Genomic DNA, 53887 nt, shown 5'->3' with positions numbered 1-53887 from the left:
CAATGTAACAAGAATGAATCAATCAATAGTTACGTGAGAAACTTAACAGCAGAATACAGTACGGACTACTCACTCTGGGAAGCAGCTATAAAATAACAAAAAAAACATCCAACAATCTCCTCCTCTTAGAAAGCAGGACAGACAATGGGCAAGGAATTGTGATAAAAAGGCTCAGACATTTGCGGACCATCTTGTAAATGTTTTTCACCCAAACAACACAGCTGAAGAGAAACTTGAGAAGCAGAGGAGCTTACAGCCGAATCAAGAAATAATGCGTGTCACAGTAGAAGAGATGAGAAGATAAATAAGAAATCTGAATAACAAAAACACCTCAAGATTTGACATAATAACTGGCTTAGTCCTCAAGCACCTACCAAGAAAAGCAAAAGTGAAATTAACTAACATTTTGAATGCTTCTTCAGACTAAAATTCGTACCATAAATATGGAAAGTAGCAGAGGTCATAATGCTACTGAAGCCAGGTAAAGAGCCACATAAAGTATCATCATATAGGCCAATATCATTGTTACCTGTCCTATCCAAGTTGTTAGAAAGGATTTTACTGAGTAGGCTAAAACCAATAATTGAGAGACAGCTCATAATTCCAAGTCACCAATTTAGCTTCAGAGTGAAACACTCTACAATAGATCAAGTGCATAGGATTGAAAATGTAATAGCGAAGTGCATAGAAAAGAAAAATGTTAGTTCACCAGCTTTCCTTGATATAGGGCTAGCTTTATATAAAGCATGACATGAAGGCCCTCTTTTCAAACTGGCAAACTGAAAAAGTGCTATCAAAGCAATTACAGATATATTACAATCCTATCTGACTGACAGATACTTTAGGGTCAGGCATGAAAAAGTTCATATTCTGATTTGAAGGACCAGTTACTTTATACCTACTCTATACCAACGATATTCCCAGCCTTGATGAGAATACTACAGTAACATTTGCAGATGATACAGCCATAATATACGTAGAGTGATATTCAGATTGCAACAGAAAAACTACAGAGATTCATAAACAGAATCAAAGATTGGACTAGAAAGTGGAGAATAAAATTGAATGAAGCAAAGTCCATTCACATCAATTTCATCAATAGGAAGGACCTGCTCATACCAATCACTAACAACAACCAAGTTTTACCATATGTTAATGATGCCAAGTAGTATCTAGGTATGACCTTAGACGCAAAGCTTCGCCAGAAGGCCCATATCAAGAAGAAGAGAGAAGAGCTTGGAATTAAATTTAAGTAGCTGTATTGGCTGATCGGAAGAAACTCTACCCTTTCAATCTGAAACAAAGTACTTCTGTACAAATAGATATTATAGCCAGTATGGACGTATGGTATACAACTTTGGAGGTGTACCAAAGACAGCAACATCAATATCATTCAACGATTCCAAAACAAGGTACTGAGGAACATTGTGGAAGCTCCTTGGTATGCCAGGAACAGCGATCTTCATAGAGACCTGCACGTTGACCTGGTGTCCACCAAGACCCAGAGGCATGCGGAGAAGCACGAGGTGCGACTGCACCAACATGACAACGTCGAGGCGATCCAGCTGCTAGACAATGGAGGGTTGGTGCGGAGGCTCAAAAGGAGGAAACCGTGTTTGAACTAGTGAAGTGTTTGATCAAGTAGTGTCCAAAGAGCAGAGCAGTGGTTGAGTGAATCTAGCTTCTATAGTGCAGTCAATAAGAGTGTACATATTAATTAAACAATAGCGGTAAGAGTTTCCAATGAGAAATTCACTGTTCAATTTTTCAATTAGTATTTTAGGATAGTAAAAAAACTAAAAATTAGATCATTAGTCTTCAGACTAGAAGGCTATAGTATTGACCAATAGAAAAATCTGGTGTGGTACACTCACACAACTTTCCTTGCTCATTGAACTGTAACATTAAACGATAATAATTTAGGGGAATAACATAATGACGATTGGCGGCAACATATTTGAAACTACGATCAGACTACCTACTGTATATATATAATTGTTTTCAAAGTACTTTTTCCTTTGTGTAAATTGTGAAATTCGATTATTTTTTTAAAACTCGTCAAAAAAACTGTTTTGAACTGTAGTCGTTCAAAAAATAGATGAAATAGCTCGACTATGTGTTATTTTTATAAACTGCACTACCTACTAGCTACCTACCTCATGCACGAGAAGGAGGTTACAAAGTCCATTTCTCAAGGATGGGGTGGACCCCCCATTAGTTCCCCAGGAATGAGACTCATGTCTGTTGATAGGGCTTATGAAAATGAAAATGAACTTTATTTTCCAAAAAAAAACATTACAAACAAAGAAAACTAAAAACAATAAGGGAACTTACTTATTGCATTAGCATGCATATTGCAAGTTAATGCTAAATGTAGCTATATATTCATAGTTTATAAAAATAAAGTAACATTGCTGCTAGAATAATTAATATGTCTATTATTATTATTATTATAATTTTATGGCCTTCATTGGACCACTGTAGTCAGTATCTTCCACCTTTACTCCGTCCTCTCTCAGCCCAGTATTTCTTCATTCGTTCAGAAATTAATTTCCTTTCCTCGTCCGAAATCACTCTTCCCATTCTGTGTCTGACTTTGATCTGCAGTCTGGTCTGTTTGTCCTTCAGGATTCTGATGTTGTCCGACTTGTTCTTCAAATCTTCGAATGTTATATTCAACTCTCTCATATCCTCCTTGAGTTCGTCAATCCATTTTATATTTGTTTTACTTTTCCACAACTTTTCAATAATTCCTCTGCTTAGTCTGTCCTCCGAAGCTCTCATCAGGTGACCGAAGAAAGATATTCGCTTTTTTTTTATTGTACTTGTGACAGGTTCAATTTCTTTGTAAACAGTTTCGTTGGAAGCTAATCTCCAGTGTCCATCTACTTGATAGTTCTTGTTAATACAGGTTCTGATGATTCTTCTTTCGATTTTTAGTAATTTGTCTATTGCGATGGTTTTGGTAGTTTTAAAGATGGTTTCACTTGCGTAAGTTATTACCGGTTGAGTGACTGTCTTGTAATGCTTCAATTTTGTGATTTCTTGTTGTAAGTGTTCTTTGTGGCATACTGTGCTCTTCTCAACTTATTCAGTCTACTGTCACACGTTCGATTCTCATTGAGATTGTAGGTTATGATTTCACCTAGATATTTGAAACTGTCTACAATCTTTATTTCTTGATCTCCTATACGGATTTTCTTTGCAAGAGGTGGATCAGTTAGCATGAGTTCTGTTTTTTCAAAAGATATTTTAAGGCCAATCTTCTGAGAAATAGTCTGTAGTGTATTTATTTGTTTCTTTGTTTCTTGAATATTGTTAGCAAGCAGTGCAAGGTCATCAGCAAATCCCAAGCAGTTCAAATTTATATTATCTCTAGAAGTTCCAACTTTGATATTTTTTGGATTAATCTTATACCATTCTCTCATTATATATTCCAGGGCACAATTGAACAACAGTGGCGACAGGCCATCTCCTTGCCTCAAACCTGTTTCTACTACAAAAGATCTGGACAGTTCCCCTCTGAATTTGATCTTGGACGTTGTATTCGTCAGTGTTAGCTCTATCATTTTTATAAGTTTTGGATGGAGTCCTAAGTGTCTCAAAATTTTTAACATTGATCTTCTGTGGATGCAGTCGTATGCTTTTTTAAAATCTATGAATGCAATTGAAAGAGGCTTATTTCGTCTTCTGTAGTACGCCATGATTAGTTTGAGCGTGATTATTTGTTTTGAACAGCTTCTCCATGGTCTGAAGCCACCTTGATATTCACCAAGTTCCTCATCCAGTTGAACTTTAATCCTGTTATATATGATCTTTGAAAAAATTTTGTAGGTGCAGTCAAGGAGAGAAATTCCTCGATAGTTGTCTGGGTTGCTCTTGTCCCCTTTTTTGTGTAGCGGATTGATTACTGCTTCAGTCCATTGTTCTGGGAGTGTTTCAGTAATCCAGATCTTTGTGAGTGCCATATGTAGAGAGGTTCGCGTTGAAACACTAGCATGCTTCCATATTTCCGCACTTACTTGATTTTCTCCACACGCTTTGTAGTTTCTCATTTCATTTATTGCTCTCTCCACTTCTTGAAAGGTCGGTGGGTTTATGTTCTCAGCTTTTGTTTTTATCGGGGTGTTTGTGTTGATCTGCAGGAGGCTCTTTGGTTCCTCACAGTTTAAGAGCTTATGAAATGCTTCCGCCATTATTTCTGCGTTTTCCTTATTATTATGTGCCACTTTTCCATTTTTATCCTTCAGTATCAATGTAGGAGGATCGTATTTATGTAGCTGCCTACTGAATGTCTTATAATAGTCTCTTGAATTCCTTTTGTGATAATCTTTCTCGATGGAGTTAATCAAATCTTTTGTATACTGTCTCTTGGTCCTCCTGATGAGCTGGGAACATTTTTTCCTGGCATTTTTTAGATTGATAAAATTATCTTCTGTCTTCTTATTTTGAAATCTTAGCCAGGCTTGATGTCTCTCTTCAAGCATTTGGTCACAATCTGCATTCCACCAGGTGTGTTTCTTACGTGGACTTAATGGGGCTATTTCTTCTGCATGTTGTTTCAAAATTGGTAGTAATTCTTCAAGGTTGTCTGTCAATTTTGTTGCTTTTGTCATTTCTTGGTATTCTCCGTTTCTAATTAATTTTTGTGGGTCATAAGTTATTTTTTCTTTAAATGTCCTCTGCTTGCAATTTTTGAGTGGAGTGAATTTTATTTTGATTTTAATCAGATAATGGTCTGAACCAGTGTCCGTTCCTCGCAGAACCTTTACATTATGTATCTCTTTATGAAAGGTCTTATCCATACACACATGGTCCAGCTGCCATTCTCCCCTCTTCCAATCCGGGTGTTTCCAAGTTTTGAGTTTATTCGGTTTTCTTTTAAAATAGGTTGATTTGGAAATAAGACTGTGAGTTCTGCACAGCTCCACAAGCCTTTGACCGTTTCTGTTTGTGTGTTTCTGTGGAGCCCATTTTCCTATTACATCTCGATACTTCCTTTCTCTACCCAACTGAGCGTTGAAATCTCCAATCAAGATCTTGACATAGTTCTTATTTATTTGGTTTATTGTCTGATCTAACAATTCCCAAAAGTCTTCCACCTCCTGTACACTCCTTACTATAGAGTTTTTTACATTAGTTGGTGCATGTGCATTAATAATAGTGTACACTTTGTTTGTTGTTTTTAGAGTCAGAGTTGCTATTCTTGATGATTGAGCTGTGAAGTCCATTATAGAATCTATTATTTTCAAACTCACTACAAAACCGGTTCCAAACTGTGGGCATTGTTTAATGACTTTTTGTCCAGGTTTTCCATTATAAATTCTATATCCTTGAGATTCAAATGGTTGCTCCTTAGTGTTTCTCATTTCCTGTAATCCTGCTATAATAATGTTCTGCTTATCGAATTCATCCGTCAGATTCTTTAGTCTCCCTGTCTTCAGTAGAGAGTTAACGTTATGAGTTGCAATGTAGTTTATTTGTTTATACTTGATCTTTTCCTTTCGTGTTCGGACAGACATGAGTGACTTTGAATGTTGCGATACGTTTTTGTCTTGTAGTTGGCCACCCACCGAATCCGATGTAGCCTTCTCCTGTCGTGTAGCACAGGACGGTGGAACATTTTTCCTATAAGACCTTTCCATATCTGACTTTCAAAGGTTGTCAACCTTGTGTGGAGTAGGGACTACTCCGAGTTACAACCACGGTTGTTAACCGCAGAGGGTAGTTATCAGCCGCCACTAACATGTGAAACAGACGCTGTCGGGAAACCGCCACTGACATATGGAACCGTCGTGCCCTGGTTCGCTAATTTTGGTCCGCCCCGGGTATTTTATTTCCCCGGTACCCACCATATCTGGTGAGCATTCCACTATCCGCCACCTGTGGAGGCGCCCGGTAGGAGATTAGCAACTCCCCCGAGTAATATGTCTATTATAAATAATTACGGGTAATATTTGAGGAAAAATGATACCTGCATAGGTTTAAAACCTGTGCGCAGGTAGATTATTAAAAAAAGATCAAAGACTCAGAGAAAATTACAAACGAGTTAATAATTATAACTAACGTAGGTACCTAAGAAAATAAAAGTGGAAACTTTCCAGAGATGAGATGAAAGAGAGTATATAGAGAAGAAAGCAAGATAATGAATAAAACAAGCATTAGACTAGTTGAAAAACAAAGTTCACTTAACTATTTAATAGTTATGCTTATGTAACCTAATGGTTTTGCAATTACCAACGATGACTGTAATTATATTTATTTACACTACGGTACTACTATGATACTATGAACAAGTTAAATGAAAAAAAAAGAAAAATGAAAAGGAGTACTATGAAACTAAACCAACAGAACAAACAAAACAATTGATGATAAGTTACTGAAGCAATCAAATAGGTGCAAACTGTTTTAAATCGTGAGCAAGTAACTCAAGATCTTTTGATTCAAAACTAGGGAGATTATTGAAACAGGAGTTCGTTAAGCTTATATTCAAGTATATATTTATCCAAATTTTCCCTTTTCCGATATTCATTTCAATATTCAGGAAGTCTCGAGGAAGACTGTTAATCAATTTATTTGATACATAAATGAATTGTCGACGACATACATCAAGCACGGTCAGATCATTATCGTAGATTATGCTAGAAGGTCTTAAGTGGTATATGGGCTCACGCAGGTTGAAATTATTCTTATTTTTCAGTATAAAGTGAAGAAGGCTTTTGGTGTACAACTGTCTTAGCGTTAAAACATTGAAATCAATAAAAAGATCGTTACTGGGGTAACGTCTAGGTTTGAATGAAATAGCCCTAATTAAAAACTTTTGAACAACGAATAATTTATTGAAATTAAGGTTTCTGGCACCCCCCCCCCCCAGGCAATTATTCCATATTGCAATACTGATTGTCCATAGGCAAAGTATACCAGACGGGCGATTTCCTTATTTTTTAGCATATCAATATTATAGAAATTGTGAATTAGGTATCTTGACCTACGGCATTAGCTCATAATTTGTACATCCCATTTTAAATGACAATCCAGAAGGACACCCAGAAATCTATAGTGAGGTCCACGTTATATTGGCAGTGTACGATTGACAATACTGTTGCTGTCCTTTTCTATCATACAACAAACAGATAGCGCTATCTCTCTCTCGCTTTGCAATGTTGTCCGTTTGCCAGAATATTTTATTTTTACTTTTGACAGTGACTGTACAAAAGTAAACAAACAATTCTCAGCCGCCATTTTTTTCTTCATTCTATCAAAATATTTGAGTACATGAGTCGTATAATTGATTTAAAATGTGTTTTTGAAACAATGAAATAATTTTTAGACATTTCCGTATGAGAAACACAAATTAGAATACCTGAAATGACATTTTAAAAGTTGATAACTAACCATCCTAGACTTCATCCATGCTTCAGTTAGCCTACACGTAAGGTTACCTATACCTACTGAAATAATATTGAAAGGTTATTTCAGAATTATTTCCATTGAAATTACTTATTTTGAATAGGATTTCTATTTTTCTATTATTTTTAAAAGAAATTGGAATAGAATACCTACCAAATAACTTGATTTATGCTGTTTTGAAATTCAGATTGTTGTATCACAGCTTTTTAAATTAGCCGCCATTTCAGGTTTGTATAAAAATAAAAATCTGATCTCAGTTATGAAAGCAAATTTTCTAATCAAATTATGAAAAAATATATTTTCTTGATTAATTTGACATAAAATTGATTATTTTATCAAGGAATTGATCATTATTATAGGATCAAATTTAATGGGATGAATTGAGTAACAGCTGTTACTGTACACTCATTGGCAAAATGGAGAGACTTAGCAACGTTTTTCTCCTATGTTTCTTCACTGCCATTATAACGTGGACCTCACTATAGTGTTTGTAACCGATTTTATTATTGGACAATCACAGACAGAACTGCCCCCGCATGAGTGAATTCTCAGCTCATTCAAATTATTTGGGAGACCAGTCTTATTTGGAGAGAATGTAAGATAGATACTTTTTTCGAATTAAGGGTCAGGGTATGGTCATCTAAATATGATTTTAGTTTCTTGAGGCCTTTTTCACTGATGCTTTACATGTCTTCCCACGAATCAGCAGTAAATATTATAGTGGTGTCATCCGCATAGGAAATAATATCACTATTTTCAATATCAATTTTCAGCAATATCATTCATGTACAAAATAAATAGAATTGGAGATAGTACTGTGCCTTGTGGCAAACCATAATTAGATAACATGGCAGTACTTGTTCTATTATCCAGGGTTAGGTGTTGAGTACGATCTTTCAGGTAATCAGTGAACAATTTTAGAGGAATACCTCTTATGCCCAAATACTGTAATTTCTCAAACAATCTTTTATGCGGTATGGTGTCAAAAGCTTCACTGAGATCAATAAATACAGTCAAGGTTTTTTCTAGTATTTAAATTTTTATAAATTATATTAATTAATTTTAAAATTGCATCCTCTATACATTTCCCCTCTTGGAAACCATATTGATTATCATGAAGAATTTTATGGAGATTCAGGTAATTTATAAGGCGACTCATTATTACTCTTTCCATGATTTTAGAAAAAACACTTAGAAGACTTATTGGGCGGTAATTTGAGGGATCATTGTGATCACCTGATTTGAATAGTGATACAATTGAATATATCTTGAAGTGGTTTGGGAATACACCTTCAGTGTAGCACTTGTTTATAATTACAGCTAAAGGCTTAGAAATTAAGTGAGAAATTCTTTTAATAGTTTGGTTTGCTATTTTATCTATACCTGGGGCTGCACTATTCTTTAGAGAAGCAATACAGTTTGAAATTTCATTCTCATCTGTTGGATAGAGGAAGAATGAGTGTGGTGAGTTAATATGGGTGTCTGTGGTTTGCCTGGGTAAAGTTGGCGCATGATTGTTACTGTTTGTGGACCTCAGCTTTTCAGCATATACTCTACCCACGTTGGCAAAATGATTATTGAGAATGTCTGGATCAATTTTTGGGGCTGGTGATTTCTGATTGTTGCCTATCATCTCATTGATGCAGTTCCACGTTTTTTTGCTATTACTAAGAAATAATAATATAATATTATAATTTTATTTTCATAGAACCTAAACTTACATTGTTTTATGAGTTTATTTAGTAGGTTCCTGTAATTTTTATATTCTATTTTTAATTCAGAATTAAACGGTTGTTTTATGAGCATTTTATGCAATTTGTCTCTATGGCGAATGGAATTTATCAAACCCTTTGTGATCCAACTTTTCAATGGCTCCAGCTTGTGTGGTATGGCCCGTTTACTAGAAGAGTTTTCAATCAAGTTTAGCAATTTTTCTATGAAAATATCGGTGGCTTTGTTTGCATCCGTAGTAGGGTTATCCATCCAGAGTTCTGATTCCAACTTCTTGGATAATGTTTCAAAATTTATTAAAAATCGGTGATTTGGGACTATATTATTGGGTGTTGGCTTAGGTGAGCGCATATGTAAACAAGTAGAGTAGTGATCGGTAACATTTGTCTTGAAAATGATGCCTTGAATATCATTATCCTTCAATTCGCAGGTTTTCAGGAAGATGTGATCAATATATGTACTTGAATTGAGCTGTACTCTGGTATCTTTGTTAATGTAAGATTTGAACCCATTTGAGGACATACAGTTGAAGTAATCAGCTGTAGTTTTGTTGTTAGAGTTTAAATTTATATTTAGGTCGCCGAGAAATATAGAGTTTTTATGTTCTCTGAAATGTTCTAAGGAATGATTAAGATCAGTTAGGAACAGTTCTAGGTCCGATGATGGGGATCTGTATATTGCAAATATAGTTATATCTATATTTTGAAAGGGATGTAATATATTTAGTATCAAACTATTTGACTCTGCTATGTTATAATTGATTATATTCACATTCAGCTACTCTAACGAATACACAAATTCCGTCGCATTTATTCAAATTACTAGCCTTATTGATAGCTGAATATCCATTTATAGAGAAATTAAAAAAAAGTTCATCTGTTTTCCATGTCTCCGTTAGTACAATTATATGTCTTACAATAATTGTCTTAAAATTTTGAATCATGTAAATAAATTGGTCGAAATTCAAACTGCGAATATTCATCTGTATTATATTTAAGTCATTCAAAGTTCTTATGCATGTTTGTCCGTGAGGATCAAAAGTAGTAATATCCTCAACCAAAATAGTATCATAACACTCTCTGGAAAGTTCCTCTTCGAAATTATTGACAATAACCATGTAAAGAAAAAAGTATAATGTAATATTATATTAGTCAAGTATAAATAAGGTTAAGTAATTGCTTTGAAAATGAGTACTTTAGTAGAAGCTTGACGAGGTTTACTGGAGCTCCCAATCTTGCACATTTAGTAAATAGTATAATATTGCTACAAATTGTAGAAATAAATTGACATAAAGTCGAATTAAGATAAAAATAGAATCATAAAACAAATTGAACTTGGTGATTGGAGGCATCGCTGAAATGAACTAGAAAGAGGTTACTGGAATATCAGAATAATAATAAATATAATATCAATTCAATAAGAAAATATATAAAGAGGACTAGTTTGGGAAAGTAGGCCATATCAGAGTTCTCAGATAAATTATAGGCTTGACTGGTGAATACGGACAGGTTGAAGTTTTGAAGCTCAGTTTGGATAAAATATATATGTATATATAATTTTTCTTTTCAGAAAGTTCAACAAAATAGTAAATATTGTACGTATTATAGTAACAAAATATTACAAAATAGTAAATACGTGTGATAAGAAAAGGGATATTAGACTACAGTCAACTAAAAGCAACAATTCTTTAAAAAAAGGCAAAAATAAACCAGCTTATTAAAAAAATAATAAATAAAAAAAATAATGACATTAATAACCTTGCAATGGTAAGAACATTATCGTAGCTTCAAAAATGCAAAAACTCAGCAATAAAGCCTGAGAAACTATATTGAGCTTGTTGACTTAGCAGGGCTCCCCAAAGTGTGAGGCAAGGGCGCAAGGCGTTAGTGTTTTCAGCATATTTGGGAGACAACTGTGACATAATCCTCTCATTTTCCCTCCAAGTCACTCTTCCATCACTCTTGACCACACATTCTTAAAACCTAATCTATCAGCGATGCTTTTCAACAACCAGCGTCTTTTTTGAGTGAGATCCTCATGTATGACGATGCCGGTTCCTTTCAATTTACGCCTATTCGAGATGTCAGCGTGACGGACCTGATAGCTGATGAACTTGACTAGTAGCTATCGAGGCCTAGGTCGCGCACCAGTAGTCACAACATCAGCGTGCGTCGATCTCCGTCCTACGCGATGACATCGGTCAATGTCAGCTGGCACGATTGATAAACTAAGCTTATCATTTATTAGGGCTGCCACAGCGTCCACGGACATATCCCCACCGTCGGTCTCAGGAAGCCCCGAAATACGGACGTTTTCTCCTCTGGTCTGTATTGTGCCAAATCGTCCAGACGGTCATCATAGTTTTGTTGTAGATGCGTGAATGGCCCTTGAGTAGCTTCACCTCACCTGACAGCTCGTCCACCCTGGCGAGAGCCGCCTCCAGTTTGCTCGCCATTGCAGCGCCGATCGTCTCACACAGACGAGTCTCCAGTCTAGCAGCGAAGCGGTCGACGAAATCATCTTTCAAAAGCAGCGCCTCTAGAGTCTCGGCTATTTGTTTTTGCGTCTCCATGGCAACAGGAATGCTATCGGTACTCGAGGAGCAAGACGAAGAGGAAGCAGTTCTGCTCGTCTCCTCTCTCTATTGTCGATTCGGTTGCTGCTGCTGCTTCTGATTATGATGAATCTGCTGCTGATGTTTAGCCGGTGGATTGATAGGCTTATCATTGCTGGTTTTCGAACTGGCTGTTGCACGAGTCGTTCGTGGTGACAAATATATTATTTAAAGTTCATAAAAGAAAAGAATACACATCATGATGATGTTTAGAAACCGATATTTGAGCAGGAATCTGAGGATGATTAACTAACTCACACTTGTAAAAAAACCGACTAATAGTAACGAAAAATCCACTAAAACAGACAATTTTCAGGGAGCTCTCCTTTTGCACGTCAGCCTTCAAACATTTCTTATCGCAACTGATGTATTATAAATAGCTATCCATGATATAAATTTGAAGAAAATCGTTAGAGCCGTTTTCGAGAAAACCGTGAAAAACATGGTTTTTCTAGTAATTATCCGCCATTTTGCTCAAGAATATTACGGAGCTCCTACAATTTTCCCAAAAATGAGACTCATGTCAGTTGATAGTGCTTATAAATAGCTATCCATGGTATAAAATTGAAGAAAATCGCTGGAGCCGTTTTCGAGAAAACCGTGAAAAGCTTGGGTTTTTTAGTAATCATCCGCCATTTTTCTCAAGAATATTACGGAGCTCCTGCAATTTTCACATAAATGAGACTCATGTCAGTTGATAGGGCTTATAAATAGCTATCCATGGTTTAAATTTGAAGAAAATCGTTAGAGCCGTTTTCGAGAAAACCGTGAAAAGCATGGTTTTTAAGTAATTATCCGCCATTTTTTCCGCCATCTTGAATTGAATTTTATTGACTTTTCTATTGTCGGATCCTCATGGTATAAGGACCTTAAGTTTAAAATTTCAAGTCAATCGGTTAATTAGGAATGCAGTTATCGTGTTCACAGACACACACACACACACACACCCAAAAATCATGTTTTTGGACTCAGGGGACCTTGAAACGTATAGAAGACTTGAAATTAGGGTACCTTAATTTTTTTTGGAAAGGAATACTTTTCTTAACTATGGTAATAGGGCAAGGAAAGTAAAAAGCAATCAAATTAAATTTTGATGCAAAAATGGACTTCGAATATGATTTTTGTTGTGTTCACGCAACTTGTTTTGTCCTACACTCACACTAATAATTTTCAACAGTTATACTGTAGTGTATTTAAATTCAATTTTAATTGCCCAGTAATTCAATTTCACAATAAATACAATGTTACAATATCATTACAAATATATGGATAACTATATAGTCCAGGCAATGTATGCTCAATAAAAGTTATAGAGGGAAAAGTTTGGAACACAATTTTTGACCCCGCAGCTCTTTTAAGGATAGTAAGTAAGGGGTAAACATATCAAAAGTCCTCACTCCTACCCCCTGTGCTAACGGAGTGGGAGTGGTTTGAAGGTACCATATTTTGTTTTTTTGCGTATATCTCGAACAATCGTCTTGCAATAACCTCTTCTCAACAAAACTTGTGGGAAATTTATCCAACTTCATTTTTGCTCAGTCAGTCATGTCGCTGAAATGCATTGTTTCCAAGATACATGCGTGTAAGCCAGAAATGAGAAAACGCAACTTTTAAACCACCCTAATCCCTTAAGCACAAGGGGTAGGGATGAGGTTTTTTTATATGTTTACCTTCTTACTTGTCCAAACAAAGCTGTGAAATCAAATATTGTTTTTCAAACGTTCCATCCAAATTCCCTTTCAATTGCTCTATTGTTGTTAAACTGAAGATATTACACTCAACACTATAACGGCTGCAACAATCATAGGAAGATGCGTAAAATAATGAAATAATACATTAAATTGAAGAGAATATGATGCTCTATGAGCTCATTATTTGCACGGATTTTTCCAATCAAGCGTTAAAAAGTTATAAGGCCAAAAAGATGAAAAATCGGAGCCGGAAGGGGTTTTCTTCGAAGGTGTCACCCTTCGAGAGCTCATACCTAGAAAATTATGAGAGATATGGAAAAATGTTACAAATGAAACTTTCAAACTTATTTGTAAGCTTAATTTTGTATTCAACAAAAATTTCCGTAAGATGCATATTGTTCGAGATATACGCAAAAAACCAAAATATGGTACTTTCAAACCACCCCCACCCCCTTAGCACAGGAACCTAACCTAACCTTAGCACAGGGGGTAGGAGTGAGGACATTTAATATGTTTACCCCCTTACGCTCCTTAAAAGAGCTGCGGGTTCAAAACTTGTGCTCCAAACTTTTCCCTCTATAATCTTTCGTTGACTGGACTAATAAATGAATCACAAAATTGTTTATGATTTGTCTATTTTTCTGAATTAGGCCTATAATTTATTATTCTCAATAATTTAAGAGTTAAATTATTGTTCTCCCAGAAAAGCAAGCTTGAGCTCTTGGAAGGAGTTGAATTTTTATTCACATTTGACCGTATGTTAGACTATCCAAAAATCATAACTTTGATTCTTAACTAAATATTAAGGTAGTAGTTGATTGTTGATTTATTTAAAGGTTAATAAAGGTAACATATGTTGGTGTCAGGCAGTTGGTTGTTGAAATTCAATGAGAAATAATATACTTTTCACAAATCCATTATTCACCTCATTCATCAAACTACTATTTATTCTACCAAAGACTTATCTTGTAGGAAGCTTATTAATTAAATATTGGCAATAAAATGAAAACTAGTTACATGAACTTAGTCTGTTTAGCAAAATATGAATCAAAGGTGTTGGAAACATTAGGTCTTATAAGATAAAATTCATTATGAATAGTTTTATTGTTTTTGTTGATGTATAGGATTGCATTTCTAACATATGTTTGTCTCAATGTTGGCTAATTTTTTTCTATAAACAATAGTGCGCTTGGGTAACTTCTTGATCATCCCAGTGCTGCACGTATCATGTGTTTCTGTAATACGAAAGGTATATTTTTATTGTGTATTTTGTGCTGCCCCCATGCCTTCAATATATTAATGGAATAATGCGTGTGAATATGCAAAGTGAATGTTTCTTATTATGTTCAAATGCTATATTTTATTGATTACGTGAAATAATACATAGGTTGATTATTAAAATTTTGAGCAAAGGTGTAGTATGTGAATATTCCATCAACAATGATAATATTTGATTAATTACGCCTAGGTATTTCACATAATTTACTTATTTTTTCACAATTATTATTTTCTAACTTGAATCAGCCTTTATGCAATCACCTGCTTTAAGAAGTGTTTCTCAATATAACCTCATTAATGACAAACATTTGCATCTATGAATGTATCAATGGAAACAGTTTCATTCAAAGATTTCTAATGAATTGTTAATACAGTTTTTCATGGATAAATATAAAACTATATTTTCTGGGGTGATGATAAAGTTTAACACATTTGGTTTGTCCATTCTTATATGTTCCGAATGTATTAACAAGTGTTCTGTGAAGTGGCTGTAAAAGACATGAACATCTTTTTATGAATGAATGACTGGTAGTAGGCCTCACTTGAGATGAATGAATATCAATTTTGATTAATATTTCTTTGCTCTTAGGACCTGTGGAGAGCTGAACCGGTTATAGAGCGAATAAAACCGGAGAAAGATGAAGAGTCAGTTGTAGATAATGGTAATAACAGAAAGACTGATCCCCTCTACTGGCTAGCAGATCTTGCACTATCTAGTGAGGACAAAAAGCATGGCGTAAGTTATTTTTCCATCCACTTCCTATGAAATAATATTATTTTACAACTTCCTCGCACTTCACGGTTAACTTGTGGATTTCTATCAGAAAAAAATGGCTATCATACTTCGTTATTTCAATTAGAATTCACAAAATAATTTCCCCCATCTTCCTTGTGAGAAATATCAAACATTCATATTTATCTAGGAATTATTGAATGTAGAACTTGATAGCAAAATAGGCACAAAACATTTTTATTTTAGGTCTCCCGCTCCCAAGATTCTGCTTTGAGCACAACCAGTATTTTTGTTGAATGGTAGCCTTTATTACGAATTTTAATTATTAAAATTAGATTTAAATATTCCAATAACAAGAATAATGAATTGTAAGAAGATTTAACGTTTTAAATTAATCTTGTCCCATAGTTGTCTTTATTTCACTCACTGCAGTAATTAGTTCAATTCAATAACCAGAGATAGTGTTCAAATAACTCTGTGAGTATTATCTGAATTGTTAAATTATTCAAATTTGTTGAATTAATAATTTAGGAGATTATTCCAATAAAATGTATTATTGCTTTGCAGGATACGGGTAGTAGTGATAGTGATACGGAAGACAACGACCAATCGACTCTGCGAGATCTGCTCATCAGAGTACCATCAAATAAGGGCGGTACGCCAGAGAAGAACAGTAGCTCATCCGAGAACTGCACAATGCTGCCGAATGAAAATGCAAAGGGCGAACTGATGTGCACAAAGAACAAGGAAATTGGTAACAGGACCAATACTACGGCACAGGTGCAGTCTGAAAATCTGGTACACTATGTGAGTCGGTACACGGGAGCTTCGAAGGGAGGATCGATGTCACTGCCACTGCGCATCATGACGCTGAGTGAGAGCTCCCTGTTTTACCCAGATGTGCCGCACCTCTGGTTGTGCGATGGAAAACTGCTGCAATTGCTCGAGGCCGACAACCCCGGCAACCATTCCATCTTCCAGGACCAGTGGAAGCGTGGCCAGCCAGTCATGGTCAGCAACGTCACCAAGAACATGGACATGTCTCTGTGGCATCCCAATGCTTTTGCCAGGGATTTTGGCGATGACAAATGCCTCCTGGTGAACTGTTTGACCGGCAAAATAGTTCCTAATCAGCCGATGAGGAAATTTTGGGAAGGATTCGACTCGTTGGCCAAACGGCTCAAGGACGAAAAGGGCCAGCCGATGGCGTTGAAGTTGAAAGACTGGCCGCCAACTGAGGATTTTTCTAAAATATTACCAAACAGATTCAACGACCTGATGAAGGTACTGCCACTCAAGGAGTACACTATGAGAGATGGTAGCCTGAACCTGGTGTCTAGACTGCCAGACTGCTTCGTACGGCCTGACCTTGGCCCCAAAATGTACACGGCATATGCCACGGCCGGCCAACACAAGGGCACCACCAACCTGCATCTGGACATCTCTGATGCCGTCAACGTGATGATCTACGTGAGCATTCCGGAGGATGCTTCGGAGGAGGAGTATACGGATGCCCTGCGAGCCATCGATGAGGCAAACTGCGACATCCTGACACGAAGACGCGTGCGTGAGTCGGGCATCCTGCCAGGTGCCCTCTGGCACATCTACCTGGCACGCGATGCTGACAAGATCCGTGACTTTCTGAACAAGGTAGCATTGGAGCGCGGCGCCCGCCTCCAGCCCCACCACGACCCCATCCACGACCAGACCTGGTACATTGATAGCGAGCTGCAGAAGCGCCTGTATCGGGAGTACAATGTGCAGGGGTTCCCAATCATACAGTGCCAGGGTGATGCCGTCTTCATTCCAGCCGGTGCTCCACATCAGGTAAATATTTTCATTCAATCATTGATCATACTCATACATCCAATATCATACATCATGCATCATACATCCATAAGAGTTATTGGTTTACTCACTAATACTGGGTTTTATTCACCGTTCCTGGCACACATCCGGTATTTGACGTCACCTAACGTAATTTCTGGACAAGACATCTCCTAACCTAACTTCGTTTGTCGATATGTCCTACCGAAACCTCCCCTCCCCCCCCCCAAATGCTTTCCAATATACAAAGGTCCCAGGTTCAAATACCAGGAGGTAAGTCAAAGGTAAAAGAAGTATCAATAGGAGATAGAGAATCCATTACTCCACAGAAGGATATCTTTTGTTGAGAAAAAGATCTCCCATTGAATCTATACAGGGTGTTTCAGAAGTAGTGTCGAATATTTTAAGGTATTTTTCATTGGATGATAGGAGACTACAAATGTCGTATTTGAAGTGTCTAAAACTCAGCGGTTATTCATATAGCTGCCATTTTGTTTTTTTTCACTAAGGAATTTTTATCTCAAGAACGAAATGTTGTATTAATCTGAAATTTGGCATGAATATTTATGCTATAAAGACTCAACTTTAAAGAAAATTTTATTTACATATTCAAAATGGCGGCCAATTTAAATTTTTGATGACAAATTTCACGAAAACAGTTATTTTTACAGAAAATTTACAAGAGATAAAAAAGTTGTAAAATTTTATCAAGATTTCAATGATACCTTATTTATTAAGATTGGTGAAAGAATAACAGAGAAATTAGATCTTTTCGTACTGCATGCATGACCACTTTTAACCATTTAAACATCAATATTAAATTTTCAATTCCAATTGTATTTAAGATGGAGCTTTGAAACTCGGTATGGCTCCATATGGCCATACAGGTGAATTTACAGTGTTTTTCAGATGATCTTGTTTCTCTTGTGTATGCATACAGTACGAAAAGAATTAATCTCTCTGTTATTCTCTGACTAATCTTAAATAAGGTATCATTGAAATCTTGATAAAATTTGCTAACTTTTGTCTCTTGTAAATTTTCTGTAGAGTGAACGGTTTTCGTGAAATTTACTATCACCATCAAAACATTTAAATGGCCGCCACTTTGATTATGTAAATCGATTTTTATTTTTTAAAGTCGAGTCTATATAGCATAAATATTCATGCCAAATTTCAGATCAATACAACATCTCGATCTTGAGATAAAAATTACCAAGTGAAAAAACAAAATGGCAGCTATAAGGATAACCGGTGAGTTTTGGACACTTCAAATACGACATTTGTAGTCTCCTATCATCCAGGAACAATACCATAAAATATTCGACACTACTTCTGAAACACTCTGTATATAGCTATATAAGTTAGGATTGCGATTAATCAAATAGTCTTTTTAAAAAATGAATTTATTTGTTAACCACATATTACAATAATTTTATATCTCGCGATAGAGCTCCGTTCGCTATGTCCGCCAGCTTGGAACTGACTACTAAATACAATGTTATCTTCCACTACAACTATGCTACATCAACAATAATGGAATGAGGAGTGCTGACTATATAAGTAATTAGCTATATAACTCCTCCATCCCTAAAAAGAACTTCGGGGGTAGGATTGTTAACAATGTTTAGATTGGGTGAATCTTTTCTACTTAGATAACGATACAATAGAACAATTGACATTAGAATAAAAATTACATACAAAATAATTGTCCAAAAACTTATGTTCGTAGTGAAAATACTTTCTTCCCTTATGGGGGTGTACTTGTTAACAGCAATCGGATTAAAATTAAGATGTTCTAAATTTTTCAAATGAATTTGGAAATCTGGAATTTGATGATCTTGAAGCTCTAATTGGTTGTTTTATAGAAATTTTGGATGTCCTCTCGTTTGGGAAGAGTGGAACAGAGGTTTTCCTCGATAGTAAATTTTTCCTTCAGCTATATTGATGAAATAAATTCCTTGAAGTGTTGTCACAGTAGTTTCGGTTTTCGATTAAATGTGGAAGGTCTCAAATTTTGGTAAGACTGCCAAATATTGTTGTATTTCGGGAATCCATTTGATGAGGTTCTCTTCAATTTGGACGGCGGTGAATTAATCTCTTCAATTTGGACGGCGGAACCAGTAGATATAATAGCCGCTCCACATTGCAGTTGTTGATGGGAGATGGCTTCGGATGAGCACAGATAGCATTCGTTATCTCCTATCAATCTACATTCTTTATACAATCCTTCAATTTTTAAAGTATTAGAACTATCAGAAGATTTCAATAGGTATTTGTTTTGTGGAAGTATTGTTACAAAATTTGATTCTACTTTACTTTGAATTGGTAATAATTAAATAAGATCAAAAATTACTTCTTCCACAATCGGAAATTCGAGAAATAAATGATTTCGTTCTTAATTAGCTTACAATCTACATTAATCAATTTTTCTATTTCTAAAATCTTATTATAATTGATTTCCAATGGGAATGGAATTTCTATAATGAATTGAGTTCTAGCTTTTATCAGAAATGATTTTACTCAAGTCATTTGATTTTTGGTTGGGTTCGTTGACTTTACTTTTGAATCATTTTCTTCAGCGTTAAAATAATAAATAGGCCGTTTCATCCCATTGAAATTATTACTCTCATTGATGAAATTCAAATTTATTTTAAGCTTTTTCATATTGTCAAGTCCGAGAAGAAGGTCAAAGTTTTTATGAAAATCAAAAAGATAGAACGTATGTTTCGATTTTCCTAATAAAGAAATCTTTATACTGTATTTCTCTTGTGAAATACCATGCGCTGTTGCTATTTCAAAAGGGTCTTCTATCAAGTTTTCTTTGTAACATTCCATACCTATGAAGTTCTTAACGAATGTCCCAGTGCTTCCTGTGTCGATTAGAACACTAAATCTTGTTTTAGGGTCAATGAAGTAGGGAAGTTCATTTTTGTCATCTTGTAAGTTCATAATAGAAAATTTCTTTCGAGGCTCGTATCCTCTAAAAAACAGTCTGATTCGGTTTGTTCGGCTGGCTGGAAATACGTTTCATTTTCGTTTTCAACGGAGAGCTGTTTGAATCCGTCTGATAATTCTTTCTGAGCGTTTTCTCCGAAATTATTATCAAACTCATCATTTTGCATTTCGTCTGCCTGTCTGCCGGTCGGCCTGTCATTTGAAACAGTCTTGGTCTTTTTTGGGGATGATTGTTGATTGAGGAAATGCTCATTGGCGTTGGTTGATACGAATTTTTGGGTCTTGGTTGGTTGTAGTTTGGATTTTGAGCTCTTGGCTGATTTGTGTTGAAATACTGTGGTTTGGGTTGATTGTTTTGAAAATGTTGTTGAGGTCTGTTCATATATTGATTTTGGAAGTGTTGATTTTTGTTTTGAAAGAACTGACCTTTCTGATTTTGAGTGTGATAGAACTGTTGTCTCTGAGGATAGTTTTGCATTTGATAGCTGGGATTACTTTTGTGTTGGATTTGAGTGTTAGGCTTTTTCAAATAAGAGTGGTCTTGAAAGAAACCGAATTTGAACTGGAAGTTGTTAGATAGCATGTTTAGAGCACTGTCCAACGAACTGGGATTTTTGGTTCTCATGAGAGACCCGAGAGGCTCTCTTAATCCTCTTAGCAATACTCCAAGTGCTAATCCATTTACATACTGACACATGACCTCTGATATTGTGGGTTGTTTGTTTCGGAAATATGAAATCTTTAAATTCAGAAGTTTTTGGATTTGTTCATAGAATGAAAAGGGTGATTCACCTGATTCTTGTTTTAGTTCAGCCATTTCAAGATTGAGAGTAAAGCCATCTCTCTTGTCCATGTAACTATTGATCAAAACTTTCTTACATCAGGCCATGCATAAGTGTTAGAACAAGTAACGATGTCAAGAGCTGAGCTTTTGATACGGGCAAGGATAGTAGAATACAAGTATTCGTTTTGGAAATCATCTGGGTTGGCAGTTACATAAAATTTTGCCACAAGTTTGTCACAAATTGAAATAAAACGATTTAGCATAGTAGGCTCTCCTGAATAATCAGGGATCATGTCCAAGAACTCTTTCTTAAGGGTAGGTACAGTTTGGGGATTGGTTGCTTTATCATTGTTGGGATTCATGGCTCTTAGTTATAGATAAAACTACAAGAAAAAGAAATATGAAAATAAAAAGGAAATTTAATATTGTCCAAGTTTGTAATAAAGTGATGAAACAAAAATGCTTTGTTACTCACAATACTATAATCAAGTTCATCTTGTCACAGTCCAGGGTTCTGTCGCACATGTAGGATATTCTCCAGAGGTGGAAGTCCTTAGAAGTTGAAGCCCGTAGTAGTCCTTAGAAGTTGAAGTCCGTTGTAGTCCTTAGAAGTTGAAGTCCGTTGTAGTCCTTAGAAGTTGAAGTCGGTGGTAGTCCTTAGAAGTTGAAGTCCGTTGTAGTCCTTAGAAGTTGAAGTCCGTTGTAGTCCTTGAAAAGGACTATTTTAATCCGTGGTAGTCCTTTGAAGTTGAAGTCCGTTGTAGTCCTTAGAAGTTGAAGCCCGTAGTAGTCCTTAGAAGTTGAAGTCCGTTGTAGTCCTTAGAAGTTGAAGTCCGTTGTAGTCCTTAGAAGTTGAAGTCGGTGGTAGTCCTTAGAAGTTGAAGTCCGTTGTAGTCCTTGAAAAGGACTATTTTAATCCGTGGTAGTCCTTTGAAGTTGAAGTCCGTTGTAGTCCTTAGAAGTTGGAGTCCGTGGTAGTCCTTTGAAGTTGAAGTCCGTTGTAGACCTTAGAAGTTGAAGTCTGTTGTAGTCATTTGAAGTTGAAGTCGGTGGTAGTCCTTAGAAGTTGAAGTCTGTAGTAGTCCTTAGAAGTTGAAGTCCGTTGTAGTCCTTAGAAGTTGAAGTCCGTTGTAGTCCTTAAAAGTTGAAGTCCGTAGTAGTCCTTAGAAGTTGAAAGTCTGTCACTTTTTCATGATTCAATTCTTGATTTACTTTGTAGATGAAATACGGTATTGTTAACACTTTACTATACTGTTCACTAATTTTATTATTTTTCACACATGTCCCGATATTAGGTGGCTGAGTAGAAATATAATTTTGCAATTAACACTCACGAATTTAATAATATAATAGTTCACCAACTTATTCAATTTGAAACGAAGTTATTTTGATGATTGTTCACTCATTTAAGTCCCGATGTTAGGTGACTGATACAACTTTTTCGTAAGTTCATGAATGCTTCATTAACGGTTAAAACCGAAAAACCAAATTTTGAAGTTCTTGAAGTGTCCTACCGACTGCGCCAGTTAGGATTGTGAATAATCAAATAGTCTTTTGAAAAAAATGAATTTTTTTGTTAACCACATATTAATAATTTTATATCTCGCGATAGAGCTCCGTCCGCTATGTCCGCTAGCTTGGAACTGACTACTAAATACAATGTTACCTTCCATTACAACTATGCTACATCTATATAATAAGAGAGAGTAGGGTTGTGTTTGTTCGTGTGTTCGTTTTTCCAATCAAAACATGTTAACTTGTGGTTTGCATACCGGAAAAACGGGAATGATTAAGATCTCCAAATTTTGCACATAGATTCTAAAAATATCAATTTCATGCACCTTGAAGCCCAAATTTCAATTCTCTTTCTAGTTTTTTCAGAGTTAATGTTCAAATTTAATTCATTTCATTCATAGAAATGAAGTTTCATAGTTACAGCATTGTTGTGAAGTGTGTTTGTATTAAAGAAGCTCATAGAGAAATTGATACGCTGGTAGCAATGTGTAGCAATATGTGCTTCCATACAGGAAGCTCATGTTTCAATACGGGAGTTTTGATACAAATGCTGGCAGCCTATGCAACAATGATACTAATATAAAATGTTAGAGCCTTACCCCCAGTTGCACGTACGTCGGTTAACGTTTAATCACGATAAAATGCTATATTTTAATCGAGATTAGTGCTAACTGATGCATTTTGGTTGCACAAAACACAAATTTCAAGCGATAACGCCGATTAAACTAACCGGCATAATTTTTTTTTAATTCTGATTAGTTGGCACCATTTTAACTGCAATTAGCTGAAATGAAGGAAATTTGAAGAAATGAAAAAAAATAACGCCGGCTAAACTAATCGATTTCATTACGTCAAGTTTTAAAATAGACCCTTGCGAAGCACGGGTTACCTGTCAACAATAATGGAATGAGGAGTGCTGACTATATAAGTAATTAGCTAGGTTATATAACTTATATATATTGAATATTATATCTCAAATATGTCCATGTGACTTCACAGCAACTGGATGACACTTATCCTCTGATGTAAGAATAATAAAAATAAAAGTGTTTCTATCAGTATTCTTCCTAGTAGGCTATTGGAGTGTTCATATCCAATAGTATTCAATCAGTGTTCACTCTGTGTTCACTCAGTGCTCATTGAGTGTTCACTCAGCAGTGCACTAGATCTACTTACTCTAGAGAGGAATAAGGTTAAATACAATGCAACAAATTGAAGTTATTAATTATTCATTGATAGTTAGGTTTAATGGAAGGTTTTTCTAACAAAAATCATAATAACATTAATTTTGGAAGATAAAATAGAAATACAAATGCGAAATTAGTTGAAAGCTTGACTACTAAAAACTTTATAAACTGAAAATTTAACGCATTTCTTGTCATACTGAGAACTTGACCTATTGAAAACTGAAACTTGCTGCCAGTATCAGAAACCGTGTTATAGTGTTGATGCCACCAGCATCGAAAACCGTGTTTTAATGTACAAGTAGTTGCATTAAGTCTCATTATAATTGACCGAAGCGAAGCTGAGGTCTTGGTTTCGACTCGATCGGGTTTTGTCTGTTTGTTTGTTTGTACCGCAGGTACAGTCGTAGTTATTGTCCGATTTGGATGAAATTTGGTTTACAAGTTGTTTGAAACAAGGCGCAGAAACGTGTAACGATTTGTGATAAGACCTCCAGTTTTTCTGCAATTTGAAAAAACCGCAGACCAACCTCCATCCAGAAAGTTACTTTTTCGTATCTAGCGCCGTTATCTTTGAAGATACAGCAATTTCTATTCTTCTCAAAATGAAAGATCCTTGGATTTACAATAAATTGAGAGTAAATCGTGCCCACAATAAATATAAGTAAAACAATTGGCTCTTATTTTTTTAGAATAGAAATTGTGCCGCTCTAATATGTGCTGTATTGAATGAATGGTATCGTTGGAATGAAGAAGGAATGCTATCGATCTATTTTTAGATCAAGAGTTGTCAGCGGTGAACCTTGAGAACGTCTGAGCCGCTCCAAATCATACTGTATATTTATTAATTGAAGAAAACTTCTCTCTTGATTGCACCATTTCTTCCCTTTTCAACATGAATTTTCCCTGTTTCATAGATGAATAGTTTCTAGACCTACGGAGCCGGCCGGAGGCATCACAGCTTGGATAGCTTTTGTTTTCCTTTCAGTATGAGATCGGAATCCGACTTGTGAGCATTAACATTCTGCATAGGCATAACAAGCCATAACATTGAATCCACTTTTCATGAAATACATCATTAGCAACCTCCTGTCATTGTCACCAACAAACCCATCTTATTTAGAATCGTTTTCCGTCTCACTATCGTCTGTGAGACGATTCATCGTCCAAATTGCCTACTGCATATTCCATTTTTCTGTCAGTTGACCGATTTCTTATAATTAATTATTAGAAAAGTTGTAGTATTGTAAGTATGGGGACGATATAAAGGTACCTCCCTGAGAGACATTTATAAGTCCGGTGTCCCTGGAAACAATGTCTCTAGCACTTTCAATGGAGAAAATAATAGATGATATGAATAAATCTTCACAATAATTATACTGTACTTTCTTAATGGCCCTTCTAATTAGTTTGAAAGTTGTAGGCTATTCATGAGCGAGGTCTACTGTTCGCAGAACTGCTAGTATAGTTTTAGTTTCAGTTTATATTTATAGTTTTGAAAATCAATCGCGAAAAGACCCCTATTATGAGATTGATTGCGATGCTGTAATGTTTACATTACAGTTTGGTGTTAGGGTGAGTACACCTGACGAGCAATTAGTAGGTTTCGGGTTTAGTTCCCGGGCTGGTATATAATTTTTGAATAGTATTACTCTCATTGAATTTCCATCTAGCTGTGAGCTTAATGATTAGAGGTATGTCGTAAGAAGGGTAATGCTAATGATTATGGCATTTATTTTGATTGCCTGGAAAGTCAATTTCATGCAGCTAGAGAGAGGTTGTTTATTGTGGGTGATTTTAACTTACCTGAGATCAGTGACAACAATTTTGAGCTCAGGTTTGGTTCGGTCGCTGCTAGAAGACTTGACAAATTTTAAAATTTTTATAACTTGCAACTTTTCAATTGTAATGCAACATTCGTACACTCGATCGTATTCTACCTAGCCTGTCTGTTGTGGAGATTGCCCATGTCTCTGTGCCTTTGGTACCTGAAGATCGAGATCACCATCCTGTTTTGTGCATCAAGCTAATTATTGATTTTCCTAGGGAACCATGTTTGCAATCCGGAATGCGTTCTGTTTATGATTTCAGAAGGACTGACTATTTATCACTTTATGTGATGTTGCGAGATGTGGTTGTGAGTGGTTTGTGTCTGCTGATCGATGTTGGTGATGCTGTTAAATTTTTCTATGGTGAGTTTTTCAGGTGTTTTGAGGTCACAATACCTAGGAAAACATCAACTGATAAAGCATACATATACCCCCTTGGTTAATGCAGAGATTATTCAAAAGCTCGAAAGAAAGAAAGAATAAGTGCGCTCAAGAGAGGAATTATTCCAATTTTCATAACAATCAATATGTCACCTTGCGTAGATAACTAAAAATTTCAATCTCCACAGTTTATGAGAGTTATGTTAATCTAGTCCAGTCTAATATTAGTTGTGAGTCCCAAGAATTCTGGAAGTTTATTGATGATAAGGTAGGCTTGGGCGACTTTTGTGTGATCATATGGTTCTCGAGGATGGAGATATTTCTAATGTGTCCATACCCCAATTACAACTTGTTACAAGATGGATGAGGACAATGGACTTTATGGTGAGAGCTCCAATAGTACTTTGAATATTTCTTCAGTCTCTTCAGCCGAGAGTAGCACCGGGTCCTGATGGAATACCAGCTTTATGGGTTGCAGCGAGCTCTTGGTGGCCCCAGTCATTTATTTGCTTGACCTGTCTCTTTGTAAGGGTGTTTCCCTGGTAAGTCTGAGATCTCAAAGATTATTTCTATTTTAAAATCTGAGAAAAGGAACCTAATCGAGAATTATCCTCCGATCTGTCTATTTCTTGTCTTTTCTAAGATATATGAAAAATACTATACAAGAAGATGTTTTAACATGTGATTCCTATGATAGTGTAGGCCTATACGGACTTAGCAAATGCATGTAACCGAGTAAGCCATAGTGTGTTGCTGTATCGCCTCTCTAGTCTTTGGTTCAGTGATACATTGGTCAATTTTTTCCAAATCGTATTTACTCCACAGACGGAATATGGTTACTGTCAAGGGGATGGATTCCTCTTACTATTACAGTACCTCTACTTCAGTAACTTGGGACCGCTCCTTTTCTTGTTATTGATAAATGAACTTCCACTTCAGTGGTCGTCCAAGTGTTTGATTTTTGCAGATGACATGACGATATTTCGAGGTAGCTGGGATGATAGCTGTCAATTGCAGTTGGCTATTGAGCGCATAGTTGCATGGTGTCAGGCTAATAGTCTAGAAATTAATGTTAACCCACTCTAGGAGGCGACTGCATTGACACGACTACATTATGATTACATTTACAGGATTAGTGATGTGGTCCTTGACAGGATCAATGATTGCAGGGTCCTGGCTGGGAGTTGTCTTCGACAGTTTGCTGTCATATTGATTATGTGTCTTCCAAATCTAACAGTTTACTGATGTTTGTTTTGAGAAATGCAGATGACTTCAGCAATGTTAATGCCATACTGAGTGTCTATCAGGCCCTGGTGAGGAGCGTTTGAACTATGGATCCATAGTTTGGAGTCCTCACTCAAACCAAAGTGTTTAGGTCATTGAAAGGGTGCAGAATAAGCTGATGATGTTCTTATACTTTAGTAGGTTTGGTAGGTCATGTACCCTGGGGGTTCTCCACTCAACAATTAATGGATCTATTGTTATTAGAGTCTGTACGACATTGTCGAGATAAAGCATCTTTTATTTGTTTGGGCATTGTTGGATGGCACTGTGAACCCTCCTTCCTTGCTGGAAATGCTGAATATCAGTATTCCATCATTTAATAGGCGGAGTAGGCCTACTTACTTGTTTGTGGCTCCCAGGTGCAAAACGGTGAATCATTTTTTTTCTCACAATTGGTGAGAGCTCAGAGATTGATGAATGCGTTGCGTTTGGGTTTTCAGCTTGCTGGGTCTGTGTGAGTGGTGAGGAGAGGGGTGTTGAGGGCAATTCCTCGTTGATAATCACTTTTCTTTTTTATTACACTGTATTATCCATTGTTAATTTGTTAATGTGTTAAGAGAGCAAATACGGGATGTCATTCCTTGTTCTCACATATGTATTTTTAAATAATAAATTTAACAGAATTCATTTAGTAGATTACACCCTTTCTTTCGAAACCGTTGGATTGTGATTAATTTTTAGTATCCAAATAAAAAAAAAAATGATTTTTAACAAAAGGAAAGTTCTTATGTAATTAAATAAATACAAAATTATTTAAAATTTATTCAGGACAAATGAAGATAATATATACGGAGAATTCCTATAAAGAGTTGAACCCCTCCTATTTATAATTTTATTTGAAAAGCATTCTCCTCTATAGAGACTGCTATTTTTCTTTTACTAGAAGAAATTTAATTTAATGAATTTATCTAGGTTCAGTAGAAGAAATTGAATTCTATTAATTTATTCAGGTTCAGTCATTTGATTGATTTGAAAGAAAAAAATATTTCAAACTTACGTGTTTGAAAACGGACTGTTGCCGGCTGAACCAAGGACAGTGAAGTTGTCACAACCGTTGCTAGTTGCTACACTAGAAGTGCATTTTGGTTGGACAGAAAAAACTGCTCAGTTTTTAACTTTTTGGAACAGAACGCTTTCCTTCTCTCTTTGCTTTGCACATACTATAAGACAAATTTAAATTGAAATATTCAAATTACAAATTTGTTGTGTGTTCTGTCACTATTGTGACATATCTTCCCCCCTCAACAAGAGCAGAGCAGGAAAATAGTCAAATCCTACAATTTACAATACATATCTTATTTAACAGGTTAACATAAGAAATACCTTGACAGTTCTATAGTTTTTCCACCATTTTTCAATAACATATTCAGTAATAATTCAAGTAGTGATACCACTTGATTACAAAGTATAGAAAATCAATTTTTACAATTCCAACTAGTTAAATAGTTTTATAATCAATGAAAAATTACTACTTCTTAGTAGTTTGGACAAGTATTTGATAAAATAAAAAATAGAAAAAATAAAAGAAATAGGAGACTGAAGGAATGATGGAGAAGGTGGAGGAGGATGAAGAGGATGGTGATGGTACAATGGGAATAAAATATTATTACTCCTGTACAGTTGATTAAATGAGTTGTAAGGTGATTCAACAACAACAGCAGACTATTGTCTCAGCCTGAAGCAATGTCATAAGTACTACCACAATTCTACTATTAGTTCTGTGAACAGTAGACCTCGCGCAGTTATAAACCACAGCCTCCTCTTATACTGTCCATCAGAGTAAATCCTGTATGTATGTCGTGTCGGCGAGATATCGGTGTGAAAACGGCTAATGGCTGTTGGAGTTGGTGTATCAAAAATGCTAACATCAAAAGCTAATCTCCTTCAAGACATACTGGCAACAGGATAGCCCGAGTTCAAAGCAGAGAAAGGTCGAGAGACAATACTATAATATTCTAGTTATCAATTGCATGCAATCAATAGTTCATTCAATAGTGCATAAAAATTGCATTCAATGAGACATGCAATTAATAGTCCACACAGCAGCTGATTTTTAACCAAGTTACATTGAGATATTGAATCGCATGCGTCATGGCATGCAATTTATAATCCACTCGACAGCTGATTTATGATGAATAATTCTATAGTCTGATTTTTACTCTAATATTGGCGTATGAAGGAGGCTCCTTTTCCATTCATATTATCCCTGAAACTCAAAATTTCCAAAAACCTTGTATATACGTCGACGCGCAATTTATAAAAAGGAACATACCTGTCAAATTTCATGAAAATCTATTGCTGCGTTTCGCCGTGAATGCGCAACATATAAACATTCAAACATAAAGAGAAATGCAAAACCGTCGACTTGAATCTTAGACCTCACTTTGCTCGGTCAATAAGTACCACTAGATGTCATCCACAGTTTCTCTTACTAAGCATATCTCAAACTGGAGGTGTCATCCAATGTGCGATTTCCAATGAGTCATGATGGGGAAAGTAGTCCAATATGCGTTGCAATTAATTGTTTAGAATAAAATAAGGATAGGCCGACGCTATGGGAGAACTAATGCTTCATTAATCCTCTTATCCAAGGATACGCTATACAATCAGTTACATCAGGGACAGTAATGAATATTCATTCAATATTCCATGATTAATTTTATTTCAGCTTATCTTATGAGGGAGATAATCAAACTTTAACAGAGAAATGCACTAACTTCAATGCTCTGTGAGATCATCAAATCACAAGCGATATTGATGGTTTCTCAATTGTTCTTTGCGTTTCTCATATTCTTGAAGTTTGAAAGGATTTCACACTCCTAAGAATATGCTCTTCAAACTATTGTATCCTGTCTGTTTATGAAGTTGAAACATTTTAAGATCAGTCTTTTTTGTGCTTGCTAGTTCTTGAAAAAGCTTAGAAAACACAAGAAAAACACATATATCGGGCTTAACACTGGGGAAATTTTCTAAATACGTCATTAGTGCGCGTCTAAACGTTTAACTGAATAAGTCTGCCTAGTTTGAAAGTTTATGGTACAGTAGATTTTTTTCTTTGTTGATTGAATCTGTTGAGTGGATGATACATGAAAACTATTTCGCTTTTCAATGTTGGAAACTCTCATGTTTTCGAAACTTGGATTTCAATGCTCTTTGCATCATCAACCTCAGTTAAATTGAAAAAAACTTGATATCCTTAAACAATTGACATGCCATTTTTGATTCGTGTTTGTTTGTTGTAGGTAAAGAACCTACACAACTGCATCAAGGTGGCCGAAGACTTTGTGTCGCCGGAGAATGTGTCGCACTGCTTCCACCTGACGCAGGAGTTCCGCGAGCTCCCCGACACACACTCCAACCACGAGGATAAGCTGCAGATCAAGAACATCATGTACCATGCTGTCAAGGACTCGCTCCGTGTGCTGTCCACCCTCAAGACTGAACCCTCCGCATCCGCTAAGCTGCAGTAGCTGCAATCGACTACCAGTCATGGCTAGTTGTCACCCCAGTTCAGCTTTTGTGCCAGTATTATTTTTGTTGTAAAAACTGTTAGAATTGTCACGTCAACTAGCAGTTAATATCTTTATAATATACTTGAGAAGGAAGAATAATATGTATTTTCACATATTTTTGTATTCTTTGTGTAAGAATTTACTTACATAAGAATCTGATCATTCACTACTGTTAGCTTTAATCTGTCGTAAAGCAACTAAACCATTCCTTCTGACTTCGTTGAGTAAGTGCAATAAATAATTGAGAGTTGTTTTAGTTTGTAAAAGTATTATAATTATTTTTTTTTATCTATTCATCCACCCTGCAATAAAAGTTATAATGGTTAGTATTTCCTGTAATTGCTTAAATCAGCTAAGGAAACTTCAGTTTTCAGCCTGTAGTGATATCTGATTTATTTAAAATCAGTTACTGTTACTGTTAATGTCAAAGAACAATATTCTATTATCTCATCCAGTTTCAAGAAAAATATCGAGAAAAATTCAGGAGAAGTGTTTCTGGAGTCACAGTAGATTCTTTCAATGAATCAAATCAACCAGATATTGATACTCCTGGATTTGTCACATTCAATAATTATCTATTCTATTAAATTCAGAGGTATTTTGAAATATTTGTCGGCAGAAGCTTTTTAAAATAGATTAAAAGCTCATTCATTATCTGATCATTTAAAAAAATTATAATTAATCTTATTTTTATTATTGAATTCAGCAGATCGCAACATTTTATTTGATTGCTTGTACTCTAACGGATATATTTTCAATAATTACACAATGATTATGTACAAGTGATATGTGAATTGAATGTTTTGATGGCTAGAATAATTGTTGATATACATTTTTCCTCACTGATGTGATAATAATATAGTACCAATTAAAAATGTAAATTAAGAACTATGTATATTGTTGAAAATATTAAATAGAATTTTTGTAAATGCGCCAAGATATGCTTGTTTGTTTTTAAAAATTGATCATTTTGAAAAACTTGATATTCTAACATTCCCCGCTATTTAATTCTATGAGGTGATTATGTAGCCTATTTTAAGAGAAAGGCTAAGATTAGAAATGCATACAACACATGGATATAAATACAATGAACGGAGGAGACTATGCCGCCTTATACCACAGAACAGCTCTTTTTGAAAAAAACCTACATAATGGGCCCTAAATTTATTAGAAAACTTCCTACCCATTTGAAAAATCGTGAAGATCTTGAATCTTTTGGGAAGTAGTTCAAAGTTTTCCTGATGGGTGGAATCTTTTGTATACCACGCAGTAGTATGTGTGTACGAATGTATGATTCTCATCTATTTATTTAATTCTCCTTCATTGTGTTTATATACATTTTTGATAATTCATACTGTGATAAGTTTTAGGGGAAACTTGATATCTGCAATGGCATAATTCCTGTAATAGCCTTAATGGATTTTTTAGAAGCCAAAATACTCTCTCCAAATTCTGACAGGACTCACTTCACACAATAACAATCCTATGTGATTCATTGCCACAATAGAAAATATGACATATTAACCTCAATACTGTATGATACTGTCAATGGCAGAACTTCCCTGGACGCCTCATTTCAGTTCCGTGGAGTGGCCTCCTCACCTTGTAAATATTTACTATGGGGTACCTCAAAGCTCTTGTATACATAAAAAAATCAGTTACACTTGAAGCCCTGAGTGAGACAATGGCACAAGAAATTCGAGCAATATCAAGGCTTCAGAGTAGTATGTGTCTAACAACGTCTACATGAGTGTATGGACAAAAATGGATGCATTCTTCAATAATGTTGTTTTCCGTATGTAATTAATGATTCAATTTTTCTCCTCCAATTTTCAAAAAGAATAGTGGCAACATCCAAGGTACATACTGGGAAAATATTTTTTGACTTTCGTTCAAAAGTGAGTAACAGTTTAGACCGCTCATCTATCATGTTTTTTGGCTTAATAGCCCAGATGATCTTTTACTAGACATATATCATAACTCAATCCTAATACACAAGGAATCATGAAGTAGTGGATTTCGAATAAATTATGATGCATTGGCGTTTCTTTTGCTATGGTTGAAGATTGAACGATGGAATGACATGTGGCAGAAGAGGCCAGAGTGGGCCACAGCAAACAAATCATGGTGGAGTGAGAGGGTGAGGGCAACTGCCAAAAGAGAAAAGATTAGGCCTACAGGTGTCAGGTACCGTAGATGAGATAGCGGTCAATGACAGAGTGGTGGCTATTGTGATTTGGGGAAAACCAGGAATCAATCAGTGGTAAGTATGTGCAAGATTGCCTTACAATATGCCACCTTATTCTCACTTTCCATCTCTTCACTTTAATCTGCAGTCCTAAAATTCTACATTCCCACAATTCGGAGATTTAAACTTCTCATCTTCATTAGATTAAACCTTACATCTTCTTGATACTGAATAGTTAACAGCGACCCCCTTTTCTCTTGTCTCTTTTTGCTTGGTGTCCCCTTTTGCCTGGCGCCCTATGCTACCGCGTACCGAGGTACCCCTGACCGGCCCTGAAAGTAGCACCCATTAACTATGATAACGTTAATGTTAGAAGGAAAATCTAACTTTTAACCTAAGAGATTTCTCAAGATTGATTTAGTTGTTGAAGAAGAACTCTTCAGCTGTGGGGGCTATAGTACAATATACTACAATTATCCTTGTGTACAAACTTATTCATTACAAGAATATTTTACTACTTTATCACATTTCTCTCATAATCTAACAACAGTCTGTCAACTTTGTGGAGCTATGAAACGACATTGATGTGAATCAATAGAAACATAACTTGCAAACTCATGTTTATTTATATTTCAAGTTAAAAGAATAGGCGATGTAAGTGTGACGTCACTCAGCCCAATCCGTCATTACAAGTTTCCTAACACATTTGAAAGTGTATGAGGCCAGTTTTCTATGAACAATTTTAAATTAGAAAAATGGTCATGTGCTTTGTGCCAGACTGTAAACACTACAGTGAAAAAAATGGTTGTAGTTTCTACAGATTCCCAAAAGAGCCAGAGAAAATTAAAAGCTGGCTGCTCGCAATAAGGTATGTACCACATTTTCAGGTTATGTTATTGTCTCTTCATATCAAGTAAAATTAATCAAATCAATCTAGATTAACCTAAGGCCAGTTTCACACGGCAGAGACCTCGCTCCTGGAAGATCATATTTCATATTTTGCAGCTCTCCTGTACTTTCACATGGGGATCTTACAAATAAGCCGACAGATCTAACAACTATGCCAACGTTTGCTCAAAGTATGACTCATCACTTTTTCTCAAAGTCTAACTTCCTTAAAAATATAGATAGAAGATTTCGGATTTGGATTCAGCGACCCCAAATTCTTTAAAGCGTAAGTCCCATTTTCAAAAATACCCGAAAACAAGGGAGTTATAGCTGTTTTTAATATAGCTTTCCATTATCATATGATTATATAGTAAACGTACTAAGATAATAATACTCCTGCCTCACAAAGGGACAGGCAAAGGTTTCAAGAAGTTTTTGAACACCTGAGAAGTTTAAACATAAACATTTTCAATTTTTAAAAGTTCTAGTTTTCCAAAAAAATATTGAACTATGAAAAGATGAATCCAAATATGAAATCATAAATCATCTCCACTCATTACCCAATATAATAGGAGGAAAAGGAATGTTGTACAGTAAAATTCACTAAATTTCAGTTGTCATTCAACAATCCAATTTATCAGGTTCAAATCGTTGAATATCACTTTAAATTACCAGCAATTATTGACTATTTCTTTTTAACTTCCATCCAACTTTTGACGACTTCATTCCGGTCCTTGTAGATGTCAAGACTTTTATCCCAAAGAGCAGGTCGGTTGCAAACTGCAGTAATCAACAGCTCCACATCAAACTCAGACATCGCGTAATGACAGGTGTCAAAGTCAAGTCAAGTAAACAACTGACAAGTCAACAAGTGTCAACTGGAGAAGTGAGTGAGCAAGCACAGTGCTGCCATAATGCGAAAAGCATAACCATTGTACCAACTATTCTAAATTATCGTACTGTATTTCGTGAAGCCATGCTTTGTTAAAACCAGTTACTCAGAAAGTGTTTTTTTGTTGCTCGATGTTTTGTCGTCCTTATGAATTCTGTTGAAGCAAACATAATGTTATTTAAGAAGTTGTGCTGAACCTGTATAAAGAATTCATAGAATTCTTAGAATTCATAGGAACGGTAGAAAATCAATTTTACGAAAATCGATATACATGTAACTGGATTTAGAAGATCAATACGATAATGTGCTCTATCACAATTTAATCACAGAAATGTTTAAGTGAAAACGTTGGGCGCAAACCTTCTGCCATGAGGAGACAAATAAATTTATGAAAAGCTTGATAGCTTGAATAGTGATCTGATATTTGTTACACGTTTTTAGTCTAAGACATAATATGTCTTAGACTAATTTTTAATGTTTCTTCAATCGGCAGGAAAACTTTGGTTTTTCAATGTTATCTTACTCCCTTATTTTGGGGTATTTTCAGAAATCAAGATAAATATTCTACCAAATTCCCTACACGAATACAGTGTAAGTTGTATTATAATAGCTACAGTACTTACGTACTGTATAGTACAGTACCTGTTCGTTTTTACCGTATAATTATATGATAATAGAAAGCTTTATTAAAAACAGCCATAACTTCCTTGTTTTCGGATATTTTCGAAAACGGGACTTAAACTTTAAAGAATTTGGGGTCGCTGAATCCAAATCCGAAATCAGAAATCTTCTATCTATATTTTTAAGGAAGTTAGACTTTGAGAAAAAGTGATGAGTCATACTTTGAGCAAACGTCGGCGTAGTTGTTAGATCTTGCCTCTGCTTGCCTCGAGGGGAAAAGACGTGACAAAACGAGGTTCCTGGATAGGAGTCACCATGTGAAAGACACGATTTGACTCAATGTACTTCGACAAAAAAACGTGAACACTGTTCAGTGTTCAAGTTGCACGTCTCCTATCGTGTGAAAGTAGCCTAATAGTTACATATTGAAGGATTCCATTTTCAATTTAATATAAATAAAATATGATTAACTAACTTTTACTCAAATCCTTTATTTTATTTCATGTTTTATGAGTACGCCTATTATTGAGCAGTAAACTTAGAAGTAACTTACAGAGTTCCATCTTCATCAGTACCTACAATATTATACCAAATAGCAATTGCAACAATTTTTAACAGTTACAGGCAACAATAATTGAAATATCATTAAATTAGGCTAATTTACAATTAACCTGTTCTACATAATGGTAGCTGGGTTATCCCGGTTTACCCTACTGCATTAAAATCAAACTAAAGTTTCTTTAAAGTTGTGTTTACACAACAAAAAGCGGTAAGTGAATAAATAAATGAATGAAGTAGGACAATTGTATTTTTAATATTATTGATATGATCATTATGAATTCAGTATTGATATGTTACTTTGGCAGAAAAAATTCAGATAGACTACTGTACCCAATTTTAAAAATAAGCATAAGTTTCAAGGTCCCTGAGTTCGAGGGGAGACCAAGCAAGGTTTATTAATGTTTCTAACTATTAGCACGGAATAAGCATTTACACGCATACGATGATCATTTCTGAAAACGATTATCAACATGGTACTGTAGCCTAATAATAAAAACCTATTATTCAGCGATTAACTTTAGATATAGAATTACATTCTAATTGTGAAAGTCCAAGTCTACTTCCAAGTTAGACATTTTTTGTAATATATAGGCCTAATTACTATGGAGATAGAGTTTGTCAAAGAGCCTCTCTGCTCTCCTAGTTTTCTTTACGCACACAGCAGCAGACATACGGTGTAAAAAATCCCTCTCCAGGTGTTTGAATGATACAACGCACACAGGCGTCCGTCTGTTTCCATATCATGTTTACTCATATCGGCATGCCGCTTCATATTTTGTCCGTCTGTCTGCTGCTGTGTACATGCGCCAAAAAGATGGAAAATTCCTATCTATTCATTTATTTTTTGATACAATTACAAATCATATTAATATGATCGGGATAGAACAACAGGCATAGCCCAAAACTACTCTGTTCCCAAATTTTGATAAATAATAAAATGTCCAAAATAATAGGTTATGTTCTTACTTAAACGTTAAAGTTCAAAGTTCTGTCCAAAAATATATATGAGCTAAAATTTTTGAATTTGGAATGATTAAATACCAAATTATAGTCGAATATTGCACTAAATATCACCGCACTTTGAATAAATCAAGCTATTTCAGAAAATTTTTAAGCCAAAAATATATACACAACTTTCCACTAGGCACAGCTGTTACCACTCTTCAAGCTGTTACAATTTACAAAATGTTTCGATAATTAATCACCTCAATTTAAATTAAACCAATATGGCTCAAATAAATTATGTGGAACTATAATAATTATAATATAATTATAAAAGATATAATAATTATATTAATATTATTATATCGGTATCATCAATATTCAACAATGATTTTTCAAAGGAATTTTGTATTGTTCACATGAAACACGCCGACTTATGTTCACCTGTTTAATTGTGAAAGTGGAAAGTTGCATAAATGTAGGAGTAGATACAAGTGCCCAACGTGACCAAACCTTGGGACAGATAACAAAAGGGAGGCAGACGTTTTTGAAAATTCGACTCTTTTATCATAATAAACCTGTAGTCGCCTTTCCTCCCTTCTCATTTTTATCTGGAAGTTCTCTCTCAAAAAAGGTAGACTTGTGTAGGCTGAACTTGTCCCCCTACTATAAATAAAACTATTAAAAACAATAGATGAGCGTGCACATTTCCTTTAGGACCTTGGATTTCAGAAGAGGCTTTTGTATTTCTAGCTAGGTTGCTAACCATTTTTTCAACTCCCTCATGAATTGGGTGGCATCAATTTGTAAAAGATAGGCAACATCAAAGTTCTAGTGTTAAGAATTCATTTAATACAGAATAGGTCTCCCAATGAACCGTGAAAAGCTGGCACGGACTATCCCATCACTCAACATGTGGCATACAATAGACTTCAGGGTGTTGAACCTTTCAAAAGCCATTCTTGCTTTTTGTACAAGGCACCTTCCTAATAACCTTTGATTCAACCCTCATTCCTAATGATATAGTGAAAATTGTGAAGAACTGAGGGAATGTTTTAGTTTGCAAATTTGACCATTTTCTCTCTTACTCAAAATATTTTTTATGGAATTTATTGATAAGAATCTTGCTAAAAAATGTTATCTACTATGTGATAAAAAACAAATAATAAGCTTCATCCAACAAAATAATTTCAATAGATATAACAACAAAATGGTGGTATAATATTCATTCATACATTCATATTAGGTTTTTTCTTCATGACAAAGAACTGTCTCTAGGCGAATAAAATATATTTGAGATGGAATTCATTATTACTAATAATTAATCTTGTAACAAATATACCGAAGCAACTTGAATCACAGCTACTCAAAGTACTATATAGAAGGAGGCAGTAAAGGAAAATTAGCAACCATGCGGTCATTTTTATCAACGATTATCAACGCTTTTTCAGATACAAATGTTCTTTATTCTTAAAATAAATTTTGTTTATTTTTTTAAGGTCATAAACTCTCAATTGCAAAAGAAAGATATAAGATGACTGATTGAGGTACAAGGTACAAAACTAAGCTCCTTTTATAGGATGCATTAACAGAGACTTACTTTTTTGAAATTCGTTCAAAACAAAAGTATCCTAAAAGTAACATATCAAGAATACTTTGCCGAATCTTGTTTTACACAGTCTTGAAAATGGCCTCAGTTGATATAACTACTCCATTCATAAATTATTAATATACACACATTCACGGCTTGATTGAACAATCGCCGATCGGAAAGGAAGTCGGGGAAAATCCAATAATAATAATATTATTGACAGGATAAAGATTTTTAGTTGAATTGCAACAAGTAATTAATGGTTAATGGAGTAATTAATTTACTCCCTGGTTGTATGACTATAATGATAATTGTAATGTGCTTACAATTATTGCTGAAAGTAATTGAATAATTCAGTAAAGAATAACTCCCTCATCTTGACTGACAGTATTCTACTCGCTCTTTCGATCTTATACACTCTCTCAATGATTGAATGAAATTACCGTAATATCACAATTACGACAATGTTGTTAATTTTTCAGGTGCCTTTCCGCAAGTCTATTGTGGCTGTGACAGTGATCCGGGCCCATCCACAACCATTCACTCATCTAGTACAGCTTCTCCTCGTTTCAACATAACATTGGCGTCACCAATGTTTCTATGATGCATCGGACCAGCTCTAAAAAGCTCTAAACTAACAGTAAAGTAGGAAAATAATGAAAATAATAAAATCGTCATTTCTTCAATCAATTGTTACTTTCTAATGATATTGGAATCGGAAGTATTGTCGACTAGAGTGAGAAAAAGAGAAAATTCTGCACATCCTTGACTATATTTTGAAGTTCCAATTGAAGTATTTCAAAAGATGCTCAGATTTGAATAAAATTTGGTTATTAACTTAAAAAATTATTCTTAATAAGATAATAGAAATTAAAACTACAAAATATTTACATTGCAAGCACATCCCCTTTTTTCATGTCTGTATTGACCAGACCAATATGGAAAAGTGGAGTTTCATCTTGAGGAGATTTTATCAGCTGCTCCATAGGCCTACTGTACATAAAAAATTTGCATTCATCACATTCCAAAAGCTCCAAGCTCTAGAAAAATTTACAATTTGATACTTTTTGATATGTGTTTCTAAATCTACATTACGATATAACAGAAAAATTGATATCCATGCAAAAGTAAGAAATGATCAATTTATTTGTGGACAATTATATTTCATGACTAGATCCATGGATTATTGAAAATTGTTAATGAAAAAAAAATAATTGATAATCTCTTTTCATTTAAAATTTAAAATCTATTTTTTATATAAGATAATATTCAAGATAAGATAATAATTATTATAAATTTATTTGAACAGTTAGTAGCAATAAAACAACAATTTATTACTATTGTATAATTATTCAATCACTTGAAAAGCCTATCAAATTAATGTTTATGAATATCTTTAATATCACTATACATGATAATCAGACACATGATGAAATTTTGAAATTTCAAAAGTATAAAACTCAGTTTGAATAAAAAATATTTGACCTGAAAATTGAGTATGTAATTGAATAAAACTGTATTATTCCGAATAAAACTTTTATTATTAATTTTGTGCTACATCTTATTATTTGTGCTTCACCTTTAATATTCTTTAGTTTTTAATGCTTTAGATCATGACCATACACAAGTTACACTATAGATGGCCATGTTTGGATCAAGGTCTATAAATACACTCATGTTCCTTATGGAGCGGCCATCTTATGGGGTATTTATGGCGGTCTTAATGATAACAGCCATTGAATTTGAAAATTGGTGAACTTGAACCCCATAAAATGGCGATTTTGCAATGCATCACAGGATTGTGTCATGACCTGTATTTATAGTCTTTGGTTTGGATAAGTTGAAGCTAGCACTCTAGCTGCTTCCATCAGTAACTAAGTTCTTGACACCATAGTGAGGTTCACATTATAATGGCAGTGATAGGAGAACAAGGTTGCCTCTGTCTTGTCAATGATTTCAATGGCAGTAGCTGATACCACTTTATTGATACAATATTTACTCTATTCTCATTTAAAAAAATAAATTATATTTCATTAAGCAAGAAATTATAATTTTCAAAAATTATATGATGAATTTTAATAATAATTATGGAAATTCATTATGAAATAACTGAAAAATATAATTTCTTGCTTAATAAAATATAATAATAATAATAATATATATACCCTATATAAATATATATAGGTTATATTTTAATGATAGTAAATTATATTATTTTCATAATAATTATGGATATTCATTATAAAATTATTGAGAAATATAATTTCTGGCTTGATAAAATACAATTGTTTATTTTAAACTACAAAAAAGAGTTAATATTGCATCAATTAACTAAATTATTGAGATTTATTATCATCTTATTGTAGTATCCCTGGTTACCTAGTAACATAATATTGATGTTGATTCAATATACAAATTGAGTTACTTCTTATCTATCATTCACACTTATTACAATAATCTAATATACTATCTAAATAATATTTTATCCCAACAATAATCCAATCTTAATGAAAACCTTATTATAATCTTAATTATTAAGATGAAATATATTGTTTACTATTAATTATACATTGTTTTAAGACGATCTGGCAACAGAACAAAGCGGGAAAAAGCTATCTGCTTTGTTGAATGATAGACAAGGATAACAATACTATTGATAATGAAACATTGCCGTTATAACGTGGACATCACTATAGCGCTCCAGGCGCTTTCATCAGTAACTAAGTTTCCCTCACTAGCGCTACTGATTGCACCGTCTAGAACTAAGGTTTCGATGCTGGCGCTATCTCTGATACTCGTCTAGAACTATCTCGACCCGTCAGATCTCTGGTAGTGTTTCTTTCCTCTGTGCTATTAGTATCGGGGCACCGAGCTTCGCTCGTTATTTATTTATTGATAGACAAAACACAATTCTTTAAAATGATTGGGGAAGGACTAACAGGCACAGCCCCAGATTGTTTCTTCCCCGAATTTTGATTTGTACCGTATAAATGGTCCAAAAAGTAGGTTATGTTCCATACACTTGAATTCAGGTCCAATTTTCAGTCCAAACCAATGGTAACAGATACGGTACAGGTTTATTGATGTAATATTAACTGTTAATTCTCGTTTGAAATAATCAGCTATATTTTATAAGGCGATACATTATATTTATTAATAATTTCATAAAGAATATACACTTGTGGATGGGTAGCAGCACTGACTACCCTATTTCAAGTTATTCTAGCACAATAATACTGTAATATTATACTGCCGTAAAATCTTTGATGAAATATTATGTGCTAAAATTTTTCTTTATATACCGTATTTAGTGTTATGGAGACATTTGAGCACATCAAAGATGTAATGGTGTATTACCGCATTAGGCTAGGTTTCTTTGACTAGGATATTTTATTAAATTTTTGATAACACAAATGTAAAAGTGTAATATCAGTCTAAAGCTACGTTTACAATATGTAGCTGGAGAGCTATATAAATCTGAGCTCTGTAAGTAGATTTAAAGCTAGTTTTATGTAGCACAGCTATATGTAGCTCTGCTACGTATAAATTTTTGTTTATAGCAGAGCTAGATGTAGCTGCTCTGTCCTTGAAGGAAGGCTGCCGCAGCTGTTTACTGTTGATTGCAGCTCTTTAGTGCATGCTGGGTTTACCCCAGATATACTGTACTCATTTGTTTTCAGAGTGCTAGAAGGTTACTGCGCATTACAAGCATTTATTTTTTATTTATATATTATTGTGCAATAATGGAGAGTGATTTTAATTTGAATTTGAGACAAAATTATTCAATATCTTATTTTTCTTCTCTATGCTGCCATTTTGATGCCATTACTTTTAGCAGAGTACATATAGTTTGGAATAAACCAATATTCACTGCTCAGTTCCCAGGCAGATTGACGAAAAAGGGTGTTTATGCAGCAGTTTATTTTTACCGAAAATTTTGGATAGCTCATTCCTGCTATATAGTTGAAAAAATAGGCTTAAAACTGCTATATAGCAGATCTGCAATGTCACTTTTTGAACTTGTAGCAGATCTATATAGCTGAGCTACATGTAGCTCTGCTACATATTGTAAACCTAGCTTTAGGTTTAGTTAAGTTGGCTTGAGATCATTGTGGATTTACCTCTTTTATGTGTTCATCTTTAAGTGGCTTATCAAATGGATGGAATTTATTTTTTGATGGGAAAAGTTCCTCCGCTTTCTTGGGTCTGTTCCGCTCGTTCGTTTTCACCGTGTTCCACCTGCAATCTCCACTCGTCGGTGAAATGTTTTTATGTGCATAGAGCATCAATGCGGCGATGTGATGACATTTTAAATTTCCTCTTGGGCAAGAGCACTCCGCATTCTGCACCTTTTCAGCATCGCAATAAATCTGAAAAATAGAACATATTTGTTTTTGATAATTTACCTTTCTTTGCTGAAGTTGATGCCAACATGAGCCGGAGGCTTATTTGTGAATAATATATTAAGGGTAATGTTGAGAGATGTATTTAGGCAGCCGGGACCGAAGAATTATTGTGTCCTTCGAAATACAGTATAAATGAATAAGTATTTATTTTATATTAGTCCAATTTTACAGTACATAGCCTATGTATGATTATTATAAAAATAGTATATCCTCCCTGTGGATAAGTCATGATGAATATATTTGGTTGGAGCTTACAAATTTAATTGGCTATTTTTTTAAATAGCTTTGAGTGAGATTCCTGGAATTTCATCCGTATTTGTATATTATTTTCTATCCTTCATTACTCGATAACCTTACCAAATCTCAAAGTTTGTTAAAATAAAAAATCAGTAGCAGTAGGCTAAATTCCACATATTTTATGCATATACTTGGGCTAATACAATAGGCCTACCTATATTTTCTAATAACCTACATATTAGACTACAAATTAATTTGTATAAATATTTAGATTATGTACAATAATATACACTATAAATATAAAAATATACATACCTTCACATTATATGTTCTATTGCGCATACTGGCTTGCACTATTCCTTCTAAATGCTTGTATGCACCATCGTACTTAATGCTGATGACATGATTTGATGTCACAGCTTCTTCACCCCTTTTTATTGTCTTGGGTTCGTCCCCAAAGTACTCAACTATTTCACTAATGGTAATTGCCATTAGGGCTTTAAATAAAAAAAGAAAAATCCTAAGTAAAAAAACTACCTAACTATCTTGACTAGGTTAAAAACTAACAAGCCTAACTAAGTAAAAAACTAACCAAAAAAAATTAATTGCATGGTTGCCTGTAAAGTGGGTATATATAATGTGAATATTCATTTGTATAGTAGGAAGAAGGATGAAATAATAGTAACAATTTAAAACATTTATTTATACAAAGAATTATATTTAAAACATTAATTTATACAAAGAATCTCGCACTGAATTTCATATCTCTCTCTCTCTCTCTCTCCAATGGCGCTACAGCCCAAATCGGGCTCTGGCCTCAACCAAAATACGCCTCCATCCATCTCTATCTAACGCCGCTCTCTTCCATCCCCTCAATTGTAACATTTCATTAGCATCCTTTTGCACTCTATCCTCCCATCGCTCCCTTGGTCTCCCTACAGGTCGTCTTCCTCCAGGCTGACCAACTAACACTTTCCTTGGCACTCGTGTTTCAGGCATTCTTTGCACATGCCCTGCCCATCGGAGGCGCATCAATTTTATGTGGGCCGATAATTGGGGCTCTGCATAAAGCTCTTTCAATTCAGCATTTGTACGTATGCGCCATTGTCCATCCTCGCAAACCGGTCCATAGATTCTTCTCAGAATTTTTCTCTCTATTTCATATTATGATATGAATTTCATATCACCTAACAAAATTTTATTTTTACCTTCACACATCCTCAACAAAATCACTCTGTCTCTCTCGCTCTTAGGCGGGCTAACTGTGCTCGATTCAATTTTTTACACAGCAAGTCGCACTCATTTTTTCAAGTTAAACAAATTATTATTGGCTGAGAAACGATTTATACTACTTTTGTGATTGAAAACTACCACAACATTGTGATTACTACAACATAACCTATTCACTTATGTCTTAGTCATTTATTTCATCATGTTATATTATCAGTCTGAAATTATTTACCTTTGCTGTTTGAATTGTTGCGCTTTGGCGTCATGGGGTGTGTGTGGCACAGCGAAAGGTATGGCAGACGTTGATGGCACGATATTATCAGTCTCCATCAAAGGTATGGCAGACGTTGATGGCATGATATTATCAGTCTCCATCGGTGTACTGAACGTTGCCAGCCTGGGAAGTAGTGGCACAGTCGCAGGAGATTGCTTATGCTTGCGGCGCCTGCGCAGGTTGACTGCTCTGCTCCGTTCCACTCTCTCTCCAGGTGAATGCCTTCGGGTTGCTGCTGCGTTGCTAGCAGCTTCTCTTTGTCTCAGATACAGAGTAACGGCCAGCAACGGTCACAGTTATCACATAGTTATTCAAAAGTATTCTTTGAGTATCTATAGTGAGGTTCACGTTATAATGGCAGTGTGCGATTTGCAATGGTGTTGCTATCCTCATGTATCATTCAACAAAGCAGATGGCGCTATCTCTTTCATGCATTGCAATGTTGCCACATCGTTTATCAACAATGAAGAAATTCAACTAATTGACAAAATAGGGTTAAGGTTTGGGTTTTATTTAGATTATATTTAATAATGTTTCATAAGGATAGGTTAGGTTTTTGCTTTGAAATTGCAATATGCTAGAAGGGGCTAAGGTCCAGGTGGAGTTATATTTTTTGTTGTTTAAATGGTGAAAGGATAGGTTAGGGAGTTAGGATTTTGCTTTGAAATCCAAACTATTGAATCTTTCTAGCATATTGCAATTTTAAAGCAAAAACCTAACCCAGCCTTATGAAACAATTTTAAATATAACTTAAAATAACCTAACCCCTAACTTAGGTTATTTTAAGTCATATTTAAAATTGTTTCATGAGGCTAGGTTAGGTTTCTGCTTTAAAATTGCAATATGCTAGAAAGAGCTAGGGTACAGGTAGAATTTATTATGGTTTTCGATATTTCAAAGGTGAAAAGATAGGTTAGGAGGTTAGGATTTTGCTTTGAAATTGCAATATGCTGGAAGGGACTACGGGTTTTTACAAAGATTTATGTTTATTGATGTTTTAAATATAAAAGGGGAGGTAAGGGGATTAGGTTTTTGTTTTGAAATGACAATATGCTGACTTAGCTATAGTGTTTTTCAACATTAGTTAAATAACAACTGTTATATTTTATTAATTATATTATTAAAAGGTACTCATACTTTTATTGAATGAAATGATGATAATATATTGATTATTATATCAAATTTAATGATAAATCATCATTGGATAATAATATCATCATCAAAATGGAATGACGGCTCCAGTTACAGTGCTCGGTAACCATCATCACAAAGAACGTTACATTCAAAGATCTGACTGAATGGAACGGGAAAAAACCGTTACTAACGCATGCGCGATACGATGCTGTCTGAGACAGAGAGTGATTTGTGCGTTGCTCGCCACTGCTCCTATTCGTGCTCTTTCCAGACGACCGTGAACCGAAAGGAACACTCTCACTCGCTCTCATTGTGAGTGCATAACGCAGAGCGAGCGTAATGCAGTTTCTTGAAGTGTCACCCGGCAAACCAATATTTATAAGATGCTGTCATGTCAAAACTTTACCAAAATTAAACTATTTACCGGTACATCTTTAAAAAGCTATAAATACACCTAAATTATACATTAATACCGTAGCCTCTAGCCTACTACCTACTTTTCAGTTACACTAATCAATAATCTGAAATGATAATTATAATACAAAATAAATATTATTATTTTGAAATTTCTAACTTGTCAACAATATTCAACACTCCACAAAATAATGTAAAATACTAAAATAAAAACCTATAACACTTTACAGCAAAGGCACAGCATTATTTCTCCAACTATGGAAGATATCAACTTTCACAGCTGTGACAGTTACTAAAAAAGAGTTATAAATCCAAATTTGAAATGGAAAAAAGACTGAAACTTAATGAACTGTTTTTTGGGAACTCAAAAAAATATTCTTAACTTCCAAAAATCAATTTTTTTTTAATATAGCTGGAAATGTAAGATACTGTTTTATGCCGATTCAAATAACATGATAGAGCTCCCTAGCAACGCTTTGTTTAGAAGCAATATGGCTGCCTAGCAACGAAAATACGCTATCACTGACACTGTCTATAGGTTAGGGGGTTAGGTTTCAACTTTTGATTGGCTATAATATGCTGGAAGAGGTTAGGGTCTAGGTTTGGTTATAGGGTTCAGGTTCAGTTATGTTTATATAAATGTTTTGAAGTTAAAAGGGTAAGTTGAGGGGTTGGGTTTTTGCTTTGGAATTGCAATAGGCCTATGCTAGATATTGTTAGAAGATTCTGCTTTGTTTGCAGAATTTGCACAACAGGGTAGCCATACAGTTTGCCTGCAGCATAAAATAATGTTCTGACCCCTGATGCAACTGGTCCATGATCATGAAGTTGCAGGGGTGGGGGCCTTCCTATATAAGTCAGCACAGCATGCGGCAGATAACCCTTGGTCTCGATTTTGATACTGAGAGGGGGGACGGGTTTCAGCCTAATCAACTAAAAGCTAGAGTAAAGGCTGCTGAGTCCAGACTTCTTTTGCAAGCCTGCCATGAAAACCGCCACTCGACAAAAAATGGTCAGTTTTTACGGACGCGACCAAAGTGGAACAGTGAAAGACAAACTGGTTCTATTCCTATTTTACATCTTTAACTTTTGGCAGCACTGAACCTGTATTCCTCCTAGTTTGTAGTAACATTAAAAAGGCTAAAAAGGCTCATAATATTACTGAAAACGGATTTTTTTTTCATGAATATTACTGCCAGCCGTTTCGTGAGCAGTTTCGTTTACCTAGGCACAGAGCTGAATGTAGAAAATAAAATGTCTGAAGAAATAAACAAACAAATAATCAGTGGTAATAGAGCATATTTTGCAAATTTTAAAATAATCAAGTCCAAGCTGATAACACGTGACACTAAAATAAAACTCTATAAAACAGTAATCAGGCCAGTAGTTACATATGGCAGCGAAGCATGGACATTCACTGTAGCCGATATATCCGCACTTAGAGTCTTTGAAAGGAAAATCATCCGAAGAATTTTTGGACCAGTTCGGCAAGATGAAACATGGAGAATAAGAAGCAACAGAGAGATAAACAATATCCTCCAAAACCAGGACATAGTTCGTTTCATCAAATCACGAAGAATCAGCTGGCTGGGACACGTCTGGAGAATGGAGCAGAACAGACTCCAGAGACAACTGCTTGAGGGTGAAATTTTCCAAGTAAGAAGAAGAGGGAGACCCAGGAGAAGGTGGCTGCAGGATGTCGAAGGAGATCTGAATAGAATGGGGATTCGTGGATGGAGAAGGATGGCGAATGACTGGATTGAGTGGAGGCGAGTGACGGAGGAAGCCAAGGCCCACCCAGGGCTGTAGTGCTAAGAAACAACAATTAATTGAAAATGGCAAAGAAAAATAGTCGATTCATGTCCTGGTAAATTGATGAAACATTTTGAAAGCTATATAGGTAACTACTTACTTGCAATGAGAATTTTTATTTCATTCCATTTTCAGTAATATTATGAGGATTTTTTTTTCATGAATATTACTGCCAAGCAGGGCTAGATTTAAACCGGTGCACAACAGAGCTGAACAATATTAGTACCTACCTAGGCATATATTCTGCAGTTTAATTTCATCCCAGTTAATACATTTAAGAGAATTCAAATCCTATTCTAATCCTGTATGTTATGTTTGCTGTCTTTCAACTAAAACTGAAACATGAAAATGAATCGTCATCATGATATAAAATACTATTGACCTAATGTTGATGATTTTTATTTAAACATGACACAGGAAAAATTTCGTTTGAATAGTAATCAAAATGGGCCAATTTTATTAGATAAAGAAAAAATTTTCCCGGGGGAAGACTACAGTATACTCCCTTCCCCATGGGAGGCATTCCATACCCTCCCGGAGCATAGCTCCGGTACTTTCTTGTGTCAAGTATCAAATAATTAAACTATGCTTTTTTAGATTTCTATTTAAAAAAATATTATGCACATAATTATATAGCCTACCTGTATGGGCCTACAATATAGAATGCAGTTATTATACAAGATATTGTATCTTATCGCTCAAAACGATGAAAGATTCAAGGCTGCTACCGTACTCCTTTAAACCAATGACCACACTTGAACTAGCTCTGCTTAATAATCGAACCCCACCTTGGAATAATATTATATCATATCCATCAAAAATATTGATATATTATATCCTTTCCATGTCCACATCATCATTATTTCACATACTGTACCCACTCTTTCGAGGAACACGTTCAGTAAAAAACTTCCACAAAAAATAGGAAAACAGACTATCATAAAATTTTTTAATTCTTAATAACGTATAAATCATTTGCGCTCTTTATTTATTGTTTAAAAAATTATATTTTAGTTTTTTATATCGACATCTTCTATAAAATTATTGAATAAAATCTCAATGCCCATTGCAACTTCAAATTCAAAATAATTAATCACAGTTATATCTATGCAATAATTGTAAATAAGACAAAAAAACTCATGTCCCTTAAAATAAGAGTGACGTCTCTGGTGGATGTGCTGCCACATTTCCACTTGTTCGTCAAGTAAATTTAAGGGCTCATTTTCGAGCTTGGGATTTAGCTAAGTTCTAGACTTTAAACAGCTGGAGCCAGAAAATTGGCTTTCCGAAAAAGGGCGTATTCGTAGTTTTTATGGTAATCTTCATTTTCTCATTTCTATATTTATTGGAGACGTTTATTGCCTTGACGAAATGATACATTTCTAAATAATTCAAAATAGGTAGCTGAAACTTTACACTATTTTCTCTTTATTTTATTTTGTGTTGTAAGCAAGATCTGCCTTCAACGAGTATGTAAGGGTGGGAAAATGAAAAACAAGAAATGATCGTACTGGTTTTGATAATTAAAACAAAACAATAAATTATTAGTACAAAATTAGAATTATAATTAGAAAATAGGAAATAACAATAAACAGATGAATATTTCAAGGGCTACTCGCTTGGCTGCTAGTGAAGATTAAATTTGTTGTGGTTATGGAAAATTTAAAACAATGACTCAGTAGTCACCTACCTTTTTGATAATGGCCCCCAATTTGGCATCCACTGGTTGAACGCGACGTTAATTATTAATGAAAAATAAAAAAACTGATCTAATGAGGTGGGTTCAGATCCCTTCCTATCTAATAATACAATTCTCTTTAAACTGCCCGAACTGTGACAGGAAAACTGTATTATAAAACAAGAACAAAATCTATCCCCTTCACCAGAACAGCCGGACTTTTACTCACAGTCCTAACGAACGAGCTCACACACCCCAAAAGTAAAATTTTTGGTATTAATATATAACTCAGTCAATGCCAAACATGAAGCCATTTCAAATACATATATTTATCAGTCGCACAAGCGAGCACGTTTGTTATGAAAAACAAAAGAGAAGCTACAATAATTTTGATAACAAGTGAAATAAACAATCTTTCTGTCGATGACAAAACTGTTCAAAGACAAAAACATTGTTCATTAAACTTTCGTAAATTAAAACTCTAAAATCCTGATCAATATGAGATAAATATATGATTCATATATATGTCCCATATGACCAGGTGACACATCACCCATCCCGCTGAAAGACTCGTCCCTGAGTCTGTAGTCAAGAGGGGAACAGAAAAAAATAAATAATGATTAAACAAAATAATATACTCCGGAAACAAACGTGTGCCTGATTGACTTGATAATGCTACTATACATTGGAATCAAACTTTTACATAGAAAGGTAGGTTACTCAAACTAAATTACAAACATTCAAATCAAATTCAAAATGAAAGAATGCTGCACAATAACATTGATTATATATGAAACTAACTTTCAATATTATACACATTAATATACATGAATATTCAACTTATTATGAAAAGAAAATCTCAATTGACAATATATTTATTTGTGAATCAACATTGAACTACTTCAAAAGCTGCAATAAAAATCGAAGAGAAAAAAAAACTTTATAAGTACATTATGACTCATAACTATATAGTCAAGAAAAAAAACAATAAAACAGTTAATCCATCAAAAAGTAACTATATAACTCTTAACTATCGATTATATGTATCTTGGGTTGTGCTACCGTTACAGCAGATAATTTACACACATACAACTTGATGCCTAAATATGCACAGAATAAAGTTAAAAAACCCTAACCAGCCAAATAATATATAAAAAACAAAACTAGAGGAATTTACAACATCTCCCCAAGAATTTGGAAGATCTACTTTGTGAAATATATCTGACGATATTACGTCTTGAACTGTAAATTCCGGAACCTTTATATCTATATCAGTTTTTAAAATTTCGCTAAAATTAACAAAATTAGGATTGAAATGCGGTTGCAAAACATCAATTTTTAACGAATTAAACTTAACCCAATGTAAAGGTAAGTAATGGAGAACCTGAGGTTGTTTATCAACATTTGCGTCACACGGAAAAGTCTTTCTCACCATTATTCTCCCGCCGACCGAAATCTCGCAATGACAGGGTAAAACCACATACATTGCTCCCGGAATAGGTTGAAGATGATGAAACGAACCTCCCTCGCAAGTGACTGTAGTGTTGGCCTGTATATTCGCGACGATATACTCCGAAGGCGAAAATTCGACGATCTCCAACTCCTGCTTAGCTGGACGACAGCTTAAACTGCAATATTGTTGGATGTCCTTCAGCTCTGTCGCCGCAAACAAGTGATGCATACATCTTGATGACATATGTCCTCCATGCACCAGCCGCGGAAGATAGCATAAGAAATCGTCCTGTGCCCGACAAGAAGAGAGATGATCTCCCGAGATGACCTGAATCTCACCGTCCTCCTGTCTCCGCGCCAAAACGAAATCCTGCTGCTGAAGCTGACAAATCTGGCCGTCGAAATACATAGGTGTCCTCACATACTTGTGCAATTGAAACTGTCCGCCGATGCTGACCAACGGTACTTTTAAGCTAAGCACCATGGAGTTCTCCTTCACCACGCAAGTCGTAAGTGGAAGATCAAAATATCGCTGCAAATCCGATAGAGGTATAGCTAACTGGTGTCCTTTCGACTTATATCCTTTCTCCAATCTGAAGAGATCTGAACATAATAAATTGGGGTGTACCAGCGAAAAGGGTAAAAGCTTTTTATCACAGCATTCCTTCGCAGTATTTATGAATTCCTGCCGTGATAAAATACATCTTTATTACTAATCATTGGCCTACTTTCATCCGCTCGCAAAAGCCCAGCGTCATCAGTTGATTGCGAAATCGTAGCATCGCCTATCACTTGCCGATCCAACAACTGAACTACTGACTCAGCCGAATTGTGAATTTTAAATGTGTATCTCTCATTTTCACTGTATTTACCTACATAAATAATATCCAACTCTGATTTATTCAACTTGAATGATAATTTACTGTCCTCATTAATTTGCTTATCAACATGAACATCAATATTTAATATCTCTTTCGGTTTTATAATAACCTGCTCATCCATTTTAACTTGAATTAAATTCGTCTTCGCAATTTCATCATGTACTGAAAATGGAACAACAATACTGTTATTGTTTAAAAGAATCTTCATCTCTTGTTTTTGAAAATTTAAACGGACTCCGTGTCAAGACAAAAAATCAACACCCAACAATAACTGTATGGACAATGATCTCACTACAAAACATTCCCAAGTGACATTGACTCCATCAACTTGAAAATCAAAACAAACCTTGCCCAACGACTTAACTGGTAACCCATTCGCGGCTGTGAGAATGACGTCTGTTTCAAACAATGACTGACCTTGACAATGATCAATCAATTCAAGATTAACGAGTGAGACACTTGAACCCGTATCTAATAATATCTTTATATTTTCCTCGCAAAATATTCCTTGAATTGATATCGGCGTTTTATGATTCTTACTCAACAATGAATTTGAATAACTAATAAATTTCTGACTATCACCATCCTCAACATGATCTATACTCATATTTGTTTCCACTATGGTATTACCTATAGGTTTTGAATCCTCAACACACAATATCCCATTTTTAAATGACGTTTCTGTCACACATGATTTAGTATTATTATTATTATCATCATCGATGTCTTTTACATCCGATTCTTGCAATTCATCACGTTTGTTACGTGAAAAGGGGCCCCTATACTCTGTCGCCGATAACTGAGCCCCCGCTACAAGTTTTTTGAGTCATTCTTTCTCCCATTGTACCTACACGACATAGTGGAATGATTTTTGGCATTGCATATATGACAAAAAAATTCATCTTCCATTTTTTTGTTTCTCAAATTAAACCTGCATTCAGCTGTCGTATGCGTAGTGGTCTCACATATCGCACACCATCTTTTTTGAAACTTGATATTTTCATTGTGATGAATATCTCCCTCTCTATCATTCCTATTTCTTCGATCAAACCTATTCCCTTCAAATCTATTTCCTTCGAACCTATTTCCTTCAAACCTATTTCCTTCATACCTATTTCCTTCATACCTATTTCTATTAAACCTTTGACCCTTCTCAATACCATTGTTGAATTTGTTCCCATAAGACCTATTATTTTTGTTGCCACTCGTATTGCTGTCATTGAATCTTCTCCCCGCTAATTCTTTTTCCGCAATAAGTTTATCCACATTTCTACTTATCTGCATAATGTGATGATCATATGAATCCCGTTGAACTATTGAAGCTTTGCCTAGACCTACTCTATCTTCCACTATGTATTGAGAAAATTCAAAACGCTGTAAATTTCTTTCTAACTCATCGATGGATTCGTTAGGCAGCATTATTACCCTATCCTGAATATGAGGTAACAATCCTTTCAATACATATTTTATTTTCCTACCTTCCGACATATGCGGGTCAACCTTTGAGCACAATCCTAAAACTTGGGCCATATATTCCCTAGCTGCTTCACACGGTTTCATTCTTATGTTTGTCAACTCCATTCCATACCTATCCATGTGAATAGGCTGATAATACTTTTCGAGCTCAGATCGAACATTTTTGTAATCCCATCTATTCGCTTCCGTCAACGAGAGTTGGATCATATCTAAATATTTCAAAGGACTGCCTTCTAAGTAAAATGGTAGATATAGTAATTTATCCTTTTCATCCCACGAATTTGCATTTGAAACTCTTTCAGAATGAATAAAAAAATCTATAACATCCTCCGATTTCTTTCCTCCATATATCCGTGGAGCTAAGAAAGGTCGCTTTTTATCAGCCATATTCAATGTTTCAAATGAACCAACTGTATCCGATTTTATAATAAAGTCTGTCTGAACCGCACTATCTTTATTTTCAATAAAAGTTTTATTAAGAA

The 53887-nt window shown here is 34.9% G+C and overlaps 1 protein-coding gene across 1 annotated transcript; it reads left to right on the top strand.

Annotated features, from left to right (window-relative positions):
• The first annotated feature begins 11711 nt into the window (after positions 1 to 11711).
• On the top strand, positions 11712 to 31667 carry LOC120354604 (lysine-specific demethylase 3A-like). Its single transcript, XM_039441962.1, has 4 exons — positions 11712 to 11771; positions 15314 to 15460; positions 16025 to 17284; positions 30459 to 31667. Exons 1-4 carry the CDS (start codon positions 11712 to 11714, stop codon positions 30684 to 30686), a joined length of 1695 nt encoding a protein of 564 aa, XP_039297896.1. The 3' UTR covers positions 30687 to 31667.
• Positions 31668 to 53887: the final 22220 nt, after the last annotated feature.

This window comes from Nilaparvata lugens, chromosome X (assembly GCF_014356525.2).
Source record: "Nilaparvata lugens isolate BPH chromosome X, ASM1435652v1, whole genome shotgun sequence".
NCBI classification, from domain to species: Eukaryota; Metazoa; Arthropoda; class Insecta; order Hemiptera; family Delphacidae; genus Nilaparvata; species Nilaparvata lugens.
The sequence above is the reverse complement of the archived record's forward strand: the minus strand, read 5'-3'. Positions and strand labels throughout refer to the sequence as shown.

Coding starts and splice junctions, on each gene's coding strand:
- LOC120354604 (XM_039441962.1), top strand. CDS start 11,712: ATGGCAACAGGAATGCTATCGGTACTCGAGGAGCAAGACGAAGAGGAA. Junction 11,772..15,313: donor AAGAGGAAGCAGTTCTGCTC/GTCTCCTCTCTC, acceptor CTTTGCTCTTAG/GACCTGTGGAGAGCTGAACC. Junction 15,461..16,024: donor GTGAGGACAAAAAGCATGGC/GTAAGTTATTTT, acceptor ATTGCTTTGCAG/GATACGGGTAGTAGTGATAG.